We start from the raw sequence: 72,089 nt of genomic DNA on the forward strand, positions 1-72,089 counted from the left end.
ACTTCATGCTTCCTGCTGCTGACCTGCTCTATGGAGATGGAGATTTCAAGTTCCAACAGGACTTGGCGCCTGCACACAGCGCAAAATCTACCCGTGCCTGGTTTACGGACCATGGTATTTCTGTTCTAAATTGGCCCGCCAACTCCCCTGACCTTAGCCCCATAGAAAATCTGTGGGGTATTGTGAAAAGGAAGATGCAGAATGCCAGACCCAAAAACGCAGAAGAATTGAAGGGCACTATCAGAGCAACCTGGGCTCTCATAACACCTGAGCAGTGCCAGAAACTCATCGACTCCATGCCACGCCGCATTAACGCAGTAATTGAGGCAAAAGGAGCTCCAACCAAGTATTGAGTATTGTACATGCTCATATTTTTCATTTTCATACTTTTCAGTTGGCCAACATTTCTAAAAATCCCTTTTTTGTATTAGCCTTAAGTAATATTCTAATTTTGTGACACACGGAATTTTGGATTTTCATTTGTTGCCACTTCAAATCATCAAAATTAAATGAAATAAACATTTGAATGCATCAGTCTGTGTGCAATGAATAAATATAATGCACAAGTTACACCTTTTGAATGCAATTACTGAAATAAATCAAGTTTTTCAAAATATTCTAATTTACTAGCTTTTACCTGTATATATATATATATATATATATATATATATATATATATATATATATATATATATATATATATATATATATATGTATATAAAATAAATATATATATATATATATATATATATATATATATATATATATATATATATATATAAAATATATATATATATATATATATATATATATATATATATATCAAGTGAAGTGAAGTGAAGTGAATTACATTTATATAGCGCTTTTTCTCAAGTGACTCAAAGCGCTTTACATAGTGAAACCCAATATCTAAGTTACATTTAAACCAGTGTGGGTGGCACTGGGAGCAGGTGGGTAAAGTGTCTTGCCCAAGGACACAACGGCAGTGACTAGGATGGCGGAAGTGGGGATCGAACCTGCAACCCTCAAGTTGCTGGCACGGCCGCTCTACCAACCGAGCTATGCCACCCCAAGCTAGTCCGCTGTGCAGAGACAAGAGGGGCAGACACACCAACTGAAACAGGAATCACAGAATATCACTAATCCCCTGAAGACATGTCCCAGTCATTTACTATCAATGAAAAAAAGACACTTCTTTAAAAAGACATGTGAAGATGAACCAACTTATACTATCTTTGAAATATTGTTATCGCTCCCTTAAAGATATACTGTATAACAAAAAACCCATAATTGTCACCTAAATGAAAATACACAACATCGGGGCAATGTACTGAAAACTAAATTCGTTGTACTTTAAATTATATTGTATGTACTTGACTATCATCTTATTCACTTACATGGATGATTAAAAAAGTACAGGTACGTTGTAATAGCTTGTATTGCCTTGCATTGCTGTGGCGCCTTCTCTTCTACACCCGGTCTATTAAAATGTTCTGTGTGTGTCATTTGTTTATTCACGTGTTAGAAAAATAAATCAAATGTGGTCTACTGGCACCGCACTTGAAAGAGAATAGATGAAGGATGAGTGACATATTTGCAGGAAATGACTCCTCCCTCCCTCCCTGTTCGTCAGCCCACAAAGTGTATTGTGTTGGGTCAGTACATCTGACAATATTTCATACACATATTGTGTCCCTTACAGTTTTCCAAATTTGGCTTCGTAGTGACCCACGATGTCCTTGTAAGAGCTGCACTCCTTGCGCAGGTCCGCCACCTCAGTCCTCAAAACTGAGTTCTCCCGCTCCAGGAACGCCGCTCACACCGTGATCTGGTTCTCTTTTAGTCTGCGGGCGTCCCGTGAGCGTTTGGCTGCCACGTTGTTCTTGTTTCGTCTGTGCCAGTACTTTTCGTCCTTCTGTTCGTCAGGAACGTACACCTTTTTAGCTTTCTTAATCATGGGCTGAGGCTTGAGCTCTTCTTCGCTGAACTTGTGTTTGCGGGGGTTGAAGAGTTCGCCCCCCGGTACACTAGACAAGACCAGGTCTGTGGGGTCTGGCTCGTAGTTGATTTCGACTTCGATTTCGTCAGGATTGACAGGCTCTGGTGACGTGCACTCTGCTTCTGTTTTTACTTCTGATGTAACATCACACGTGATGTCTGTCTCGCAGTTAGTGATGATCACCAGAGGTGGGACCAAGTCATTGTTTTGCAAGTCACAAGTAAGTCTCAAGTCTTTGCCCTCAAGTCCGAGTCAAGTCCCGAGTCAAGACAGGCAAGCCCCGAGTCAAGTCCAAAGTCAAGACTGGAAAGTCTCAAGTCAAGTCCTAAGTCCTGCATTTTGAGTTTCGAGTCCTTTCAAGTCCTTTTAACCAGACTAATATATTAACACAGATTGTGTATGCTTTTCAAACGCTGTATTTATTTATTAAAACAAGTGCATTTTAAATTGCAGGAAAGAAAATTGTGCTGACATTGCACTTTATAATAGCACTATTAACCAGTCATTTTAAACATTAACTCATTCCTTTACAGAACAAACACATTGAGAAATAAAGTGCAAATGTACTTATTTGTACAAAAGTGTTAACATTGAAAAAACATGACATATACGTGAACATAACAAAAAAGTTGTACTTTTTATATGTCAGGGCCCTATGCTGCATTGCATTTGCAAAAGACCAAATTAGCCAAGAGTCTGTCAGTCATTTGTGCACGATGGGGGCGTAGTATGATGCCACCATGGCTGAAAACTCGCTCCACTGGAGCACTGGAGGCAGGCACTGCCAAGACTCTCATGGCCACTCGGAACAGTGAAGGAAGAGTCTTCATGTTCAATGCCCAGAACAAAAGGGGGAGAGAGTTTTTTTGGGTTGGTGCACTACTTGTAAGTGTATCTTGTGTTTTTTATGTTGATTTAATTTAAAAAAAAAAAAAAAAAAAAAATTATTTCTTGTGCGGCCCGATACCAATCGATCCACGGACCAGTACCGGGCCGCGGCCCGGTGGTTGGGGACCACTGAGGTAAACAACCAACAGTATGTCAGAAAGCTAGCTAAAACGGTACACATATTCATAATATAGTATACATTTTAACTGACCTTTATTTGACTATTTTTGTCTTTTTTTAGGTGGCTAAAATACGCGGTGCTGCTGACCGCCGTCTAACGTTACGTGTGATATATTGACTAACGTAACCCTGCTTAAAAAAATCACTGAACAAAAAGTATGAATAAGGTAGTGAACTGCAACAGATTCCCGTGTTTGCAATAACGTTATAACGTTAGCAGTGAGTTTACAGCCTCACTGATTTAACTACACAGCAAATAAAAGTCACGTTACTTAGCCAATAAACGTTATCTTACATTCAAAACTTACCGTTCTTTGTGCAACTTCAAATGCCGGACGAAGTTGGAAGTTGTTGCCTCTCCATCAGTCATTTTCGAACCGCATGTGTTGCATACTGCAAACCGTTTTGTGTTGACCACCTCGTAATTTTTATACCCAAACGAAATTATTTTAGGTATAATTTTTTGTTCACTGGCGTGTGGTTTGGACATGTCTTCTTCGTTGGTTGTCCTGCAATTTGATTGGATGAATGCTGTGTGATGAAAACAAAGTAGATCTAATTTGATTGGCTGTTGTACTGAGACCACACCAGCTGACACACGCAACGCTGATAGACAAGTACACAATGAAAAATACGGAGCGCTCCCGAATAACTTTTTCATGTTTGGGTTTTGGGGAAAGTAGCAAGTCATGTCAAGTCATGTCAATTCAAAAGGCTCAAGTCCAAGTGAAGTCACAAGTCATTGATGTTAAAGTCTAAGTCGAGTTGCAAGTCTTTTTACATTTTGTCAAGTCGAGTCTAAAGTCATCAAATTCATGACTCGAGTCTGACTCGAGTCCAAGTCATGTGACTCGAGTCCACACCTCTGATGATCACCACCTCCTCATCACACTTGCCCAGCTCCTCAATGGGCAGCAGGCCCACGTCGGCCGGCGTAACCTCCTCGGTCTTGACGGCCTTCTTCTTTTCCATCGAAATGCTCCCCTGGAGGGAGTCTTCTCCCTGTGAGGCGGAGATGCCGTTCTCCATGAGGAACTCCTCGAGGTCCGTGTACTCCAGGTGGAAGTCCTCGTCGCCATAGGGGATGGTCTTGTCCCAGATAGCGGGGGTGAGGGCGGCTGACGGCCCCATCTCGCTGACTCCTCCGCCCAGGTCGGCACTGTCATCCAGACCCAGCTTCTCCTTGTCAGTGTCTTCATCACCGTCCAGTATATTCGGCGGAGGCATTCCCATTATTTTCTTCAGAACAACGGGGAACGACGTGGGGGCCCCGATGCCCGTTTCCGGTGTGACGACGACAGCTTCTCCGGACATTTTCCCTTCCTCGTTAGTTCGCGTTAAAAAAAATAAAAAAAATAAGCGCCTGCTCAGCTTTAAAACGTCTGTTATTTAAGCATACACTTTCTCCTACAAGTATTCGCAATGACTAAATAAAATAACAACCTACAATTTACCGATATCGTTAGCTCACTTCCTCACGTGACTAGATCAAGGATCCTCAGGAAGTGATCACTGGATCACCTCCCGGGGAATTCTCCACCGTTCACACTTAAAAAAAAGAAGAAGAAAGTCACATTTTCGTGGCTTGATCAGATGAAAAAATAAAATAAAAATAAAAATAAAAAGTCACAAAAGAAAAGCAAGTAAACCGTGACAGAACCATAGCAAAAGTGACATAAAATGGTAGTGTGGGAACAATACAAAAAATAATAACAATAATAAATTAAAGCTGCAAGCAGCGTTGTTCGGGCCCGCGTATTTGACAGGTGCTAGTCCTAAGTGTCCCAATACTTTTGTCTACTTGTAGTCTGAAGTGTCCCAAGACTTTTGTCTAGTGTACCTACCTTGTCTGCATTGTGTGGGCACGTTGGTGCTTCCTGCTTTTGAGCAGCCATCTTAAAAAAACAGCACCGCAGGAGCATCAGTGCAGCGGGTCTTTGAAGGGTCATAAAATCAAAACCGGAGCAGGTATTAAAAATCCCATCTATACTTTTAATCACAAGGGTTTTATCTCTCACCTGTGTTAGTTTGAAGGCGAAACGACAAACGCGCTCAGAGGAGATAGATTTTGAAGGAAGGTGACCGGTTTTAACAAAAATGTTGTTTTGAAGGGGGAATAGAAAACTTCCTGTTGATTTTTGCTGGGGGTTGTCAATTTATGAAATGTAGGTCTAAGTGAGACCTACATAGAGACTTTTGTTTCATGTCTCTCCGACCTTCCCAGTGGGAGTTACAGGCAGTTTTGTAATTTTTTTCATCCGAGGAGCAGTTTTTTGTGCGTTGTATTAAAAAATTGCTGTAGAGCACAATTTTTAGATTTGGGGTTAGGTTTTTTCATTAGATCACAGTTTTAGCCAGTCCTGATGTGTGTGTTAAGTTCGGTGAGTTTTGAAGCATGTTAAGGGGGTCAAATTACAGCTCAAAGAGGCAAAAGTGACTGTTTTTAGTACTTTTTTGTCTTGAAGGGGGAATTGCCAACTTCCTGTTGATTTTAGCCCAAGAATGTACCATTATGAAAGTTAGGTCTGAGTAAGACCTACATAGAGGATTTTGTTTCATGTCTTTCCGACCTTCCTAGTGGGAGTTACAGGCAGTCTAGTTTTTTTTTTCCTAGGGGGCGCTAGAGCGCAATTTTGATTTTTGCAGTTTGGTTTTTTTATTAAAAGACAATTTTCGCAGGTCCTGATGTGTGGGTCAAATATGGTGAGTTTTGAAGCATGTTAAGTGGGTCAAATTAGTGCTCGAAGAGGCGGCGGAAGAATAAAGAAAGAATAATAATAAAACCTTAGAAATTCAATAGGTCCTTATGTCCCATTGCATAAGGACTCCCTGTGGGAGTCCTTTTGCAATGGGCCGTGCGGGCCCTAAAAAAGGAATAAAATGACAAAAAAGATACAATTATTTTTATTTTTTTTCCCTTCTTCCCTCTTTTTTTTTTTTTTTTTTACCCTTCTTCTTTCCTTTATTCCCCTCCCTTTCCCGAGAGAGAGAGAAAAAAAGTCTAAGTTATGATTCAATACATGTCAGTAAAGGCTTCCAGATTAGTTCCCATTAATTCATATTATATCCTTTTACACTCCTTGAGAATGAGTCTTTTGGCCAAAATAATGGATTTATTAAAGCATATTTTACAACATTTTTGCCCTCAATTGTGTATTTCTAAGCATGAAAATGTCTTAATGACATAAACATATCAATACTACAGTAGTATTGGCCACTAGATGAGACTATTAGTATTGTCAGCATCAGGTAGAATTATTATATTGGACTAAAAGAGTGTAAAAGTGACTAAATGGTGTTATTTAGAATAGAATAGAAAGTACTTTATTGACCACTGGGGATAATTCAGCACCACAGTTCGCTCACAATAAATAATAAACACTTAGATTTGTTTTTTACATGTGAATAATATAAATACAGTCTATTATACAGCCTTATTCACATGTGAATAATATAATATAATTCATGTTTAGTGTTAGAATAATTGTATCTAAGTTATCACAAATCTTTGTGTTACATTGAGTTCCCGGCGAGAGGACAAAAGCTGTCTTTAATCCTACCAAGCAAAAAAGGCTTGTAAAACTCCACTGTGTAGGATGGGAAGCAACATGAAGGTGTTCTGTTTCTTTCATGTATTGTAATCAACAGAAAGATATTGTCTTGACCCAAGAACTACAAAAGCGAAGAGGAAGCAGGATCAGACTCCCCTCCAGGCACTGCTTCTTTGAACTGTTTTACGACCTTTTCTTTTGAACTGTTCTGTAATCAAAGGCCATGGCTGTTTACGACCCATGTCCCTTAGAAACAGCTGTCGCCATGTAATCAGGGAAAGTCCAAATAAAAGAGGCGGCGTACAATCTTGTCTCTGTTTAATTCTTTGCTTCTTGTCTTGTTTAATAAATGTCATCAGTGTTTGAAACTGACATTTAGAGAGCTCTTATAATATTGAAAAAAACACAGTGCGTTTCCCACCTAGGCCTTCAGTGGTGTCCCACTTCAATGATTATCTCTCAAAATACCATCTTTGATGTCACCACATGACCATTTCCGGAGAAATACTATACAGGAACCCAATTAAGCCTGCCTGGGCATTGACATTGGGTTATTATCTGGCAAATTTAAAAATCAATTAAAACGCATCAGAAATTAAAACATATTGTAGCGTCCCGGAAGAGTTGGTGCTGCAGTGAATTCTGGGAAGTTGTTCCCTTGTGTTTATGTTGTGTTGCGGTGCAAATGTGCCCTTTTGTCCTTGTTTCCTGTGGTTTCATTAAATGGCACATCTTTATGACAGTGTCGGAGTTGTTTATACGGCCACCCTTAGTGTGACATGTTGGGCACTCACTTATTTGTGTGTGAATTCGAAAGTTAACAAAATCAATACGCTTGGCTATAATCATGCAGAGCATTAACATGTCTTGAAATCATCAATAAAAGACATGAAATAAACCGTTTAACGCTCCAATATCTTATGTGGTACTGTCAAAATTAAAATGGCAAAAAAACATATTAAACGTGAAAAAATAAAGAAATCAAATATTTGAACTCACAATTTGTAGCACCCCTTCGACGCCGTATAAGGCAGTGCACTGCAAAAAGTCAGTGTTCAAAAACAAGAAAAGACAATACAAAAATGAGGGGTATTTTACTTGAACTTGTCATGTCTGTGTGATCATGTTTTGTTTTAGTCATGTTCGGTTTTGTTTTTGGACTTTTTGTGCACTTTTGTTTGTTTTGTCACCATAGCAACCATTAGTTTTCACCTGTCACGTCACGCACCTGTTTCCACTAATCATGCCTGTAGTATTTAAGTTCATTGTTTTCAGTTTGTCTTTCTGGCGACATCCCACATACAGTATATACTCTGCATATTCCTGACACTTGTTTTTCATGTCCATCTTTCATGCTGCTACTTTAGTCCAAGCCAAGTAAGTTTTTGTTTATTAATGCTATAGTCTTTTGGTTTCATAGTTTGTTCTCCGCCACTGTGTGCGCTTTTCGTTTGTACTTTTTTTTGATAGTAATAAACAATCATGTACTCACATTCCCGTCTCGCCCGAGCCAACTTTCCGTTGCCTTCCGGAAAAACAAAATCCAAGGACCAAGTCGTGACAGAATTAAGCAAAATTATTTGCCAATAGAACAAGAAAATTTGGCTTGTCAAGACTTCCCAAAACAAGTCAAATTAGCTAACTTCAATGAACCCAAAAATACCTTAAAATAAGTATATTCTCACTAATAACAAGTGCACTTTTCTTGGTAGAAAAAAAAGAGACTTTTTTGCTCAATATGTTGAAAAATATTCTTGAATGAAGTAAATGCTAGTGCCATTATCTTGACATAATGATATGCGCTCGGCATTACATTTCTTGAAACCAGCAAACTTATACTAAAAACTAATTTATTGTTCTTAATGGAAAGGCAACAAGGCAAGCGCTTGTTACTCTCGGGGTCTCCTAGCCGCTCAGGCAAATCATATTGTCTAAAAAGGCATTTTTCCATGGATAACATGACATCATCGCACCAAGTGCGTGCTCTTTCAGTCAATTAGTGCACATATATACAGCCCGGCCAACATTTTTAGGGCCCGCATGGCCCATTGCATAAGGACTCCCAAAGGGAGTCCTTATGCAATGGGACATAAGGACCTATTGAATTTGTAAGGTTTTATTATTATTATTCTTCCGCAACTTTGCGCTGTAATTTGACCCCCTTAGCATGCTTCAAAACTCACCAAATTTTACACACCCATCAGTAATATACGGCAAAACTTTTTATCAAAAAACCAAACCCCAAAACTCAAAATTGCGCTCTAGCGCCCCCTAGAAAGAAAGCTGCTTATAACTCCCAGTACGAATGTTGTAGAGACATGAAACAAAAACCTCTATGTAGGTCTCACTTAGACTTAAATTTAATTAATTTATTTCCTCTGCCAAAAATCTACAGGAAGTTTGCTATTCCCCCTTCAACACTAAATTTGAGTAAGAACAGTAACTTTTGCCTCTTTGAGCTATAATTTGACCCCCTTAACACGCTTCAAAACTCACCAAACTGAACGCACACATCAGGACTGGCAAAAATTGCGATCTAATAAAAAAACCTAACCCCAAATTTAAAAATTGCGCTCTAGAGCAATTTTTGAATAAAACGGAGAAAAAACTGCTCCTCGGAAGAAAAAAATGACAAAACTGCCTGTAACTCACACTGGGAAGGTCGGAGAGACATGAAACAAAAACCTCTCTGTAGGTCTCACTTAGACCTACATTTCATTAATTGACAACCCCCAGCAAAAATCTACAGGAAGTTTGCTATTCCCCCTTCAAAACAAATTTTTTGTAAAAACCGGTCACCTTTCTTCAAACATTATCTCCTCTGAGCGTGTTTGTCGTTTCGGCTTCAAACTAAGACAGGAGAGAGATGGAACCCTTTTGATTAAAAGTTATCGAAAGAGTTTTAATACCGGCTCCGGTTTTGATTTTATGACCCTTCAAAGAGCCGCTGCGCTGATGCTGCTGTTTTTTCAAGAAGGCTGCTTAAAAGCAGGCAGCACCAGCGTGCCCACACAATGCAGACAAGGTAGGTACACTAAACAAAAGTATTGGGACAATTCGGACTACAAGTAGACAAAAGTATTGGGACACTTATGACGAAAACTGAACAAAAGTATTGGGACACTTACACTGGAAAAAAATATTGGGACACTTACGAATACCACTGAACAAAAGTATTGCGACACTTAGGACGAAAACTGGACAAAAGTATTGGGACACTTACACTGGACAAAAGTATTGGGACACTTATGGCAACTACTTGACAAAAGTATTGGGACACTTAGGACTACCACTGGACAAAAGTATTGGGACACCTACACTGGCCAAAAGTATTGGGACACTTAAGACTACAACTTAACAAAAGTATTGGGACACTTGGGACTAAAACTTGACAAAAGTATTGGGACACTTAGGACTAGCACCTGCCAAATACGCGGGCCCGACCAACGCTGTTTGCAGCTTTAATTTTTAATTGTAATTTTGGAGAATTTATCTGAATGTGCATGAACTATTTCTCATCAAAATTGTTAGAAATGTTAAATGTTTAAATATTAACTGTCAGTTTACTGTACTGTGCCAACTGTGCTACTATATGAGTACCTATTTAGGGCCCGCATGGCCCATTGCATAAGGACTCCCAAAGGGAGTCCTTATGCAATGGGACATAAAGACCTATTGAATTTGTAAGGTTTTATTATTCTTTATTCTTCCGCCGCCACTGTAATTTGACCCACTTAACATGCTTCAAAACTCACCATATTTGACCCACACATCAGGACCTGCGAAAATTGCCTTTTTTTAAAAAAAACGAACCACAAAACTCAAAATTGCGCTCTAGCGCCCCCTACGGAAAAAAAAACTAGACTGCCTGTAACTCCCACTAAGAGTCGGAGAGACATGAAACAAAAACCTTTATGTAGGTGTGACTTAGACCTAGATGTCATAATAGTATATTCTCGGGCAAAAATCAACAGGAAGTTGGCAATTCCCCCTTCAAGACAAAAAAGTACTAAAAACAGTCACTTTTGCCTCTTTGAGCTGTAATTTGACCCCCTTAACATGCTTCAAAACTCACCGAACTGAACACACACATCAGGACTGGCAAAAAATTGTGATCTAATAAAAAAAACCTTACCCCAAATCTCAAAATTGTGCTCTAGCGCAACTTTTTAATGAAACGCACAAAAAACTGCTCCTCGGATGAAAAAACTGCCTGTAACTCTCCCTGGGAAGGTCAGAGAGGCATGAAACAAAAACCTCTATGTAGGTCTCACTTTGACCTACATTTCATAAATTGACAACCCCCAGCAAAAATCTACAGGAAGTTTGCTATTCCCCCTTCAAAACAACATTTTTGTAAAAACCGGTCACCTTCCTTCAAAAACTATCTCCTCTGAGCGCGTTTGTTGTTTCGGCTTCAAACTAACACAGGAGAGAGATTAAACCCTTGTGTATAAAATAACAGAACAGCGTTTTAATACCTGCTCCGGTTTTGATTTTATGACCCTTCAAAGACCCGCTGCGCTGATGCTGCTGCGCTGCTGTTTTTTTTTAAGATGGCTGCTTAAAAGCAGGAAGCACCAACGTGCCCACACAATGCAGACAAGGTAGGTACACTAGACAAAAGTCTTGAGACACTTCAGACTAAAAGTAGACAAAAGTATTGGGACACTTATGACTATCACTGGACAAAAGTATTGGGACAGTTAGGACTAGCACCTGCCAAATACGCGGGCCCGACCAATGCTGCTTGCAGCTTTAATTAGGGCCCGCATGGCCCATTGCATAAGGACTCCCTGTGGGAGTCCTTATGCAATGGGACATAAGGACCTATTGAATTTGTAAGGTTTTATTATTATTCTTTATTTTTCTCCCGCCGCCTCTTCGAGCACTAATTTGACCCACTTAACATGCTTCAAAACTCACCATATTTGACCCACACATCAGGACCTGCGAAAATTGTCTTTTAATAAAAAAAACCGAACCCCAAAACTCAAAATTGCGCTCTAGCGCCCCCTAGGAAAAAAAAAAAAAACAGACTGCCTGTAACTAGGAAGGTCGGAGAGACAAGAAACAAAAACCTCTATGTAGGTCTGACTTAGACCTAGTTTTCATAATTGTATATCTTTGGGCGGAAATCAACAGGAAGTTGGCAATTCCCCCTTCAAGACAAAAAAGTACTAAAAACAGTAACGTTTGCCTCTTTGAGCTGTAATTTGCCCCCCTTAACACGCTTCAAAACTCACCAAACTGAACGCACACATCAGGACTGGCAGAAATTGCGATCTAATAAAAAAACCTAACCCCAAATTTAAAAATTGCGCTCTAGAGCAATTTTTTAATAAAACGGAGAAAAAACTGCTCCTCGTTTCTATTGTTTCATTGAAAATAAAACAGCAAAGTCCATTTGGCTGTCATCTGTTTTAATTATGAGACACAATTGTGTCAAAGTCATGTTTTTTTTTTTCATGCTTGAAGTAAGAAATGATGACTTTAAAAAAGTAGTTTTATACTTGTGAGTGTTGATGACACAGCTTTGCAACACTTGATATTCTAGTTTCAAGCATGTTTCACTCAATATAGGTCATCAAATCTCAGCAACAAGCTGTAATATCTTACTGAGATCATTTAGGACCAAAACACTTAAAACAAGTAAAACACTCTAACTTAAAATCTGCTTAGTGAGAAGAATGATCTTATCAGACAGAAAATAAGCAAATATCAGCCTTATTTGACATACCGGTATTTCATCTTACTTAGATTGCAGTTTTTGCAGTGCACAAATATTAAATCTTCACACGGCCGTAGGATTCGCACTCCTCTGACATTTGACTATTTAGGAACACGTTCAGATCAGAGCAAAGTGTGACATTTTCCAGGACCTGCACTGAAGTGTCACGGCCAACGAGTTGAAGCGCCATAAAGCACAGACGCGTGAACAACATGGAGAACTTTTATTAGAAAATGATGAACAAAAATGAAAGTACTAAAAAGTGAAATGTTGAACTTCCTTGTCAAAAGACCAATGATACAAACTAAAAAGGTGGCATTAAAAACATACCAATACAAGGACAGTGCACTTTCCAAATGAAAGAAACTCTTTTCCGGTGTTATTGTGACGACTCCAGCCGGGGCTTCCTTCATGATCCTCAGACGGCTTTGCGGTGATACTCGGGCGGGGCCACCTCGTAGTCGCTGGCGTTGAAGAGCGTGGCGGAGTTCTTGACCAGATACCTGCGACAAAGTGACACGTGTCACGTGACTTCTTCCTCCACAGCTGAAATGTGTGCGGATGCTCACTTGAGGAAGTCTTGCAGGTACGTGAGCAGCAGTGCCAGGCTCTTCTCATCCAGGGGAGTGTAAGCCAGCATGGCTCCGATTCGCACTTGGAAGACCAAAGAGGCACACCTTTACTAGACTGTGGGATGTGACCTCTGACCCACTCTACAGACCCCGTTTCCATATGAGTTGGGAAATTGTGTTAGATGTAAATATAAACGGAATACAATGATTTGCAAATCATTGTCAACCCATATTCAGTTGAATATGCTACAAAGACAACATATTTGATGTTCAAACTCATAAACTTTTTTTTTTGTTGCAAATAATCATTAACTTTAGAATTTGATGCCAGCAACACGTGACAAAGAAGTTGGGAAAGGTGGCAATAAATACTGATAAAGTTGAGGAATGCTCATCAAACACTTATTTGGAACATCCCACAGGTGAACAGGCTAATTGGGAACAGGTGGGTGCCATGATTGGGTATAAAAACAGCTTCCCAAAAAATGCTCAGTCATTCACAAACAAGGATGGGGCGAGGGTCACCACTTTGTCAACAAATGCGTGAGCAAATTGTTGAACAGTTTAAGAAAAACCTTTCTCAACCAGCTATTGCAAGGAATTTAGGGATTTCACCATCTACGGTCCGTAATATCGTCAAAGGGTTCAGAGAATCTGGAGAAATCACTGCACGTAAGCAGCTAAGCCCGTGACCTTCGATACCCCAGGCAGTACTGCATTAAAAAGCAACATCAGTATGTAAAGGATATCACCACATGGGCTCAGGAACACTTCAGAAAACCACTGTCAGTAACTACAGTTCGTCGCTACATCTGTAAGTGTAAGTTAAAACTCTACTATGCAAAGCCAAAGCCATTTATCAACAACACCCAGAAATGGCGTCGACTTCGCCGGGCCTGAGCTCATCTAAGATGGACTGATACAAAGTGGAAAAGTGTTCTGTGGTCTGACGAGTCCACATTTCAAATTGTTTTTTGGAAACTGTGGACGTCGTGTCCTCCGGACCAAAGAGGAAAAGAACCATCCGGATTGTTATAGGCGCAAAGTTGAAAAGCCAGCATGTGTGATGGTATGGGGGTGTATTAGTGCCCAAGACATGGGTAACTTACACATCTGTGAAGGCGCCATTAATGCTGAAAGGTACATACAGGTTTTGGAGCAACATCAAAACAACGTTATCATGGACGCCCCTGCTTATTTCAGCAAGACAATGCCAAGCCACGTGATACATCAACGTGGCTTCATAGTAAAAGAGTGCGGGTACTAGACTGGCCTGCCTGTAGTCCAGACCTGTCTCCCATTGAAAATGTGTGGCGCATTATGAAGCCTAAAATAGCACAACGGAGACCCCCGGACTGTTGAACAACTTAAGCTGTACATCAAGCAAGAATGGGAAAGAATTCCACCTGAGAAGCTTCAAAAATGTGTCTCCTCAGTTCCCAAACGTTTACTGAGTGTTGTTAAAAGGAAAGGCCATGTAACACAGTGATAAAAATGCCCTTGTGCCAATGTTTTTGCAATGTGTTGCTGCCATTAAATTCTAAGTTGATGATTATTTGCACACAAAAAAAATAAAGTTTCTCAGTTCGAAAATTAAATATCTTGTCTTTGCAGTCTATTCAATTGAATATAAGTTATTTGCAAATCATTGTATTCTCTTTTTATTTACAAATTACACAACGTGCCAACTTCACTGGTTTTCGGACTTACACGTACTTTGTAAGAAAAGTGAGATAAAAGTGCTTCATTAATGGAGCACTAACAGGTGAGGTTAAATGGGAACTGTGCTTTTATTTGAGGACTTTCATCATCCACAAGAACACGTGCCTATCTTTTTTATATACTACTTTCAATAGTAAAACAACTGCTACTAAAAGGGCGGCTAACAATGCAGGTAATTCTGCCTTGAATGCACTCAGAAAATTATCCAACAACGTTGTATACACATGATGTAAGTATTTATGTAATGTAGTCATATTCATGACATCATGTAATATTTACAGTATTTTGGTCATTTCAAGCATTACTGTAACTGCTTTCCTGCTTTCCCAAAGCACCTAGCAACTGCAGCAATTGATGCAATGTGCTTTGTGAAATGACAACAACAACGTAGAGAGCACTTTCTGTGTTTGCTACCACTAAAGGCAGACTGAGAGCTTCAGAGTGTTATCATGTAGCATTATTTATTAATGTTTCAAATTAAAACATATGCCGACGGATGGGATGTTTCGTGAGATGGTGAATTCAGAATAATCCTCACTGCTCAGGTCAAAATTGCTTCTGAGTCATGTGTGCAATTTTTACTTTTCCCCCACAATCTGAATGCTTCTGTATATATTAGGGGTGTAACAGTACGTGTATTTGTATTGAACCGTTTCGGTACGAGGGTTCCGGTTCGGTTCGGAGGTGTACCGAACGAGTTTCCACACGGACATATTAAAGGGGAACATTATCACCAGACCTATGTAAGCGTCAATATATACCTTGATGTTGCAGAAAAAAGACCATATATTTTTTTAACCGATTTCCGAACTCTAAATGGGTGAATTTTGGCGAATTAAACGCCTTTCTATTATTCGCTCTCGGAGCGATGACGTCACAACGTGACGTCACATCGGGAAGCAGTCCACCATTTTCTCAAACGCTGAATCAAATCAGCTCTGTTATTTTCCGTTTTTTCGACTGTTTTCCGTACCTTGGAGACATCATGCCTCGTCGGTGTGTTGTCGGAGGGTGTAACAACACCAACAGGGACGGATTCAAGTTGCACCAGTGGCCCAAAGATGCCAAAGTGGCAAGAAATTGGACGTTTGTTCCGCACACTTTACCGACGAAAGCTATGCTACGACAGAGATGGCAAGAATGTGTGGATATCCTGCGACACTCAAAGCAGATGCATTTCCAACCATAAAGTCAAAGAAATCTGCCGCCAGACCCCCATTGAATCTGCCGGAGTGTGTGAGCAATTCAGGGACAAAGGACCTCGGTAGCACGGCAAGCAATGGCGGCAGTTTGTTCCCGCAGACGAGCGAGCTAAACCCCCTGGATGTCTTGGCTCACACCGTCCCTTATGCCACCGAAGATGATCAAGAGAAGAATATCGACCCTAGCTTCCCTGGCCTGCTGACATGAGGGTATGTCTACAGAATATATTAATTGATGAAAACTGGGCTGTCTGCACTCTCAAAGTGCATGTTGTTGTCAAATGTATTTCATATGCTGTAAACCTAGTTCATAGTTGTTAGTTTCCTTTAATGCCAAACAAACACATACCAATCGTTGGTTAGAAGGCGATCGCCGAATTCGTCCTCGCTTTCTCCCGTGTCGCTGGCTGTCGTGTCGTTTTCGTCGGTTTCGCTTGCATACGGTTCAAACCGATATGGCTCAATAGCTTCAGTTTCTTCTTCAATTTCGTTTTCGCTACCTGCCTCCACACTACAACCATCCGTTTCAATACATGCGTAATCTGTTGAATCGCTTAAGCCGCTGAAATCCGAGTCTGAATCCGAGCTAATGTCGCTATAGCTTGCTGTTCTATCCGCCATGTTTGTTTGTGTTGGCATCACTATGTGACGTCACAGGAAAATGGACGGGTGTATATAACGATGGTTAAAATCAGGCACTTTGAAGCTTTTTTTAGTGATATTGCATGATGGGTAAAATTTTGAAAAAAACTTCTAAAAATATAATAAGCCACTGGGAACTGATTTTTAATGGTTTTAACAATTCTGAAATTGTGATAATGTTCCCCTTTAAGTAGTGTAACGCACATTGTGTAAACAATGCACACCGAGGCACAACACACGGCATGCTAGCAGCTAACGGGCTACGATAGACTGACCATACGTCCTCTTTTCAGCGGACATGTCCTCTTTTGCGGGGCTGTCAGGGCGGAGTTTCTTAAATGCCTCAAATGTCCAGCATTTTGAGTTAGGGTTGCGTGTATTTTCAATGTACGTTCGGGGTTAAGAAGGGGTTAAAAACAAAACAAACAGCAGCATTGGTGAGGGAGGGGCAGAGACAGAGAGAGAGAGAGAGAGAGTTATGATAAACGCGCATGCGTCGCCAGGCTCTGCTTTTTATCCATAGATTTATCACATTTAATGTTTTATTATCTATAGCAGGGGTGTCAAAAGTGTGCCCCGGAGGCCATTTGCGGCCCACAGCTAATGTTTTAAAGGCCCACGGCACATTCTAAAAATACTATTAAAATAAACAAAAACATAACAAAAGTGAAATAAAAAAGCTTAAAGGTGAAATGTAATTTAGAAAAAGTTGCAATGTTGACTAATAAAACAAAGCTGTTTTTTTTTTCTTTCCAACTGTCATTGCTCAAAACATAATATTGAATCAAAATCAATGTTATTTTGAATTATTGACCTATCCAAGGTTCCCATTACTTCACATCAAATATTACACTAAATAAATATTTTTGGTGGAAGATTTTGCAAATTTGGTAAATAAATAACCAAAAAATTTATATTTTGTTGTTTTCTTACTGTACCGAAAATTAACCGAACTGTGACCTCTAAACCAAGGTACGTACCGAACCGAAATCTTTGTGTACCGTTACACCCCTAGTACCGTATTTTTCGGAGTATAAGTCGCACCGGCCGAAAATGCATAATAAAGAAGGAAAAAAACATATATAAGTCGCACTGGAGTATAAGTCGCATTTTTGGGGGAAATGTATTTGATAAAAGCCAACACCAAGAATAGACATTTGAAAGGCAATTTAAAATAAATCAAGAATAGTGAACAACAGGCTGAATAAGTGTACGTTATATGAGACATAAATAACCAACTGGTATGTTAACGTAACATATTATGGTAAGAGTCATTCAAATAACTATATCATATAGAACATGCTATACGTTTACCAAACAATCTGTCACTCCTAATCGCTAAATCCCATGAAATCTTATACGTCTAGTCTCTTACGTGAATGAGATCAATAATATTATTTGATATTTTACGCTAATGTGTTAATCATTTCACACATAAGTCGCTCCTGAGTACCGTATTTTTCGGACTATAAGTCGCAGTTTTTTTTCATAGTTTGGCCGGGCTCCAGTGCAACTTATATATGTCTTTTTCCTTCTTTATTATGAATTTTCGGCAGGTGCGACTTATACTCCGAAAAATACGGTATAAGTCGCACCCCCGGCCAAACTATGAAAAAAACTACGACTTATAGTCCGAAAAATACGGTATATGTCTATATAGTATAATATTTAACAACAGATTCAGAACATTCATTCTCAGGACTGGACTGTGCACCTTACCTCCTTTTGCATGATTTATTTTCTTTCCTTTCTATGTTTTGCATATTTATAGACTGTCGCACTGATACTGGAGTTGCTTTTAATCTCATTGTAACTGTGTATAGTGACTAGGGATGTCCCGATCCGATATTTGGTATATATTTGCCAAAAAATGCATATTGGCAAGGCATGGGAAAATGCCGATCCAGATCCGTGTTTTCCAACACACCGATTTAAATAATACATTCCACTTTTCTGCTGCTCCCTAATTTCCGTTCCGCATTTTCCAGCACACCTTCAACACATCCACAGGTCTGTGGATTCTCACGCAGTTGCTTTTAGCTGCTGGCATTACACAACAGGCTCTTCTCACTCATTCCTGTGTCTCCCTCTCACAGACAACAAGCGCACCTTCTTACACACGTCACATACTGTCACGTCATACGTCACATACTGTCACGTCATACGTCACATACTGTCACGTCATACGTCACATAGTGTCACGTCATACGTCACATACGTATACGTCCTCCCCGAGCAGAGAGGTAGCAGCATGGCTAACGTTAGCTGTGATGCTAGCGCAGCCGTGTGAACAACGTTCCCTCTAAGGTGCGCGCCTGTGCAATTGCGCACTGCTCAAGCGTCCTCTGCGCATAGCAATTATATGCCACGCACAAAATCAAGTAAAATAATAAGCGCATAACAATTTTTGACACACGGACATGACAGAGAAAACAGTTTTCGTCATCATTGTTCAAATATTATAACGTCTGTCGAGACGCTGATCTCCATTCGGTGCCACACGTCCACACCATCAAAATGCCGAGGCAAAAATTTCCACATCAACACCGTATGAAAAAATTAGTGATTTTTTTAGTTGTGATTTCCTTCTCTGCATGAAAGTTTAAAAGTAGCATATACTAATGCAGTATGAAGAAGAATGTTTTAATGTAGACATGCAAGCCTTGAAAGAACATTTTGAAAATCAAGACTACATTTCCTGCAAATGGGTGCATTTCTACCCTATATTTTAACTTTAGATTTATTCTCATATCAAACTCTTTTGGCTGTCTTTTTGACACTTACATCCGGCGCCCCCCTCCACACCCTGGATTATAAATAATGTAAATAATTCAATGTGATTATCTTGTGTGATGACTGGATTATGATGATAGTATATATCTGATTGTATATATCTGTATCATGAATCAATTTAAGTTGAAAAACTTATTGGGGTGTTACCATTTAGTGGTCAATTGTACGGAATATGTACTTCACTGTGCAACCTACTAATAAAAGTCTCAATCAATCAATCAAAACACATAGAATCATCATACTGCTGTGATTATATGCATCAAGTGTTCATTCAAGGCTGAGGCAAAATATCGAGATATATATTGTGTATCGCAATATGGCCTTAAAATATCGCAATATTAAAAAAAGGCCATATCGCCCAGCCCTAGTTCAATGATGCCATTTCTGTTTGTCATGTATAATTTTGTCTATTTTGTGTTTATCCTTGAATAAACAGGTCAGTTTCTTGTTACCAACCATTGTGTATTATTCAAACTCCCCTAATTCAGCTGGCTAGTTGTTATCAAGAGTACTAAAACCCTTTTCAACATGATTCTGACAACTAAGTAGGTTAAATAACTTTAATACATGCTCGGATAGGCCAGTATCGGTATCGGATCGGAAGTGCAAAAACAATATCGGTATCGGATCGGAAGTGCAAAAACCTGGATCGGGACATCCCTAATAGTGACAATAAAAGTCATTCTATTCTATTCCATTTCAATGGTCTTATGCTGCGCTCTATTTGTTGAGAGCCATATAACATCACGTTGGTAGCGTGTGGATTTTCTAAGTTGACCGACTTCCCAGCTTGGTGCACTACAAAAACTGAAATCTAAGTACGGTAAGATGAAATATCACAAATAAGGGTGATATTTGCTTATTTTCTGTCTGATAAGATCATTCTTCACACTAAGCAGATTTTATGTTAGAGTGTTTTACTTGTTTTAAGTGTTTTGGTCCTAAATGATCTCAGTAAGATATAACAGCTTGTTGCTGAGATTTGATGACCTATATTGAGTAAAACATGCTTGAAACTAGAATATCAAGTGTTGCAAAGCTGTGTCATCAACACTCACAAGTATAAAACTACTTTTTTTAAAGTCATCATTTCTTACTTCAAGCATGAAAAAAAAATCATGACTTTGACACAATTGTGTCTCATAATTAAAACAGATGACAGCCAAATGGACTTTGCTGTTTTATTTTCAATGAAACAATAGAAAATACGTACTCATATAGTAGTACAGTTGTTATTAGTGAGAATATACTTATTTTAAGGTATTTTTGGGTTCATTGAGGTTAGCTAATTTTACTTGTTTTGGAAAGTCTTGACAAGCCAAATTTTCTTGTTCTATTGGTAGATACTTTTGCTTAGTTCAAATAAAATACCCCTCATTTTTGTTTGTTTTTTTCTTTCTGACTTTTTGCAGTGTGCCACAGCCTTCTGCTATACAGGTGAGATGCGTGATTTATAAACTAGCGTTAGCGTTTACAAACTCAAAGGCAATAGAGCAGTAGCAAAAGCAGCTCAAGCTCTTCCTTCTTTATTTAATGGTGGGTCGCAACCAACGTTATTAGCAGGTCAAGCTAGTTAGTAACTGGATATTAGCAGTGGTTGGAAGAGCAGTGTGAGCAACATGATGTGTCACGACGCCAGAAAAGTAGTTCCTCTGTGTTAGCTCTTACAAAAACAATGTCGCTATACTTCGTTAATACACATGTCACAGCATGTAAATGAAGCAGTGTTAGCGGTTTTGTATGTTTTTTAGGGCGTTTATACCGTATTTTTCGGACTATAAGTCGCAGTTTTTTTCATATTTTGGCCGGGGGTGCGACTTATACTCTGGAGCGACTTATGTGTGAAATTATGAACACATTACCGTAAAATTAGGGGTGTAAAGGTACGTGTATTTGTATTGAACCGTTTCGGTACGGGGGTTTCGATTCGGTTCGGAGGTGTACCGAACGAGTTTCCACACGGACATATTAAGTAGCCGCCTCTGCTTCCTTCTGCTTCTGTCTCTGTCAGTCCTCTACACAGCACCCAGCATTGTCCCACCCACACAACCATCTGATTGGTTACAAACAGAGCGGTAACAGCCAATCAGCAGTGCGTATTCAGATCGCATGTAGTCAGTGCTTAGCGTTTAGCAGGTAATCATCAGGCCGCGGACTCTCCCCAAATGATAATAAACACCTCCCAGTCAACTACTAGTAACATCACTATGAGCCCGTTGACCTTCGAGAAATATAAACTGCAGCTCAGCTCGCTCGCAGTCCTGGCTTGAGGTGAAGGCTAATTCTCTTTTAGCGTAATGTTAGCTCATTTTGCGGTGTGTGAGTGTGTTACGGACAGCAAAGCCCTGTCTGTCTGTTATTTCACTTGACCTTTTTCTGTGTTGATTGAGCTGTGTTGAAGCAGCAAAAAAGGACATTATGTTAAATGAAGAGTTTCTGTCTCTGATAGTTGATATAATAATGTAAGTGCATCATTAAGCCTACATGAACTCCATGGTGTTCAGGGATGAATAGTCTCTCCTATTGCTATTGTACTATTTTTTTCAGCTATAGTTACATTAATCATTAGTAATGCAGCAGCCTAGTTTTGAATGGCAGGGTCCCTGCTATCACATGTTGATACAAATATAACATTTACATAATAAAAATCAACTACAGGCAGAGGTGGGTAGAGTAGCCAGAAATTGTACTCAAGTAAGAGTACTGTTACTTTAGAGATTTATTACTCAAGTAAAAGTAATGAGTAGTCACCCAAATATTTACTTGAGTAAAAGTAAAAAGTATGTTGTGAAAAAACTACTCAAGTACTGAGTAACTGATGAGTAACATACACACACATATCATATATATATATATATATATATATATACATATATACACATACATTGATATATACAGTATATAATTTATATTTATTTATTTTGCCGTTTTTGTTTACATGTTAAAGGTGTTTTAATGAATATACATGCATGTTTAACACATATAGATTCCTTTCTTTCATGTTGACAAGAATATAAGTTGGTGTATTACCTGATTCTGATGACTTGCATTGATTGTAATCAGACAGCAGTGATGATAACGTCCACGTTTTCAAATGGAGGAGAAAAAAAGTTCCTCCTTTCTGTCTAATACCACATGAAAGTGGTTGGTTTTTGGTATCTTATTTGTCCAGCTTCCATATTCGTTTTCACACACTTTACAAGAAATACATTGGCGGCAAATTCCGAGGCTTGCTAGCTTGTTTGCGCTGGCTTTCGGAGACTCTTATTTTGAAAGCGCAGGCGCGATGGAGCGGCACTTTTATTGTGAAGACAGGAACTGTGCAGTCAGTCTTTAGGCTTGTGACGGGATGTACGTTTGAAATAAAAAAGTGTCTTTTTTCCTTCACACTTTTGATTGATTGATTGAAACTTGTATTAGTAGATTGCACAGTACAGTACATATTCCGTACAATTGACCACGAAATGGTAACACCCCAATAAGTTTTTCAACTTGTTTAAGTCAGGTCATGTGACCGCCTGGCTCTGTTTGATTGGTCCAACGTCACCAGTGACTGCATCTGATTGGTGGAACGGAGTCAAACGTCACTAGTGACTGCATTTTATTGGTGGAACGGAGTGAAACGTCACCAGTAACGCAGGCACTTTGAAGGTCTGTCTGACAGACCAAAACAAACAAAGCGTGCATTAACAGATCGATAAAAATTAGTAGCGAGTAGCGAGCTGAATGTAGATAAAAGTAGCGGAGTAAAAGTAGTGTTTCTTCTCTATAAATGTACTCAAGTAAAAGTAAAAGTAAGTTGCATTAAAACTACTCTTAGAAGTACAATTTATCCCAAAAGTTACTCAAGTAGATGTAACGGAGTAAATGTAGCGCGTTACTACCCACCTCTGACTACAGGCTTCCCAAATGCTGTAATAAATGAAGCATGATGAGTTGACTTGAAACTGTTTAATGTTGCACTTTTTATATGTAGAAGAAAAGTTATGTCATTTTATTTAATCTGAGCAACAACTTGAGCAGTTTAATGTTGATTAACGTGGGCAGAATTATTATAGTGTTCCCAATGTTAAAAGGATAAAGCCATTGTTTACAAATTTGGTAAATAACCAAAAAATGCATATTTTGTTGTTTTCTTACTGTACCGAAAATGAACCGAACCGTGACCTCTAAACCGAGGTACGTACCGAACCGACATTTCTGTGTACCGTTACACCCCTACGTAAAATATCAAATAATATTATTCATCTCATTCACGTAAGAGACTAGGCGTATATCAGCAATCGTCACACACACACGTCAACCAATAAAAATTTGCCGGGGGCGGGTTATGGCAGAAGTGCATTGTGAAAAAAAAGATGCTACCTGCTACTACTTCCGTACCTATGAAAATTGATCATTTCAACATTGGCGGTAACTTATAAAAAGGCTTTAAGGCAGTCCTGTGGGAGCAGTGAATGATGGATGGAGAACACAGCTTCACGGCAACGGATGTCATTGGAATGATGGACAAAGCATGGACTTCAGTGACAACCGAAACCATCCTGTCCAGATTCAGAAATAATGGAATAATTGGAACTGCAACTGACGATGACTCTGACGTAAGCCACGTACCGATAGAAGAGGAAGCGGCGCATTGTCTACCTTTGGAGTTGGCAGAGTTGTTTAGAAGCGACACCGAGGGAGAAGATTTCATGGGATTTAGCGATTAGGAGTGACAGATTGTTTGGTAAACGTATAGCATGTTCTATATGTTATAGTTATTTGAATGACTCTTACCATAATATGTTACGTTAACATACCAGTTGGTTATTTATGCCTCATATAACGTACACTTATTCAGCCTGTTGTTCACTATTCTTGATTTATTTTAAATTGCCTTTCAAATGTCTATTCTTGCTGTTGGCTTTTATCAAATACATTTCCCCAAAAATGTGACTTATACTCCAGTGCGACTTATATATGTTTTTTTCCTTCTTTATTATGCATTTTCGGCCGGTGCGATTTATACTCTGGAGCGATTTATAATCCGAAAAATACGGTATGCAAAATACTTGAATTACTTTTAATGCTTTTTGATGCCCCGCGAAAACCCTGATACATATATTAGGGCTGTCAAAATAATGAGTTGACTCATGTGATTACGGTAGTCACAAAAACATTCTCGCCTTACTGATGTACACACTGAGAATAATCATGCAATTTATTTTGACTATAAAAGCTATTTTACCTTAACCGCTTACAGCCAGTGATCACATCAACGCACACGTCAGTACAAAAATGAGTGAGGAGACTGACCGGTGTGCTCGCTGGCAAATTTCCCTCCAAAATACACCCTGAAAGAACTTTAGAAAAAACGGTTATAAGGTTTTGTGCAAATAAATGACATGCATCCAAGTAAAACGTTTAAAAACGTTCCTGGATGACATTCTGACAATAAAATTGCATTTTATTTATGCAGGCGATTAATCACCTGTGATTGATCATTAATAACCCAAATTCCAAAATGTGATTAATCTGATTAGAAAAATTCATCATTTGACAGCCCTAATATACACATGGTGGCACACAACTGCTTACAGTTAACACAATCTTGTGCATGAGAGTTTTACCAAAGAGCCTTAGCAAATGGGGGGCACCGTAGATCTGTGACATGGATGTGTCTGGATGGTTGGCCAGGATGTCTGCGTACTGCGGCCTCTCAAATTTGTAGAGTAGTTGCGTCCCGAGCATGACGTTGAAATATTCCCGCACGCCGGCAACAACCTCGCTGACAGCAAACTCCCTGGGAAAAGAACACCAAAGAATTGTGAGAATTCCAACAGCACATAAGAAGGAAAACAAAAAAAATGTAATTTTATATATATATATATATATATATATATATATATATATATATATATATATATATATATATATATATATATATATATATCAGTGACGTGCAGTCACTAGAGGCAGGTGAGGCCCTATCATGGAAAGAAAAAAAATGTAAAAAGAAAAAAACGTTATTAAATTGTTATATGTATCCAGTGATTATACTATAAAGTTATTTTCCATTTAACTTCACCAGTTTTAGATAATTTTTATTCAAAATCGCTGAATTTTCACATTTGCCGTTCAAATACTGAGAAGAGACGGTGCGGTGAACAGCAGCCAGTTGAGGCACGTCACTCAGTGCCTCAACATGGATTGCGCAATGACTCGGCTAACTGCTGGCCTGCTGTGCAGTGAAACCGTATTGCTATATGAACTATATTATACATTTCCATAGTTTAGTTAGCTGAGGTATATAATGTACAGTGTATTTTGTCAACAACTGTATGTGTGTAAAGTATTTCTTGTGCTGAGCGATCATAAAACGGCTGCAAAAGACGCACTGGCTGAGGCTCGCCTCCTGCACCCCCGCCGTAGAATGCACGGCAACCCCTGACGGGAGTGTTATATCAACTAAAACCTACACTTAAACTTTCCACGTGCAAGATTGAATCTATTTAAAAAAGTTATTTCATAAGAAGCCAAAAAGTGCAAAAACAAAATGTTCGTGTTGGAGGAGTTGTGGATGACTGCAGGGCCACAACATTAGGTACACCTGCAGACTGCAGGTGTACATAATTCACAACTCCTCCAACACGAACATTATTGTTTTTGCACTTTTTGGCTTCTTATCAAATAACTTTTGTAACCTATTTTTATGGGCTTTCCTCTTTGTGATGTTAAGTTCCTGTTATGCGCTGTTATACAGTATATGCCTTGAGCTCTTATTTTGAAGGCGCTAAGAGCGGAAGTGATGACACGTTGGAGTGGAGCGGAAGTTTTTGAAAGAAGGTAGATAAAGTGGTCCTCGTGTAAACTGGAGCCTCCGTGTTTGTTATTTTGTAGTTTCATACAGTATAGGCGACATTTATAAACCCTCGGTTACACTTTTTTAAATAGATTCAATCTTGCACGTGGAAAGTTGAAGTGAGGGCTTTAGTTGATATAACACTCTCGTCAGGGGGTGCATTAATCCAGCACAACAGCGGCTCATGGACTTATTTTATAAGTAAAGGTAAGACCATAATAACGTTTTTTTTATTAAATGTGCTTTTTTGTGTGCTACAGTTTGTATGTGTAAAGTTAAAGTTAAGTTAAAGTACCAATGATTGTCACACACACACTATGTGTAATGAAATTTGTCCTCTGCATTTGACCCATCCCCTGGTTCACCCCCTGGGAGGTGAGGGGAGCAGTGGGCAGCAGCGGCGCCGTGCCTGGGAATCATTTTTGGTGATTTAACCCCCAATTCCAACCCTTGATGCTGAGTGCCAAGCAGGGAAGAATGCTGGTATGAGCTTTTAAACATAACCCGTTAACTGCTGCCAATCAAATGGTGAATAAGATACTCTTTAGGGTTCATATGTTTGTAAATCTGACTGTAATGAAGTCAGTGCCTCACCAGCCATCAACCTCACCGCACGTCACTGATATATATATATATATATATATATATATATATACACACACACCGGTATATGTATACCGTATCTTCCGCATTATAAGGCGCACCTAAAAACCTCCAATTTTGTCAAAAGCTGACAGTGCGCCTTATAATCCGGTGTGCCTTACATATGGACCAATATTGAGCCTCCAACAGGTAAAAGTTTCAATCAATCAATCAATCGCAACTACGGTAAGCAGCCGCCGACTTCATTTTCCCCCGTCTTCATTTTCCCCCGTAGAAGAAGAAGCAGCGCGCGGTGCATGCTGGGATATATGACTGCGCGAGGCGTGCCGTTTCATTTCCATTTGTTTGTTTATGTAAAGACCCCAAATGGCTCCTATTAAGAGACACGCTTACGACGCAGAGTTTAAACTTAAGGCGATCAGTCACGCAGTAGAGCATGTTGGATGCCGTATTCACCCAACTGTTTAATTAGGTCACTGAAGAAGAAGAATTGGAGGGATTCGTGGATATTTGCCAAAAATTGCGTTTTGGCAAGGCATGGGAAAATGCCGATCCATATCCAGTTTAAAAAAAAACTCCTGTCCGTGTTTTCCAACGCACCAATTTAAATAATACATTCCACTTTTCTGCTGCTCCCTAATTTCCGTTCCGCATTTTCCAGCACACCTTCAACACATCCACAGGTCTGTGGAATCTCACGCAGTTGCTTTTAGCTGCTGGCATTACACGACAGGCTCTTCTCACTCTTTCCTGTGTCTCCCTCTCACAGACAGCGAGCGCACCTTCTTACACACGTCACATACTGTCACGTCATACGTCACATACGTATACGTCCTCCCCGAGCAGAGAGGTAGCAGCATGGCTAATGTTAGCTGTGATGCTAGCGCAGTCGTGTGACCAACGTTCTCTCTAAGGTGCGCGCCTGTGCGCATAGCAATTATATGCCACGCACAAAATCAAATAAAAAAATAAGCGCATAACAATTTTCGACACACGGACACGATACAGAAAACAGTTTTCGTCATCATTGTTCAAATATTGTAACGTCTGTCGAGACGCTTATCTCCATTCGGTGCCACACGCCCACACCATCAAAATGCCGAGGCAAAAATTTCCAGATCAACACCGTCTGAAAAAATTAGTGATCTATTTAGTTGTGATTTCCTTCTCTGCATGAAAGTTTAAAAGTAGCATATATTAATGCAGTATGAAGAAGAATGTTATAATGTAGACATGCAAGCCTTGAAAGAAAATTTTGAAAATCAAGACTACATTTCCTGCAAATGGGTGCATTTATACCCTATATTTTAACTTTAGATTTATTCTCATATCAAACTCTTTTGGCTGTCTTTTTGACACTTACATCCGGCGCCCCCCTCCACACCCTGGATTATAAATAATGTAAATAATTCAATGTGATTATCTTGTGTGATGACTGTATTATGATGATAGTATATATCTGATAGTATATATCTGTATCATGAATCAATTTAAGTGGACCCCGACTTAAATAAGTTGAAAAACTTATTCGGGTGTTACCATTTACTGGTCAATTGTACGGAATATGTACTTCACTGTGCAACCTACTAATAAAAGTCTCAATCAATCAATCAAAACACATAGAATCATCATACTGCTGTGATTATATGCATCAAGTGTTCATTCAAGGCTAAGGCAAAATATTGAGATATATATCATGTATCGCAATATGGCCTTAAAATAAAGCAATATTAAAAAAAGGCCATATCGCCCAGCCCTAGTTCAATGATGCCATTTCTGTTTGTCATGTATAATTTTGTCTATTTTGTGTTTATCCTTGAATAAACAGGTCAGTTTCTTGTTACCAACCATTGTGTATTATTCAAACTCCCCTAATTCAGCTGGCTAGTTGTTATCAAGAGTACTAAAACCCTTTTCAACATAATTCTGACAACTAAGTACCGGTAGGCTAAATAACTTTAAACTTTAATACATGCTCGGATAGGCCAGTATCGGTATCGGATCGGAAGTGCAAAAACAATATCGGTATCGGATCGGAAGTGCAAAAACCTGAATAGGGACATCCCTAATCAGAACGCCGGTTTGTAATCTATTAATAAAGTTTGACTGACCTGACTGTTTTGTTGACATTCCCTTTAGCGCAGCTCCATCTAATGGATGCATAACGCAACCCCAGCCTCTACTGTAGCGTCTATTCTATGCGCCTTATAATGCGGTGCGCCTTATATATGAACAAAGTTTTAAAATATGCCATTCATTGAAGGTGCGCCTTATAATCCGGTGCGCCTTATAGTGCGGAAAATACGGTATATAGATATACCGTATTTTTCAGACTACCGGTATAAGTCGCAGTTTTTTTTCATAGTCCGGCCGGGCTCCAGTGCGACTTATATATATATGTTTTTTTCCTTTTTTATTATGCATTTTCGGCAGGTGCGACTTATACTCCGAAAAATGCGGTAATATATATATATATATATATATATATATATATATATATATATGTGTGTGTGTGTGTGTGTGTGTGTGTGTGTAGCTCAAGTAGAAAATTGAATGTGCATATGAAAGCAACAGAAGCATTATAAACAGAAACCAAAATAATAACATAAATAAATAAATAAGACTAATGTAAAAATTGTGCAAGGTGGCACCTTATGGACATAAGATGTAACTGCACTTTTTGTCCATATAGATAAAAATAGTGTTCATATATGAGGTGTAGTCTTACACATAGGACTGCACGATTATGGGCAAAATAATAATTACGATTATTTTTATCAACAATGAAATCGCGATTATTAATCATGATTATTGATTCTGTTGGGTAAAACAGTGTTGGGGTGTGAACGTGACTCCATCATGTAATTTGTAATGCCTAATAAAAAGGCTATGGATAAACGTTATCCATTTATTTAAAGACAAATATTTGTGTTTTTGTTCATTAATAGTATTCAACGTCTCAGCTTTTTCTCATTACATGATGCTTTTATCTCTATTTTTACATTTTCATAGCGAGAGGTATTCTTTAAGTTATGTACATTTATATGTACTAAGGTGAGTACATGTACATGCTGTATCGGGACACATCCATTGAGAGTTTGAGCAGAAATTTGTCGTATAGGAATTAACTATACACCTTAAAACAGGGGTGTCAAACTCATTTTAAATCAGGGGCCACATGGAGAAAAACCTAATTCCAAGTGGGTCGGACTGGTAAAATCACGGCACATTTACATTTACATTTACATTTCTGTGAATTGAAGAAAATGTGTATTTTACTTGCTGTCAGAGGTTCCTCTTGATTTCTTGTAGTTTGCATAATCGTCAAGAACAGTGTCAACATTCTTCTTGGCAGGCAGGTGAAAAAGCTGACAAGGGAAAAGAAACACTTTGGTGATACTTGTATGGGAAGGTCGTGTTACATATTAACTTGAGTAAAATACACGCTACTGACTTGTTTTTGCCGTGTTATCAGATCCCAGTCATCTACAAGCCAAGGTTTCAGCTCCTCAGGGATTTTCACTTTAACTTCTACTCTGTTTATAAAAGTCTCCTCCTGCACAAACAATTACATTGCAACAGATGCCACAACACTTGTGCATTACTGCAGTACTACATGCATACAGGAACGCAGTACGGGACAATAGTGAACATACACTTTCAACAGTTGGGTCAACACGAGCCCTCTTCTTCCGAGGAGGGTGGGTTGGGTCTACTCCTCCTGAGCTTGGTCCTTCTCCTGGACCAGGAGCTAGAACACAGGCAAACATTAGAACCTTTAAAGTCCAACAACGATTTGGAAAAAAGTCCATCTTTAAGGTTGAAAAACCCAGGACGCAAACTGCCATTACCCAAGACGTCCTTTTGCCATGTAGTGATGATGAAATCTAATCTACTATTACTATATACAGCTAATACAAACCCCGTTTCCATATGAGTTGGGAAATTGTGTTAGATGTAAATATAAACGGAATACAATGATTTGCAAATCCTTTTCAACCCATATTCAGTTGAATATGCTACAAAGACAACATATTTGATGTTCAAACTCATAAACTTTTTTTTTTTTGCAAATAATCATTAACTTTAGAATTTGATGCCAGCAACACGTGACAAAGAAGTTGGGAAAGGTGGCAATAAATACTGATAAAGTTGAGGAATGCTCATCAAACACTTATTTGGAACATCCCACAGGTGTACAGGCTAATTGGGAACAGGTGGGTGCCATGATTGGGTATAAAAACAGCTTCCCAAAAAATGCTCAGTCTTTCACAAGAAAGGATGGGGCGAGGTACACCCCTTTGTCCACAACTGCGTGAGCAAATAGTCAAACAGTTTAAGAACAACGTTTCTCAAAGTGCAATTGCAAGTAATTTAGGGATTTCAACATCTACGGTCCATAATATCATCAAAAGGTTCAGAGAATCTGGAGAAATCACTCCACGTAAGCGGCATGGCCGGAGACCAACATTGAATGACCGTGACCTTCCATCCCTCAGATGGCACTGTATCAAAAACCGACATCAATCTCTAAAGGATATCATCACATCTGTGATGGTATGGGGGTGCATTAGTGCCCAAGGCATGGGTAACGTACACATCTGTGAAAACACCATTAATGCTGAAATGTACATACAGGTTTTGGAACAACATATGCTGCCATCTAAGTGCCGTCTTTTTCATGGACGCCCCTGCTTATTTCAGCAAGACAATGCCAAGCCACATTCAGCACGTGTTACAACAGTGTGGCTTCATAAAAAAAAGGGTGCGGGTACTTTCCTGGCCCGTCTGCAGTCCAGACCTGTCCCCCATCAAAAATGTGTAGCGCATTATGAAGCGTAAAATACGACAGCGGAGACCCCCGGACTGTTGAACGACTGAAGCTCTACATAAAACAAGAATGGGAAAGAATTCCCCTTTCAAAGCTTCAACAAATAGTTTCCTCAGTTCCCAATCGCTTATTGAGTGTTGTTAAAAGAAAAGGTGATGTAACGCAGTGGTGAACATGCCCTTTCCCAACTACTTTGGCACGTGTTGCAGCCATGAAATTCTAAGTTAATTAGTATTTGCAAAAAAAAAAGAAAAAGTTTATGAGTTTGAACATCAAATATGTTGTCTTTGTAGTGCATTCAATTGAATATGGGTTGAAAATGATCTGCAAATCATTGTATTCCGTTTATATTTACATCTAACACAATTTCCCAACTCATATGGAAACGGGGTTTGTAGAAAGAGACTTAGACTTCCTTTTATTGTCATTCTAATTTGAACTTTACAATACAGATGCTGTATGACATTGACAGTTTGACTCAGGAACAGACTAAACAGAAATTGCAACAGTACATTTGAGGAAATTAATCTTAAAATGAACGCGCCCCAGGACAGATTGTGTTCGGTGCTACTATTGAACAAGAAGGTCTTTAATGACTTACTGTTTGAATATCAAAGCCAGTACTCACTTTTTTGTTTGTTCTTTTTGGTTTTTCTGGAACAGAGCATCAATGAATGAACGTTATTTACAGCTGACACAACTGTAGTCAGCAGCAACAGTGAATGTCGCACTCACATGTCGTTTTTCTGTGCAGTTGCAGGTATTTTCTTATTCGGCGCAGCCCCCCTCATTCTTCCTTCAACATAATGGTCTCTGGGATGAGAAACAGTAGAGTGAGCGAATACATGCCACTGCCATTAAAAGACTGTCAATTGTATTTTATGATGTTGGTCGTCAATATGTTGCAGTCCTGTGTGTCTCAATGTACATATACAGGTAAAAGCCAGTAAATTAGAATATTTTGAAAAACTTGATTTATTTCAGTAATTGCATTCAAAAGGTGTAACTTGTACATTATATTTATTCATTGCACACAGACTGATGCATTCAAATGTTTATTTCATTTAATTTTGATGATTTGAAGTGGCAACAAATGAAAATCCAAAATTCCGTGTGTCACAAAATTAGAATATTACTTAAGGCTAATACAAAAAAGGGATTTTTAGAAATGTTGGCCTATTGAAAAGTATGAAAATGAAAAATATGAGCATGTACAATACTCAATACTTGGTTGGAGCTCCTTTTGCCTCAATTACTGCGTTAATGCGGCGTGGCATGGAGTCGATGAGTTTCTGGCACTGCTCAGGTGTTGTGAGAGCCCAGGTTGCTCTGATAGTGGCCTTCAACTCTTCTGCGTTTTTGGGTCTGGCATTCTGCATCTTCCTTTTCACAATACCCCACAGATTTTCTATGGGGCTAAGGTCAGGGGAGTTGGCGGGCCAATTTAGAACAGAAATACCATGGTCCGTAAACCAGGCATGGGTAGATTTTGCGCTGTGTGCAGGCGCCAAGTCCTGTTGGAACTTGAAATCTCCATCTCCATAGAGCAGGTCAGCAGCAGGAAGCATGAAGTGCTCTAAAACTTGCTGGTAGACGGCTGCGTTGACCCTGGATCTCAGGAAACAGAGTGGACCGACACCAGCAGATGACATGGCACCCCAAACCATCACTGATGGTGGAAACTTTACACTAGACTTCAGGCAACGTGGATCCTGTGCCTCTCCTGTCTTCCTCCAGACTCTGGGACCTCGATTTCCAAAGGAAATGCAAAATTTGCATGGTTGGGTGATGGTTTGGGGTGCCATGTTATCTGCTGGTGTCGGTCCACTCTGTTTCCTGAGATCCAGGGTCAACGCAGCCGTCTACCAGCAAGTTTTAGAGCACTTCATGCTTCCTGCTGCTGACCTGCTCTATGGAGATGGAGATTTCAAGTTCCAACAGGACTTGGCGCCTGCACACAGCGCAAAATCTACCCGTGCCTGGTTTATGGACCATGGTATTTCTGTTCTAAATTGGCCCGCCAACTCCCCTGACCTTAGCCCCATAGAAAATCTGTGGGGTATTGTGAAAAGGAAGATGCAGAATGCCAGACCCAAAAACGCAGAAGAGTTGAAGGCCACTATCAGAGCAACCTGGGCTCTCATAACATCTGAGCAGTGCCAGAAACTCATCGACTCCATGCCACGCCGCATTAACGCAGTAATTGAGGCAAAAGGAGCTCCAACCAAGTATTGAGTATTGTACATGCTCATATTTTTCATTTTCATACTTTTCAGTTGGCCAACATTTCTAAAAATCCCTTTTTTGTATTAGCCTTAAGTAATATTCTAATTTTGTGACACACAGAATTTTGGATTTTCATTTGTTGCCACTTCAAATCATCAAAATTAAATGAAATAAACATTTGAATGCATCAGTCTGTGTGCAATGAATAAATATAATGTACAAGTTACACCTTTTGAATGCAATTACTGAAATAAATCAAGTTTTTCAAAATATTCTAATTTACTGGCTTTTACCTGTATTTTTGTTTGTCAGTGATGTGGTGTTAAGTGCGGAGGTTGAAACCCATACACATACTGGTTGGCCTTCTGAAGCTCTTTCTGTTTCTGCAGATTGCTGTCCACATACTTCAGCACTCTGCTCTCAGGAACCCATTCGTCCCAACTACAAGAATAAAACAAACAAACAAAGACAATCAGGTATTTGTGCTCATCCAAAGTATAAAGGTTAACATGACCCACTTACTTTTTATTCCACCCGCTATAATGAATGAAGTACTTGATTTGTTTCTCCTTGATGTTGATTTTAACACACTGCAGAGAGACAAGCCTGTTTTTTCAAAAAACATCACAAACACTAAAGCAAGGCTAGATAACTCGGTAGCTTACCTTAGCTTCGTAGAGCAATGGCCCATGAAAACACAGCACTCTTTCACCTGGACACAATGATCATGAACAGGTCAACATTGCCGTAAACATGAGTTTCAGTTTATTTGGAACATGCATGCATACAACATGATGCATCACAATTTCCAGTTTCTCTATTCAACATGTTCGAAAAGGAGTAGGAAGAAACAGAGATGATTTAATCCTACCCCTTTTCCTTTACATAGCAGTGGCGAAAACTTTTGTTGACTTCCTGTTCTCAATTTATTCACAATATACTCCATAAAGTAATTACAATACAAATAAATAAATAAATATTAAACGTTATATTTAGTTTGGTGAGATAAGTAAGATTATCTTGAAAAAAACAAATTCAGAATGTTTATCATGGTTCTTCTTCTTTGTACTTTGTAAACACTAAGTTTGAAGAGTTTCTTGAAGTGGATCATATTAGTACATTGTTTGATTTCTTTGCTTAATCCATTCCATCATTTAATTCCACATACTGAAGGTCTTAAGTGTTGTACGTGCGTACAAATGTTTTAAATTACATTTTTCCTCTTTTGTTGGGAAGAATAGTTGTATATTCTTCGGTGGCAGATTATATTTTGCTTTGTGTATAATTTTAGCTGTTTGCAAATTCACTATGTTGTGGAATTTCAGTATTTTTGATTCAATAAATAAAGTGTTTGTATGTTTTCTATATCCAACATTATGTATTATTATAACTGTTCTTTTTTGTAACACAGTTAATGAACAAAGTGTACTTTTGTAGTTATTTCGACATATAATAACTCAGATATGGTAACACTAGCGAGCAGTAGAGACTATGAAGTGTTTTTTGGTCCAGAACATGTTTTGCTTTATTCATTATTGACGTGTTTCTTGCTACTTTATGTTGTATATTTTTTTTTACATGGAATGTCCAGTTCAATTTATCATCAATCATTATACCTAGACATTTGGTTTCATTTACTCTTTCGATTTCTATTCCGGGCAGCACGGTGGTACAGGGGTTAGTGCATGTGCCTCACAATACGAAGCTTCTGAGTAGTCCTGTGGTAGCGGGGGTGTATATCGTAGCCCAGAAGAGTTAGGGATGCAAGGGATTCTGGGTATTTGTTCTGTTGTGTTTATGTTGTGTTACGGTGCGGATGTTCTCCCGAAATGTGTTTGTCATTCTTGTTTGGTGTGGGTTCACAGTGTGGCGCATATTTGTAAAAGTGTTAAAGTTGTTTATCCGGCCACCTTCAGTGTGACCTGTATGGCTGTTGACCAAGTATGTGAGTTCAATCCCGGGCTAGGCCTCTAGCTCCATGCGGACGAGGAAGATACAGCAATGGTGACGCCGATGACGAGTAAGATGAAGAAATACGCTTATAAGTTCCAAAACGAATGGAAACAAGAATTTCAGTTTATCCAGGGCAGTTCGAAGGGGGAGGGGTATGCTGCCTGTAAATTTTGTAGAACAGACTTCTCCATTGAACACGGTAGCCGAACGGATATACTCAGTCTTGAACGGACAGCGAAGCACAAAGCATCTGCAGCGCAGCACCACACCGGTCCCAGCCCAGTATTATGGGCCACCTCGCTAAATGGAGACCCGAGGGTGTAACTTATGCTGAGACAAAGATGGCTATGCTGGTAGCTGCAAGCAACATCCCGTTCTCATTTGCGGATTCAACAAATCTGTGAAGGATATGTTCCCGGATTCAGAGATCGCTCGCCAGTACGCAAATGGCAGAACAAAGGCTACTCAAATAGTGAAAGGTAAGTGTTTTTTTTTTTTTTTAAGTAAGTAAGCAGCAAGCACAGTACAGTTAGTAGAACAACCGTGTTTTCATTACTATGCATTTAGTATGTATGTAATATATAAGGCTGTGCTTCTGGCTGCAAAGCATTGCACTTTCAAGTACAACAATGAGTAGATGAGTGTTATGTGTGTGTATATGTGTAAATAAATGAACACTGAAATTCAAGTATTTCTTTTATATATATATATATATATATATATATATATATATATATATATATATATAGCTAGAATTCACTGAAAGTCAAGTATTTCATATATATATATATATATATTAAGGCTGGGCAATATGGCCTTTTTTTAATATCGCGATATTTTAAGGCCATATCGCGATACACGATATAAATCTGGATATTTTGCATTAGCCTTGAATGAACACTTGATGCATATGATCACAGCAGTATGATGATTCTATGTGTCTACATTAAAACATTCTTCTTCATACTGCATTAATATATGCTACTTTTAAACTTTCATGCAGAGAGGGAAATCACAACTAAAAAATCACTATTTTTTTTCATACGGTGTTGATCTGGAGATGTTTGCCTCGGCATTTTGATGGTGTGGACGTGTGGCACCAAACGGAGATATTGACGTGCGGAGTAAGCCCTCTTCCTTGTCTAGCGGGTGACTTTTCAAATGATGCTACATATTAGCAATGTAGCCGAGCGTCCTGGGTTCGCCTATACAGTGTACTTATCTAGGTTGGCAAGTATGTTCATCCATCCATCCATCCATCCATCCATTTTCTACCGCTCGTCCCTTTAGGGGTCGCGGGGGATGCTGGAGCCTATCTCAGCTGCATTTGGGTGGGATTTCTTCTGTTATTATTTGTATTAGCTTTTGATTGATTGATTGATTGATTGATTGAGACTTTTATTAGTAGATTGCACAGTACAGTACATATTCCGCACAATTGACCACTAAATGGTAACACCCCAATAAGTTTTTCAACTTGTTTAAGTCGGGGTCTACGTTAATCAATTCATGGTAGCTTCTGTGTGTTCTCTCCTGAAAAAAACACTGTTGTATCATCCGCAAAAAATACTAACTTTAAATATTTTGTACTAGTGATGGGTCCGGGAACACCGATGCATCGGCGCATGCGTCGAGCTCATAGAGCAAAACCATGTGTCGGTGCGCGTACCGCTTTTATAAAGTCACATGACCGATCATGAGCTGTTTTGGTCACGTGACCGATACGCGAACTGTGTCGCACTGACGCCTCCTCTGTGCCCTGTGAGCGGGTCTTTTCTACAGCCGGAGAAATAATAACTAAGAAGAGAAAGCGTCTAAAATTGAATACGTTGGAAAAACTGTTTTTTTTTTAAATAAAAATGTGTAAAAAAAATAAATAAATAATTTCCCAGTCCACAAGGATCCTCATTCACAACACGTTCTCTTAGATTTCCATGTTATGATACATGTTCACATTATTTATTGACTGTATCTAAAAAAGACAAAAAATATATTTTTATTTAAATGAAGTTATGAAATAATCCTAAATGAAATACAATGACTTGGTTTATATTATTGTATATACTAGGTCATAAAATCAGTGTCAGTTGAGTCGGTCCATAGGTTGCCTGTAGGGATTTTTAATGTCCAGCAGATGTCAGTATTTAGTGACACAGTATCGACACAGTATCAATACAGTTTTGCAATGTGTCGAAACGCTTCATGACGCCTCATCAACCCATCACTATTTTGTACCTTTACATGTAGGATAAAGCCAAATACAACATCCATCCATCCATCCATTTTCTATCGCTTGTCCCTTTTTGGGGTTGCTGGAGCCTATCTCAGCTGCATTCGGGCGGAAGGCGGAGTACACCCTGGACAAGTCGCCATCTCATCGCAGGGCCAACACAGATAGACAGACAACATTCACACACTAGGGACCATTCAGTGTTGCCAATCAACCTATCCCCAGGTGCATGTCTTTGGAGGTGGGAGGAAGCCGGAGTACCCGGAGGGAACCCACGCAGTCACGGGGAGAACATGCAAACGGGGCGGTATAGCTCAGTTGGTAGAGTGGTTGTGCCAGCAACTTGAGGATTCCAGGTTTGATCCCCGCTTCCGCCATCCTAGTCACTGTTGTTGTGTCCTTGGGCAAGACACTTTACCCACCTGCTCCCAGTACCACACTGGTTTAAATGTAACTTTGATATTGGGTTTCAGTGACGTGCAGTCACTAGAGGCAGGTGAGGCGGGGCCTCACCTGCCATCATGGAAAGAAAAAAAATGTAAAAAGAAAAAAAATGTATTAAATTGTTATATGTATGCAGTGATTATACTATAAAGTTATTTTCCATTTAACTTCACCAGTTTTAGATTATTTTTATTCCAAATTGCTGAATTTTCACATTCGCCGTTCAAATACTGAGAAGAGACGGTGCGGTGAACAGCAGCCAGTTGAGGCATGTCACTCAGTGCCTCAACATGGATTGCGGACTCGGCTAACTGCTGGCCTGCTGTGCAGTGAGACCGTATTGCTATATGAATTATATTATACATTTCCATAGTTTAGTTAGCTGAGGTATATAATGTACAGTGTATTTTGTCAACAACTGTATGTGTGACGTATTTCTTGTGCTGAGTGATCATAAAACGGCTGCAAAAGACGCACTGGCTGAGGCTCCAGTAATCCCGCCTCCTACACCCCCGCCGTAGAATTTTTATATCAACTAAAGCCCACACTTAAACTTTCCACGTGCAATATTGAATCTATTTAAAAAAGTTATTTCATAAGAAGCCAAAAAGTGCAAAAACAATAATGTTCGTGTTGGAGGAGTTGTGAATGACTGCAGGGACACAACATTAGGTACACCTGCAGACTGCAGGTGTACCTAATTCACAACTCCTCCAACACGAACATTATTGTTTTTGCACTTTTTGGCTTCTTATTAAATAACTTTTGTAACCTATTTTCCTGGGCTTTCCTCTTTGTGATGTTAAGTTCCTGTTATGCGCTGTTATACAGTATATGCCTTGAGCTCTTATTTTGAAGGCGCTAAGAGCGGAAGTGATGACACGTTTTTTTTGAAAGAAGGTAAATAAAGTGGTCCTCGTGTAAACTGGAGCCTCCGTGTTTATTTTGTAGTTTCATACAGTATAGGCGACATTTATAAAACCTCGGTTACACTTTTTTTAAATAGATTCAATCTTGCACGTGGAAAGTTTAAGTGAGGGCTTTAGTTGTGGACTTCATTTATAAGTAAAGGTAAGACCATAATAACGTTTTTTTCATTAAATATGCTTTTTTGTGTGCTACAGTTTGTATGTGTAAAGTTAAAGTTAAATTAAAGTAGCAATGATTGTCACACACACACTAGGTGTAATGAAATTTGTCGTCTGCATTTGACCCATCTCCTTGTTCACCCCCTGGGAGGTGAGGGGAGCAGTGGGCAGCAGCGGCGCCGCGCCCGGGAATCATTTTTGGTGATTTAACCCCCAATTCCAACCCTTGATGCTGAGTGCCAAGCAGGGAAAAATGCTGGTATGAGCTTTTAAACATAACCCGTTAACTGCTGCCAATCAAATGGTGAATAAGATACTCTTTAGGGTTCATATGTTTGTAAATCTGACTGTGATGAAGTCAGTGCCTCACCAGTCATCAACCTCACCGCACGTCACTGGGTTTCACTATGTAAAAGCGATTTGAGTCACTAGAGAAAAGAGCTATATAAATATTATTCACTTCACAAACTGCACGAGCCCGGGATTGAACTCAGGACTACTAAGGACCTTCGTATTGTGATGCACATGCAATAACCCCTGCACCACCGTGCTGCCCTTTACATGGAGGATAAAGCCAAATACCACCACCGAATATATCATTCAATTCTTTGGAAAAAAAAATTCACAATTTATAAACTGATTGATATTTGTAGGGAAACATTTGCGTCCTCTTTTAACAAACAAACATAAAGACGCTATTCTTTTGAACATTGTTGTGTACGCCTCAACCAAACTTGACATAGCCGAGCTAGGCTAACAGTTAGCTTAGTAGGGGGCGGGCGCTAAGAGAAAACATTTAAATGATTCAATGCTTTTATCTTTGACATTACACTAATGTACACTGCCTAGTGGAACTAAATTAAATATAACCCAGTGAATTGGAAGCAAAAAGACTCCACTCTGAGTTCACACCAACAACAATACATGCTAACAGCTTGCTAGCTAACATTTCAGCTTCCATTCCATCGACTTTTGACGCCAAGCCGCCATCACGCTTCCATCTGCACACACGCACTCGTCTCAGTACCTTCTTGAAATTTAGGTTTCGGGTCCTGTTTCGGCGCCATTCACGGATTAAACGATCAAAATAGGGGAAAAATCGCCAGCTCCCATTCCAATCTGAAACGGTGCCGCTCACTTATAGACGTCATCACCGACCTGGTGACGTCATTACACGCGACGGAGTAGAAGGCGAGGAGGCGCGAGGATTAATACTGCGGGCATGCAACTTATTTATACTATTGGCTACGTTTTATGTTCATAAATGTAACTTTCTCAAAACCCGATCTGTCTTTTGTGCCTTTAAAAGGGAATTACAACTCTACATTTTTCATTTTTTATTTATCTCCTTCATTGATGTGCATCTTTGATCAATAGGCGAGGGCGGACCTACGTCACTTCCGCCTGCCAATCCCCTAGCAACCGGTCGCCATATTGAATTCGTTGAAAACAAACCAGCTCACAGCGAACACAGCATTGACAGAAAAGGCATTTAACGAGGTTTCACGGCATTTTAAACTGTTCTAAATGGCGTATGATTATGTAAATAGTCTTTCCAGTGAGGCTAGGTTAAGATACGAGTTAAAATGTTCTGTAGTTGGATTAAACGACTGCCCTTACCGCCTTCCAGCAGATGGTATAGCCAAGTTGTGGTTAAGAAGGTGGATTTTTGTGCCTTATATTTACCAGAAACGAAGTGATCCGAACACACGACCCGGGATTTTGGGGGACTCCAGTGAGAACCGTCCTCGTTTTCCCGGTGTAAAGCTGCGAGCCATTTGTCTCGTCTCTGTGGGGCTTTTAGCACGCTTTGGCAGAAAAAATATTGAGAGATTTGAGGGCTACAACTACAAGTAATGTTTGATTACAACAAAGGAGACTCGCAGACAGCATTTTACGACTGTCTTGAAAAGTTGATTAAATGGCAACATGAAAATTATAGGGTTTATTGGTTTTTAAAAACCCAACCGTTAAGTGCAAATTTAAATGAAACCGGTTTTCGAAAATAGCCTTTATACCGTATGTTATTGTTGTGCAACAACAACAACTTCAGCTGTCGAACGTTATTCAGTAAAAATTCAACGGGTTCAACATTAACATGGACGGTATAGCCAAGTTGTGGTTAAGAAGGTGGATTTTTGTTCCTTATATTTACCAGAAACGAAGTGATCCGAACACACGACCCGGGATTTTGGGGAACTCCAGTGAGAACCGTCCTCGTTTTCCCGGTGTAAAGCTGCGAGCCATTTGTCTCGTCTCTGTGGGGCTTTTAGCACGCTTTGGCAGAACAAAATATTGAGAGATTTGAGGGCTACGACTACAAGTAATGTTTGATTACAACAAAGGAGACTTGCAGACAGCATTTTACGACTGTCTTGAAAAGTTGTTTAAATGGCAACATGAAAATTATAGGATTTATTGGTTTTTAAAAACCCAACCGTTAAGTGCAAATTTAAATGAAACCGGTTTTCGAAAATAGCCTTTATACCGTATGTTATTGTTGTGCAACAACAACAACTTCAGCTGTCGAACGTTATTCAGTAAAAATTCAACGGGTTCAACATTAGCATGGACGGTATAGCCAAGTTGTGGTTAAGAAGGTGGCTTTTTGTTCTTTATATTTACCAGAAACGAAGTGATCCGAACACACGACCCGGGATTTTGGGGGACTCCAGTGAGAACCGTCCTCGTTTTCCCGGTGTAAAGCTGCGAGCCATTTGTCTCGTCTCTGTGGGCTTTTAGCACGCTTTGGCAGAACAAAATACGACCTTTGTTTTCCCTGTTTCCAGTTGTGGTTTGCACAACCAAAAACAACTTACTCCGCATGTCAACATCTCTGTTCGGTGCCACACCACCAAAATGCCGAGGCAACCATTTCCACATCAACACCGTATGAAAAAAAATAGTCCACGACAGAAGTAGATAACGTCCGCAGGAACCTACCACATACACTATTTGATTTCCTATTATGCAGCTCATTTTTATTTGACACATTGAAATATCTTGTGTGACATCATGCACAAAAGTGCACTTTATTTGTTTTAAACTATTGTAGTGGCGTTCTGTACAAAAAAGTGCACTTTAATTTAGTGTTGTTTTGATATGTCATCTTAGTGACATCATGCACAAAAGTGCACTAATAGACAAAATACGACCTTTGTTTTCCCTGTTTCCAGTTGTGGTTTGCACAACCAAAAACAACACAGTTTTTTGGCATTTTGGAGGCAGAATGACGGGTTTAATCAGCGCAGGTCGACAGGTTAAAGAGTAATGGCGACGGTTTGTTTTCAACGCCAGTCAGGTTGCTATGGCTCGAAGAACCCGTATGTAGCTCAGTTGCCCGGATGTCGGCCCTGCCCTATAGACAATTATAAGTCAATTATTCAATGATACATTTACACAGCAATGCCTGAGAAGGAGCAGGATGAAGAACAATCTTATATTTTCCTGCCCCCTTCAACATAATACGTAGTCTTACTTCATGGATATCCTATGAACCAACAATTAAAATGAAAACACACAAAAAAACACAAGTTCAAAACTTCATGAAGTACAAACCGAACAAAAAAGTAATATACACCTCACGGGATGATACAAAACCAGACAAAAAAACAAGTAAAATAATAAATATAAAGCAAATTGTAAACACTTACAGATGTCCATATGATCTTATTGTTCTGTCTTTATATATTTTTTTCAATTGGAATATATTTCTACAATCTTTTATCTCATTGTAAAGAGAATTCCATAGTTGAACCCCCACCACTGATAAGTTGTCCTTGAATACTGATGTTGGAAATGACCTTTTCTTCTACGCTCTTCAGGCCCGGCCCTAACCAATCGGGCGCCCTAGGCAAGATTTTAGGTGGCGCCCCCCCCACATTGGCAGTGAAGTGTATATACTCACAAGAAACCGGATAGCTTTGTCTTTGACCTTTTTTTTACTTAAAGAAAGCAAAATAACAATCAGAATAGTTAACAAGATAAAAAAAAAATATGAATAAATAAATGAATGCAAAAATAAAAAATGAATATATGAAATACAATATTTTTTACATACATATTGCTTAATTAACATTAATGATGTGCACTTTAACAACTAGGCTTACAACTATACCTAATATATAAAGGGGTGGAAAAGTGACTATTACCTGCAGGGCAAACATTAGCTAACCAGAAGGCAATAACAATGTAAACAAAAAACACCTGCTTAAAAGATCTAATACAAATGTCCCTGAGGTACATTATTATTTTCCATAACAATTTAGCCCCCTCCACAATATTAACCCGACGTTAAAACAGAACTAGCTATTTATTGATTAGCAATTGCCGAATCATGTAGCATTAGCTTAATGCTAAAAAGCCAGGTTACTATCACATTCTGTAACAGACAAATAATTTCATGTAGGCTAACGTTACCTACCTGCTACCTCTGTCTTTTTCTCGTTTCTCCTCCTCTTCTTTTCTCTTTTTTCTTCCCTGGGCACCTGACAGTTTTGGCCGTTTTGACATCTTGTGTTGATTTTTTGATGTGGTGACGTCCAAAAAGAGTCATGATACAGGAAGGGAGGGGGCGCACCGTGCGGGGGGGGGGGGGGGGGGGGGGGGGGGGGGGCGTAATGTTGTAACAAATAATATTTCTATTATATAGGCTTTACTTTGCATTTTAATTAACGTGGGATTATTTTTTGTATTTAGAAATAATAGTACCAACTTTTTTTTTTTTTTTTTTCCAACATTTGTGGCACTGGCGTGGCGCCCCCTGATGGACGGCGCCTTTAGCATTTGCCTATACGGCCTATGCCACGGGCCGGCCCTGACGCTCTTCATTCTCACAAGTCATGACAAACATTTTTTTGTAAATTTGCTGGTAATGTTTTACTTTTAGCCTTAAACATGACACATAATGTCTGTAACTTTACTAGCTCCTGTAATTTCAATAAACCCCAATTAATAAATAATATGTTAGTGTGTTCTAAGTAATCTACTTTATGAATAATCCTTATAGCTCTTTTATGTAGTTGATACAATGCCTTTACATTACTCTTATATGTGTTCCCCCACACTTTATGTTACTCTTATATGTGTTCCCCCACACTTTATGTGACTCTTATATGTGTTCCCCCACACTTTATGTTACTCTTATATGTGTTCCCCCACACTTTATGTGACTCTTATATGTGTTCCCCCACACTTTGTGACTCTTATGTGTTCCCCCACACTTTGTTACTCTTATGTGTTCCCCCACACTTTATGTTACTCTTATGTGTTCCCCCACACTTTATGTTACTCCTAAATGTGTTCCCCCACACTTTATGTTACTCTTATATGTGTTCCCCCACACTTTATGTTACTCTTATATGTGTTCCCCCACACTTAATGTTAATCTTATATGTGTTCCCCCACACTTTGTTTCTCTTATATGTGTTCCCCCACACTTTATGTTACTCTTATATGTGTTCCCCCACACTTTATGTTACTCTTATATGTGTTCCCCCACACTTTGTGTTACTCGTTCCCCCACACTTTATGTTACTCTTATATGTGTTCCCCCACACTTTATGTTACTCTTATGTGTTCCCCCACACTTTATGTTACTCTTATATGTATTCCCCCACACTTTATGTTACTCTTATATTTGTTCCCCCACACTTTGTGTTACTCTTATATGTGTTCCCCCACACTTTGTTACTCTTATATGTGTTCCCCCACACTTTATGTTACTCTTATATGTGTTCCCCCACACTTTGTGTTACTCGTTCCCCCACACTTTATGTTACTCTTATATATGTTCCCTCACACTTTATGTTACTCTTATATGTGTTCCACCACACTTTATGTTACTCTTATATGTGTTCCCCCACACTTTATGTTACTCTTATATGTGTTCCCCCACACTTTATGTTACTCTTATATGTGTTCCCCCACACTTTATGTTACTCTTATATGTGTTCCCCCACACTTTGTTTCTCTTATATGTGTTCCCCCACACTTTATGTTACTCTTATATGTGTTCCCCCACACTTTATGTTACTCTTATATGTGTTCCCCCACACCTTATGTTACTCTTATATGTGTTCCCCCACACTTTGTTACTCTTATATGTGTTCCCCCACACTTTGTTACTCTTATGTGTTCCCCCACACTTTGTTACTCTTATGTGTTCCCCCACACTTTATGTTACTCTAATATGTGTTCCCCCACACTTTATGTTACTCCTAAATGTGTTCCCCCACACTTTGTTACTCTATGTGTCCCCCCACACTTTGTTACTCTTATGTGTTCCCCCACACTTTGTTACTCTTATATGTGTTCCCCCACACTTTGTTTCTCTTATATGTGTTCCCCCACACTTTGTTACTCTTATATGTGTTCCCCCACACTTTATGTTACTCTTATATGTGTTCCCCCACACTTTATGTTACGCTTATATGTGTTCCCCCACACTTTATGTTACTCTTGTATGTGTTCCCCCACAGTTTATGTTACTCTTATATGTGTTCCCCCACACTTTATGTTACTCTTATATGTGTTCCCCCATACATTGTTACTCTTATATGTGTTCCATCACACTTTATGTTACTCTTATATGTGTTCCCCCACACTTTATGTTAGTCTTATATGTGTTCCCCCACACTTTATGTTACTCTTATGTGTTCCCCCACACTTTATGTTACTCTTTTTGTGTTCCCCACACTTTATGTGACTCTTATATGTGTTCCCCCCACACTTTATGTTACTCTTATATGTGTTCCCCCACACTTTGTTACTCTTATATGTGTTCCCCCACACTTTATGTTACTCTTATATGTGTTCCCCCACACTTTGTTTCTCTTATATGTGTTCCCCCACACTTTATGTTACTCATATATGTGTTCCCCCACACTTTGTGTTACTCTTATATGTGTTCCCCCACACTTTATGTTACTCTTATATGTGTTCCCCCACACTTAATGTTAATCTTATATGTGTTCCCCCACACTTTGTTTCTCTTATATGTGTTCCCCCACACTTTATGTTACTCTTATATGTGTTCCCCCACACTTTATGTTACTCTTATGTGTTCCCCCACACTTTGTTACTCTTATGTGTTCCCCCACACTTTGTGTTACTCTTATATGTGTTCCCCCACACTTTATGTTACTCTTATATGTGTTCCCCCACACTTAATGTTAATCTTATATGTGTTCCCCCACACTTTGTTTCTCTTATATGTGTTCCCCCACACTTTATGTTACTCTTATATGTGTTCCCCCACACTTTATGTTACTCTTATGTGTTCCCCCACACTTTGTTACTCTTATGTGTTCCCCCACACTTTATGTTACTCTTATGTGTTCCCCCACACTTTGTTACTCTTATATGTGTTCCCCCACACTTTATGTTACTCTTATGTGTTCCCCCACACTTTGTTACTCTTATATGTGTTCCCCCACACTTTATGTGACTCTTATATGTGTTCCCCCACACTTTATGTTACTCTTATATGTGTTCCCCCACACTTTGTTTCTCTTATATGTGTTCCCCCACACTTTATGTTACTCTTATATGTGTTCCCCCACACTTTATGTTACTCTTATATGTGTTCCCCCACACCTTATGTTACTCTTATATGTGTTCCCCCAAACTTTATGTTACTCTTATATGTGTTCCCCCACACTTTGTTACTCTTATATGTGTTCCCCCACACTTTGTTACTCTTATGTGTTCCCCCACACTTTGTTACTCTTATGTGTTCCCCCACACTTTATGTTACTCTAATATGTGTTCCCCCACACTTTATGTTACTCCTAAATGTGTTCCCCCACACTTTGTTACTCTATGTGTCCCCCCACACTTTGTTACTCTTATGTGTTCCCCCACACTTTATGTTACTCTTATATGTGTTCCCCCACACTTTGTTTCTCTTATATGTGTTCCCCCACACTTTGTTACTCTTATATGTGTTCCCCCACACTTTATGTTACTCTTATATGTGTTCCCCCACACTTTATGTTACGCTTATATGTGTTCCCCCACACTTTATGTTACTCTTGTATGTGTTCCCCCACAGTTTATGTTACTCTTATATGTGTTCCCCCACACTTTATGTTACTCTTATATGTGTTCCCCCATACATTGTTACTCTTATATGTGTTCCATCACACTTTATGTTACTCTTATATGTGTTCCCCCACACTTTATGTTAGTCTTATATGTGTTCCCCCACACTTTATGTTACTCTTATGTGTTCCCCCACACTTTATGTTACTCTTTTTGTGTTCCCCACACTTTATGTGACTCTTATATGTGTTCCCCCCACACTTTATGTTACTCTTATATGTGTTCCCCCACACTTTGTTACTCTTATATGTGTTCCCCCACACTTTATGTTACTCTTATATGTGTTCCCCCACACTTTGTTTCTCTTATATGTGTTCCCCCACACTTTATGTTACTCTTATATGTGTTCCCCCACACTTTATGTTACTCTTATGTGTTCCCCCACACTTTGTTACTCTTATGTGTTCCCCCACACTTTATGTTACTCTTATGTGTTCCCCCACACTTTGTTACTCTTATATGTGTTCCCCCACACTTTATGTTACTCTTATGTGTTCCCCCACACTTTGTTACTCTTATATGTGTTCCCCCACACTTTATGTGACTCTTATATGTGTTCCCCCACACTTTATGTTACTCTTATATGTGTTCCCCCACACTTTAAGTGACTCTTATATGCAGGGGCGCCGAAAAGGGGGGGGGTAAAGGAGACGGATTCTAGGGGCCCATGATGGAGGGGGGCCCAGAGAGGCCCCTAATGATGATGAAATTATAATACAGAAAAAATAATGACACTGTGTTGGGGGCCCTGTAAAGATTATTTTCATGGGACCCAAAATCCCTAGCGGCGCCCCTGCTTATATGTGTTCCCCCACACTTCCACACAGTAGTTGATATATGGCAATATAAGTGCACAATACAATATACACATTGCCCTATAATCTAAAACATATTTTACCTTGTTTAATATAAAAATACTCTTAGATATATTTTTGTTGTAACAAATAATATTTCTATTATATAGGCTTTACTTTGCATTTTAATTAACGTGGGATTATTTTTTGTATTTAGAAATAATAGTACCAACTTTTTTTTTTTTTTTTTTTCCAACATTTGTGGCACTGGCGTGGCGCCCCCTGATGGACGGCGCCTTTAGCATTTGCCTATACGGCCTATGCCACGGGCCGGCCCTGACGCTCTTCATTCTCACAAGTCATGACAAACATTTTTTTGTAAATTTGCTGGTAATGTTTTACTTTTAGCCTTAAACATGACACATAATGTCTGTAACCTTACTAGCGCCTGTAATTTCAATAAACCCCAATTAATAAATAATATGTTAGTGTGTTCTAAGTAATCTACTTTATGAATAATCCTTATAGCTCTTTTATGTAGTTGATACAATGCCTTTACGTTACTCTTATATGTGTTCCCCCACACTTTATGTTACTCTTATATGTGTTCCCCCACACTTTATGTTACTCTTATATGTGTTCCCCCACACTTTATGTGACTCTTATATGTGTTCCCCCACACTTTATGTTACTCTTATATGTGTTCCCCCACACTTTATGTGACTCTTATATGTGTTCCCCCACACTTTATGTGACTCTTATGTGTTCCCCCACACTTTGTTACTCTTATGTGTTCCCCCACACTTTATGTTACTCTTATGTGTTCCCCCACACTTTATGTTACTCCTAAATGTGTTCCCCCACACTTTATGTTACTCTTATATGTGTTCCCCCACACTTTATGTTACTCTTATATGTGTTCCCCCACACTTAATGTTAATCTTATATGTGTTCCCCCACACTTTGTTTCTCTTATATGTGTTCCCCCACACTTTATTTTACTCTTATATGTGTTCCCCCACACTTTATGTTACTCTTATATGTGTTCCCCCACACTTTGTGTTACTCGTTCCCCCACACTTTATGTTACTCTTATATGTGTTCCCCCACACTTTATGTTACTCTTATGTGTTCCCCCACACTTTATGTTACTCTTATATGTATTCCCCCACACTTTATGTTACTCTTATATTTGTTCCCCCACACTTTGTGTTACTCTTATATGTGTTCCCCCACACTTTGTTACTCTTATATGTGTTCCCCCACACTTTATGTTACTCTTATATGTGTTCCCCCACACTTTGTGTTACTCGTTCCCCCACACTTTATGTTACTCTTATATATGTTCCCTCACACTTTATGTTACTCTTATATGTGTTCCACCACACTTTATGTTACTCTTATATGTGTTCCCCCACACTTTATGTTACTCTTATATGTGTTCCCCCACACTTTGTTACTCTTATATGTGTTCCCCCACACTTTGTTACTCTTATATGTGTTCCCCCACACTTTGTTACTCTTATATGTGTTCCCCCACACTTTGTTTCTCTTATATGTGTTCCCCCACACTTTATGTTACTCTTATATGTGTTCCCCCACACTTTATGTTACTCTTATATGTGTTCCCCCACACCTTATGTTACTCTTATATGTGTTCCCCCAAACTTTATGTTACTCTTATATGTGTTCCCCCACACTTTGTTACTCTTATATGTGTTCCCCCACACTTTGTTACTCTTATGTGTTCCCCCACACTTTGTTACTCTTATATGTGTTCCCCCACACTTTGTTTCTCTTATATGTGTTCCCCCACACTTTATGTTACTCTTATATGTGTTCCCCCACACTTTATGTTACTCTTATATGTGTTCCCCCACACTTTATGTTACTCTTATATGTGTTCCCCCACACTTTATGTTACTCTTATATGTGTTCCCCCACACTGTATGTTACTCTTGTATGTGTTCCCCCACAGTTTATGTTACTCTTATATGTGTTCCCCCACACTTTATGTTACTCTTATATGTGTTCCCCCATACATTGTTACTCTTATATGTGTTCCACCACACTTTATGTTACTCTTATATGTGTTCCCCCACACTTTATGTTAGTCTTATATGTGTTCCCCCACACTTTATGTTACTCTTATGTGTTCCCCCACACTTTATGTTACACTGTTTGTGTTCCCCACACTTTATGTGACTCTTATATGTGTTCCCCCACACTTTATGTTACTCTTATATGTGTTCCCCCACACTTTGTTACTCTTATATGTGTTCCCCCACACTTTATGTTACTCTTATATGTGTTCCCCCACACTTTGTTTCTCTTATATGTGTTCCCCCACACTTTATGTTACTCTTATATGTGTTCCCCCACACTTTATGTTACTCTTATATGTGTTCCCCCACACTTTATGTTACTCTTATATGTGTTCCCCCACACTTTATGTTACTCTTATATGTGTTCCCCCACACTTAATGTTAATCTTATATGTGTTCCCCCACACTTTGTTTCTCTTATATGTGTTCCCCCACACTTTATGTTACTCTTATATGTTCCCCCACACTTTATGTTACTCTTATGTGTTCCCCCACACTTTGTTACTCTTATGTGTTCCCCCACACTTTATGTTACTCTTATGTGTTCCCCCACACTTTGTTACTCTTATATGTGTTCCCCCACACTTTATGTTACTCTTATGTGTTCCCCCACACTTTGTTACTCGTATATGTGTTCCCCCACACTTTATGTGACTCTTATATGTGTTCCCCCACACTTTATGTGACTCTTATATGTGTTCCCCCACACTTTATGTTACTCTTATATGTGTTCCCCCACACTTTAAGTGACTCTTATATGCAGGGGCGCCGAAAGGGGTGGGGGGTAAAGGAGACGGATTCTAGGGGCCCATGATGGAGGGGGGCCCAGAGAGGCCCCTAATGATGATGAAATTATAATACAGAAAAAATAATGACACTGTGTTGGGGGCCCTGTAAAGATTATTTTCATGGGACCCAAAATCCCTAGCGGCGCCCCTGCTTATATGTGTTCCCCCACACTTCCACACAGTAGTTGATATATGGCAATATAAGTGCACAATACAATATACACATTGCCCTATAATCTAAAACATATTTTACCTTGTTTAATATAAAAATACTCTTAGATATATTTTTCCGTACATGTGCAATATGAGATTTCCATGTCAGACCGTCATCCAGTATCACTCCTAAAAATCTAAGTTCAGAAACCCTTTCAATATCAATTCCATCTATTGACAGTTTGACCGTTTCCTCCCTTTTCCTCTTACAAAAAATCATAAACTTTGTTTTTTTCACATTTAACGATAATTTATTGACATCAAACCATCTCTTAAGTTTAATCATTTCCTGTTCAATAATGTTTGATAACGCTTTTAAGTCATGTCCCGAACTACAAAAGTTGGTGTCGTCCGCAAATAATACACATTTCAATAATTTTGATACCTCACATATATCATTAATATATAAAATAAACAACTTTGGTCCCAAAACACTCTCTACCGATAACAATCAAAAAGCTGTGAAAACGATGATGCTGTGTTCCAAATATATATATATATATATATTGACAAACACTTTCCCAAAGACAACATCCTAAGAAAAGTATTCAACAAGAACAACATTAAATTGAGCTACAGCTGCATGAACAATATACGACAAATCATCTCAAACCACAACAAAACAATTGCAAATGAGCCGTCGGCCCCCGGACAGAGCGACTCCAAAACCAACAAAGGATGTAACTGTCGAAAGAAACCTGATTGCCCTCTCAACGGGGGGTGCTTACAAACATCAGTTGTCTACCAATCTAAGGTAATACGCAAGGACATTAACACATCCGACACATATGTAGGATTAACCGAGGGAGAATTCAAAACCAGATGGAACAATCACAAGGCTTCTTTCAGGAACAAAAACCTGCGAAATACCACAGAACTCAGCAAACACATTTGGGACCTCAAAGACAATAATGTTGAATATTCAATAACATGGCAAATTCTTGCATCCAGCACACCTTACAATAGTGGTAATAAAAGATGCAACCTATGCTTGAAAGAGAAACTGTTTATTATTTACCGTCCAGACCTGTCACCCCTCAACAAGCGCAGTGAAATTGTAACAGCATGCCGCCACAGACGGAAACACCTCCTAGGTAACACATGAGCCAATCACCACGCCCCTACGCCAGCCTGTACCCACCCACTCTGTGCCCTATATAAACCATGGTATGTGAATGCTCCCATTAAAATCTCCTGATGATTGAGGGAACCCCCCCTCATGAAACAGGCCTGTAGAGATGAAATAGTCTTGTTATTTTTTCCCACACATACATATATTGCGCTCTACTACGGTATCGAGCACTATTTTTTGGATAACCTTATTAAGACATATATTTATATATATATATATATTAAAAAAAATAAATAAAAAAAATATAAAAAAAATATATATATATATATATACATATATATATATATATATATATATTTGCATTCTATTTTAGTGACTTTGAATTTATAACCCCCTGGCGCTGCTTTGTACTCTTTTTGTACTTATTTTGATTGTTTCAAAAAACAAAGACAACTTCAGATTGTTTTCTTAGTTTAAAAATAGAACAAGCACATTCTGAAAATGTACAAATCATAATGTTGTTGGGTTTTGTTACACTTACATGTTGCGGTTAATAGTATTCCATCTTTATTTGTCGTTATTTATATTTTCTGAATAAATGATGTGATAATGTTCATCCGGTCAACTCATTGGTGGTCATTTCCAATCTATCAAGATAAGAAAATGATATCAAAATCAAATTACAGGATGTTATTTATGTAGTTTGATCATTATGCGGTTTATTTTGTACATATGGAGCATCATCTACAAAGATACAAATAATTGATATTGCGACATCCAGTGGACACATTTAGAACAGCTGTTTCTTTCATTTAAAAATTTCAGGTTAATTTTTATACTTAGTAGAGATGCGCGGATAGGCAATTATTTCATCCGCAACCGCATCACAAAAGTCGTCAACCATCCGCCATTCACCCGAACTAACATTTTATCAAAACCGCACCCGCCCGCCATCCGCCACCCGCCCGTTGTTATATATCTAATAGAGACGATGCAAGGCATTAGTGAGGTTATAAAGCTTTTGCCTGTTAAAGAAAGGAGACTGATCCAATGCAGCAGAGACATTCTATGCGTGCCACGCTGTCACGGCCCAGACGCACACCAGTGCGCAATCATCCGGGAGCCGCGCTGAGCGCACCTCCAAGCAGGCAGCTGCGTTCGATCTTGTTTTAACATCCTGTGGCACTCTTCTGGGATCACGGCGGACGAAACTGCTCATGCTCAGGGTGTTTGTGGAGGTTCGGGGTTTTGCACAAATGTGATGCACCATGTTAGATGTCCCGGTTTTGTGTGACTGTCGTAGACATAAACAGCGTCGCAGCTCTTGCAAATCACGTAGCCAGCATTACTATCATCCTGATTTACAACCTCATAAAAACGAGTCCACGCTGAACTCTTCTGGCCTTTTTTTCCCCCTGGTCTTTAGTATTCCCTTTTTTAGTTTGTCGCGTACCACGTTTGCTGCCGGCGTTGCCATCTCTTTTTTTTTTCTTCTTCTGTTGTGGCATATGCTGCAGGTGCCTGCTCGTTTTTCGTATGTGGGTAACAACATTTAACTATGTATATATATTTCCGAATTGGTTTAACTGCCACCCACCTGAATCTATTTAAAATCTAATTTTTTTTAATTTCAACCGCCCGACCCGACCCGCGGATAAAATCTAATTTTTTTTTTTTTCTACCGCCCGACCCGCGGATAAAATCTAATTTTTTTTTATTTCAACCACCCGACCCGCGGATAATCCGCGGTTGCGTACGCAAACCGTGCATCTCTAATACTTAGCAACCTGTTCACGGGCCTGATCCGGCCCTCGGACACCCCTGCACTAATGGCAATCACAATTAATAGAAAAAAAAAAATTAAATGTTGCAGATTTGTTAAACCCATCCATCCATCCATTTTCTACCGCTTATTCCCTTTTGGGGTCGCGGGGGGGCGCTGGAGCCTATCTCAGCTACAATCAGGCGGAAGGCGGGGTACACCCTGGACAAGTCGCCACCTCATCGCAGGGCCAACACAGATAGACAGACAACATTCACACACTAGGGCCAATTTAGTGTTGCCAATCAACCTATCCCCAGGTGCATGTCTTTGGAAGTGGGAGGAAGCCGGAGTACCCGGAGGGAACCCACGCAGTCACGGGGAGAACATGGAAACTCCACACAGAAAGATCCCGAGCCCGGGATTGAACCCAAGACTACTCAGGACCTTCGTATTGTGAGGCAGATTGTTGTGTATTACCGTGATGTGTTGGGCGAGAGGAGGGACAAAGCAGAAGAAGGTCCGTGAGACAAGCGGTAGGTCCGTGGGGCTGTGAGAGACGTCAAGAGGTCCGTGTGCAAAGCGGGCGTCGAGGGAGGCAGTCCAAAGTCCAAATGGGAAGTCGAGGCGCACAGCTCGATTATGGACGACACGGTAAGAACTGCGGGAAGACACAAGGGATCAAGCACACGGGAGGGAAGCCAGACACGGGATGCTTACTACGAACAGAAGACTAAGTTCCGGGCGGGATCCTTGGGTCCACTGGTCTTTATACAGCTCGCCCTCATCAGTCCCAGGTGTGCAGATTGCTGATCGCCCACAGCCTTGCCGGCACGATCGAGCCAGCGCCGTGACACCTAATTAAACTTTGTAATTTATTTTTGTTGCATGTTTTGTACTAAAATGAATTCATAGGAAAGAAAATGTTAATTGAGATGATTGTTTTTGTCAGTACAAATACATTTTAAACCATCAAAACAAAAACAACTCGAATAAGCTATAATTTAGTCACTTTAAAACAATGCGTATGTATTTTTAAACATTTTAGAAATATATTGAACACCTTTCACTGTAATGATGTCCCTATAATTAATTCCATAACACAAGACACATTTTACTGTTTAATTCTTATAAATATCAAACAGCACAGTAGACCTTTTAGCAGTTCAAAATGCTCAAAGCCTCTATTGAGTTATTGACATCATCTGATAGGTAAAACGGACAGGAAAAACTGAAAAATGTTACAATGCATGTCGAGCAACGATGACATTTTTTTTTTTTAAATAGCATTATATAATTACAAAAGAAGTATCACATACAATGACAGCAATGCATAACCACAAATCAAACAAATGCAGAAAACATGTATGATAATAAATAATAGTAATTGTGAGTTAAGTCCAAAAAATATATATATATAAAAGGGTGTCCATGATGACTTCAATAGTTTTTACTTCTAGGCTAAAATCCAGGATGCCACAATTGTCCTGTGGGCTGATGCAAAAACCCCATTTAGGAAACGGGGCGCACAAAGTGAACCCTTTGTTTGTGTGCATGGGAAAAAGCAAGCGGCAAAATTAAATGTCCTAATGCGTCACATCTATTTAAGAGATTTCAATTACACCTGAAAGGTAACCACAAACGACCTTTTCCATCGTTGCTGACGTCGACTTGATCCAAACTATAGCAAGGAGAAAATAAACAGTAGCTTGTCATGTGTGGACCAAACCTTTTATTCACAGAGGAATAATCCCCCTACAATACTGATTATTTATATACTTAGCTTCAATTGTATGCTATTTAAGAAGAATTGATCCGACTTAAAATGGCAAGCGAGAGGAAAGTGATGATCTGCTTTGCATTTCTAGTGGCGACAATTCAGAGGCATAGGGAATGCTTCTTTAAAAACAGTATACATCCAACATAAGTTACATCATAAATAAGTCCTTAAAAATGTGACCGCAGCATGAATTTCTTAAGCGAAAGCCCTACAGTGATGACGATGACGGCCAGACCTTTCTTTTTTTTTTTTTTTTTACAGCTGTGCAAATTCCATTCCTCCTTTGCCTGGTGAACATCTCGGACAATGCCCAGGATGCGAAATATCGTGTTCCTAAAGGTCGGGCGCCATGAGGGTTTCTGTGCACGTGTCATAATTATTAACTAATGCCGTTGACGTGAAATATTTCAAAACAAAAAGAGTTAAAAACCAAGTACAAAAGGTACAATATAATCACATGAAGAGGTGTGAAAAAACCTTCAGTATTCACAGAAAATATCAACTGAAGTAAGTCAGCGGACAGGAAGTGTCCTAAGTTTATATACACACGATAAGTCACTTGAAAATAGATTTTCCTCTCTGTACATAGTACTGTATTCTCTCATCTCCTGCTTCTGTATTTACAAACATCTTCTCGTCTCCTCGACGTCTCCCTTGTGCATCAGTTTTTCTGGAGGGGGGGGGATGGGCAGAATCTAATCAAGAGAAATGACGTCAGATATGGAGCCGTAAATGGCGGCCGCGGCCTCCACCGAGGACCTCGACAGTCCCGAGATGGCGTTGCTGTCTCTGTCTTTGTCCCGGTCCCTCAGGCTGCTGGACGACACCAAACTGCTGGTGCTGCCGCTGTTGCTGCCTCCGTTGGTGGTGGCGGCGAGCGTGCTGCTGCAGGGGGTGCCGGGCGCCTCCCGCAGCATGGGGGAGGAGCCGTAGGGGAGGAAGCGGTTGAGGAGCAGGTCCGGGTCCTCCGAGGCCGAGGCCGACGCGGCCGCCGCCGCGGCCATCACCATGTTGTAATGCTAGCGGAGCCAAGTACATAAGACGAGGGGGTCATTGCGGTGTTCGACGTGCACGCTGCTCATAATTCATGTACCTGATTGTCGCCTTGGAGGAAGGAGAAGAAATTTAGATCTGAAAAAAGGAAAGCATCTATAACGATTTTGAATGAATAATGAATATTTGCAACACTAATATGGCTCCAGTGTGGAAATGTCTGCCTGTCTATTTGTTTTAGCCCTGCGATTAGGGCTCGACTTCATTTACAAACCCCGTTTCCATATGAGTTGGGAAATTGAGTTAGATGTAAATATAAACAGAATACAATGATTTGCAAATCATTTTCAACCCATATTCAATTGAATGCACTAAAAAAACAAGATATTTGATGTCCAAACTCCATCCATCCATCCATCCATCCATCTTCTTCCACTTATCCGAGGTCGGGTCGCGGGGGCAGCAGCCTAAGCAGGGAAGCCCAGACTTCCCTCTCCCCAGCCACTTCGTCCAGCTCCTCCCGGGGGATCCCGAGGCGTTCCCAGGCCAGCCGGGAGACATAGTCTTCCCAGCGTGTCCTGGGTCTTCCCCGTGGCCTCCTACCGGTCGGACGTGCCCGAAACACCTTCCTAGGGAGGCGTTCGGGTGGCATCCTGACCAGATGTCCGAACCACCTCATCTGGCTCCTCTCGATGTGGAGGAGCAGCGGCTTTACTTTGAGCTCCCCCCGAATGACAGAGCTTCTCACCCTATCTCTAAGGGAGAGACCCGCCACTCGGCGGAGGAAACTCATTTGGGCCGCTTGTACCCGTGATCTTGTCCTTTCGGTCATGACCCAAAGCTCATGACCATAGGTGAGGATGGGAACGTAGATCGACCGGTAAATCGAGAGCTTTGCCTTCCGGCTCAGCTCCTTCTTCACCACAACGGATCGATACAGCGTCCGCATTACTGAAGACGCCTGTCGATCTCACCATCCACTCTTCCCTCACTCGTGAACAAGACTCCGAGGTACTTGAACTCCTCCACTTGGGGCAAGATCTCCTCCCCAACCCGGAGATGGCACTCCACCCTTTTCCGGGAGAGAACCATGGACTCGGACTTGGAGGTGCTGATTCCCATCCCAGTCGCTTCACACTCGGCTGCGAACCGATCCAGTGAGAGCTGAAGATCTTGGCCGGAGGAAGCCATCAGGACCACATCATCTGCAAATAGCAGAGACCAAATCCTGCAGCCACCAAACCGGATCCCCTCAACGCCTTGACTGTGCCTAGAAATTCTGTCCATAAAAGTTATGAACAGAATGGGTGACAAAGGGCAGCCTTGGCGGAGTCCAACCCTCACTGGAAACGTGTCCGACTTACTGCCGGCAATGCGGACCAAGCTCTGGCACTGATCATACAGGGAGTGGACTGCCACAATAAGACAGTCCGTTACCCCATACTCTCTGAGCACTCCCCACAGGACTTCCCGGGGTACACGGTCGAATGCCTTCTCCAAGTCCACAAAGCATAAATGTCCAAAACTCATAAAATGTTTTTATTTTTTTGCAAATAATAATTAACTAAGAATGTCATGGCTGCAACACGTGCCAAAGTAGTTGGGAAAGGGCATGTTCACCACTGTGTTACATCACCTTTTCTTTTAACAACACTCAATAAACGATTGGGAACTGAGGAAACTAATTGTTGAAGCTTTGAAAGTGGAATTCTTTCCCATTCTTGTTTTATGTAGAGCTTCAGTCGTATTTTAGGCTTCATAATGCGCCACACATTTTCAATGGGAGACAGGTCTGGACTGCAGGCGGGCCAGGAAAGTACCCGCTCTTTTTTTTACGAAGCCACGCTGTTGTAACACGTGCTGAATGTGGCTTGGCATTGTCTTGCTGAAATAAGCAGGGGCGTCCATGAAAAAGACAGCAGCATATGGTTGTTCCAAAACCTGTATGTACCTTTCAGCATTAATGGTGCCTTCACAGATGTGTAAGTTACCCATGCCTTGGGCACTAATGCACCCCCATACCATCACACATGCTGGCTTTTGAACTTTGCGTCGATAACAGTCTGGATGGTTCGCTTCCCCTTTGGTCCGGATGACACAATGTCGAATATTTCCAAAAACAATTTGAAATGTGGACTCGTCAGACCACAGAACACTTTTCCACTTTGCATGAGTCCATCTTAGATGATCTCGGGCCCAGAGAAGCCGGCGGCGTTTCTGGGTGTTGTTGATAAATGGCTTTCGCTTTGCATAGTAGAGCTTTAACTTGCACTTACAGATGTAGCGACCAACTGTATTTAGTGACAGTGGTTTTCTGAAGTGTTCCTGAGCCCATGTGGTGATATCCTTTAGAGATTGATGTCGGTTTTTTGATACAGTGCCGTCTGAGGGATGGAAGGTCACGGTCATTCAATAGTTGTTTCCGGCCATGCCACTTACGTGGAGTGATTTCTCCAGATTCTCTGAACCTTTTGATGATATTATGGACCGTAGATGTTGAAATCCCTAAATTTCTTGCAATTGCACTTTGAGAAACGTTGTTCTTAAACTGTTTGACTATTTGCTCACGCAGTTGTGGACAAAGGGGTGTACCTCGCCCCATCCTTTCTTGTGAAAGACTGAGCATTTTTTGGGAAGCGGTTTTTATACCCAATCATGGCACCCTCCTGTTCCCAATTAGCCTGCACACCTGTGGGATGTTCCAAATAAGTGTTTGATGAGCATTCCTCAACTTTATCAGTATTTATTGCCACCTTTCCCAACTTCTTTGTCACGTGTTGCTGGCATCAAATTCTAAAGTTAATGATTATTTGCAAAAAAAAAACCCATCAAATATGTTGTCTTTGTAGCATATTCAACTGAATATGGGTTGAAAATGATTTGCAAATCATTGTATTCCGTTTATATTTACATCTAACACAATTTCCCAACTCATATGGAAACGGGGTTTGTACAATGTAACACATCACATATTTCCAGTTTCTCATTACAACATGTCCGAAAAGCATACTTGCCAACCTTCAGACCTCCGGGTTGAGGTAGTGGGGGGGTGTATATTGTAGCGTCCCGGAAGAGTTAGTGCTGCAGGGGGTTCTGGGTATTTGTTCTGTTGTGTTTATGTTGTGTTACGGTGTGGATGTTCTCCCGAAATGTGTTTGTCATTCTTGTTTGGTGTGGGTTCACAGTGTGGCGCATATTTGTAACAGTGTTAAACTTGTTTATACGGCCACCCTCAGTGTGACCTGTATGGCTGTTGACCAAGTATGTATTGCATTCACTCGTGTGTAGGGGTGATGTTCGAAACCGATTCTCCCGGTTGTTCGATAAGAAAAGAACCGATTTCATGGACTCGAATCCCTTTTTGAGAACCGGTTCCCATTATCGAGGCCACTATAGTAAAGAAAAAGAGTTGGTTCTTTATTCGAATCCCTGGGAACGAATCCCAAATGGGCAATGTTATGCCCATTTGATTGTAGACTCTTACTGACACCTTGTGGCGATATGAAAATACTACGCGTCAATAGTTTGGGCACTTCCGGGTTGACGACGTCAGTTAAGTTCATGAGACAATTGAGAAGTAGACAAGTTGTGTTAGCTCTTACAAGCCTTGGAAAAGATAAGTCTGTAAGTAAACTGTTTAACTTGTTTATGTAACTCAATATTAAGGTGGAAAGTGGTTAAGTTTGATACTGTTTATTGAAAAACGATTTTTGTGCACTGTTTCAATGGATGTTTTGAGGACTTAAAATGGCTGCCAGTCGAAATAGTTTCAACACCCAGAAGTATTTGTTTGATGATAGTACTGTGTATTTGTGTGAAGCTAATATTTACATATTGTGTATTACATTTCAGTATGTTAATTGAATCACATAGCTTATACATTTGTCATTGTGTGTATTTCAGTTTAAAAAAAAAAAAACAGTGCAGTGCAAGACAAAAGTAAAGATAGGAAAAGACAAAGCAAGATCAACAACAATAAAGAGCCTAAATGGATTAATCTGCTTGGGAACTTTATTAGACGTCTTGGATCATTTGTTAGCTGTCTGCCTGTGTGTGTAGTTAGTATGTTCCAATAGCAGCAGAAGTGCACTTTTTGGAGAGCTGTATTATTTTCCGTTTTGTGCCCAAGGGACTGATTTTATTTAACACTATATTATTATTTATACACCTATAGTGATCACAGAGACAGGTTGTTTTTGTGTTACTGTATATATTTGTTTTTCTGAAAAATCCCACTTAATATACTTTGGGAAACAACAGTCAATATTTATTTATTTTATTTTTTTAGGGGGGTAACAGTCAATATTTTTTTATTTTATTTTTTTCCCCTTACAAAATATAAGTGAGCTTTTGTTAAACCAAATATTGTGTTTTTTTTCCATATACAACAACCTATCTGGATTCGATAAGGAATCGGTTCGATAAAAGGATTCGAAAATGGGCTCGAACTCGATAATTTCTTATCAAACATCATCCCTACTTGTGTGAGGACCTGAGTGAGGACAGCATGCGTTAAGGGGTGAAGGTTTCAGGTGAGAGAAGACACTAAAGGCAGTGCCTTTAAGGCACGCCCCCAATTTTGTTGTCTGGGTGGAAATCGGGAGAAATTCGGGAGAATGGTTGCCCCGGGAGATTTCCGGGAGGCTCACTGAAATTCGGGAGTCTCCCGGGAAAATCGGGAGGGTTGGCAAGTATGCCGAAAAGGAGTAGGAGGAAGCAGAATTTATTCAATGTTCCCTTTTCGTGTCAAAGCAGTTTTTAACACATTTGTTTGTCCTCAATTTGTAACACGTTCTGACTGTAGACAATAGCCAATTAAAAGTTCAGCCTGTAAATCATCACACTGTACCTCCAATCAAAATGATTAAAGAGGAACTGCACTTAAGCCCTCTAAATAAACATCCAATTTTGAATTACTTGATCAATATAATCCATCCAGAAGTCATTGTTTACATTGTATCTCTTTAAAAACATGCTGTAAAAATGCATATCCTCTAAAAGTATGACTTATAATAGCCACAAACTGGTATACATTTTTAATCAGGGTACAATAAAATAAATAAATAATTGGTTTTATGGTATAATAAATGAACATCATACGAGGAATGCAAATGACGCATGTGTTTGGAAATGGATGACTGATTGCAACATTTTAGGAAAAGACATGTCATGGAATGATATTTGGAAAAGTTCCAAAAAGCCCTTTAGACGCATTGAAAATAAAATGAGTATACCGTATTTTTCGGACTATTAGCCGCACCTAAAAACCACAAATTTACTCAAAAGCTGACAGTGCGGCTTATAACCCGGTGCGCTTTATATATAGATTAATATTAAGATTCATTTTCATAAAGTTTAGGTCTCGCAACTACGGTAAACAGCCGCCATCTTTTTTCCCCGTAGAAGAGGAAGTGCTTCTTCTTCTACGGCAAGCAACCGCCAAGGTAAGCACCCGCCCCCATAGAAGAGGAAGCGCTTCTTCTTCTACTGTAAGCAACCACCCGCCCCCGTAGAAGAAGAAGAAGCGCGCGGATATTACGTTTCATTTCCTTTGTGTGTTTACATCTGTAAAGACCACAAAATGGCTCCTACTAAGCGACAGGTTTCCGGTTCATGAAAAGACGCAATCTCTCCATCCGCACACGGACTACTATTTCACAGCAACTGCCTAAAGACTTTCAAGAAAAGCTGGCTACTTTCCGTGCATATTGTAAAAACAAGATAGCTGAAAAAAAGATCCGGCCAGAGAACATTATCAACATGGACGAGGTTCCACTGACTTTTGATATTCCTGTGAACCGCACTGTGGATACAACGGGAGCACGTACGGTGAATATTCGCACCACAGGGAATGAGAAGTCATCCTTCACTGTGGTTCTAGCTTGCCATGCTAATGGCCAGAAACTTCCACCCATGGTGATATTCAAAAGGAAGACCTTGCCAAAAGAGACCTTTCCAGCCGGCGTCATCATAAAAGCTAACTCGAAGGGATGGATGGATGAAGAAAAGATGAGCGAGTGGTTAAGGGAAGTTTACGCGAAGAGGCCGGGTGGCTTTTTTCACGCAGCTCCGTCCATGTTGATATACGACTCCATGCGCGCCCACATCACGCTGGTTTTTAATATATTATTAAAGTTTGACTGACCTATCTGACTGTTTTGTTGACATTCCCTTTAGCGCAGTTAGATGCGGCTTATAACACGGGGCGGCTTATGGTGCGGAAAATACGGTATACCGTATTTTTCGGACTATAAGTCGCAGTTTTTTTTCATAGTTTGGCCGGGGGTGCGACTTATTCTCCAGTGCGACTTATATATGTTTTTTCCCTTCTTTATTATGCATTTTCGGCCGGTGCGACTTATACTCCGGAGCGACTTATACTCGGAAAAATACAGTAAATGAAAATATGCAACTTGATATATTTAAAAAGTATATTAAACAAATGTAAATTATCAAAATTTTAGTTTTTTGAATGGCTAGATGTTGACCAAATTGTAATTTATCAATACATACAATTGAACAATTTCTCCCTTCTGAATTATGGATCAGAAAATGGCTCTAATAAACCAACTTTTTAAAAATCTAATTCCTGCAATAAAACACATTAAAGGTCCTACTGACATTGATTAAATTATCCTATAAAATCTGTTCAGTTTCATTTATTTTATTCCTCCTCATACATCTGCAAAAAAAAAGAAGAAAAAAAAAGGATAGTACCGTATTTTCGGACTATAAGTCGCAGTTTTTTTCATAGTTTGGCCGGGGGTGCGACTTACACTCAGGAGCGACTTATGTGTGAAATGATTAACACATTAGCGTAAAATATCCAATAATATTATTGATCTCATTCACGTAAGAGACTAGACGTATAAGATTTCATGGGATTTAGCGATTAGGAGTGACAGATTGTTTGGTAAACGTATAGCATGTTCTATATGTTATAGTTATTTGAATGACTCTTACCATAATATGTTACGTTAACATACCAGTTGGTTATTTATGCCTCATATAACGTACACTTATTCAGCCTGTTGTTCACTATTCTTCATTTATTTTAAATTGCCTTTCAAATGTCTATTCTTGCTGTTGGCTTTTATCAAATACATTTCCCCAAAAAATGCGACTTATACTCCGGAGCGACTTATACTCCGAAAAATACGGTATTTAACATCTTGAAGAGATTATATTTTACTCCCCCCCAGCTGTTTAAAATGGGTACAGTAGATAGCAAGTTATGTATTAAGTGTCAGGCAGCAGAAATAACTCAAATTCATTTACTGTGGGAATATCAGAAAGTAAGAGTTGTGGTCTGTGTGAGAACTGCCTCGGTTGTCCATCCTAGGCCACCGTAGGTCATGTGATGTGCCTGTGTCACGAGAGTTGCTAATGTTAGCCACGTTAGCTCATTTGTGTTCAACTGGCGACTGAAATAAAGAAGTTGTTAACATGACATGGTGTCAGAGTTAAGGACTATAGAATAGAATAGAATAGAAAGTACTTTATTGATCCCTGGGGGAAATTCAGCATATATACAGTGCCCTCCAAAAGTATTGGAACAGTGAGGCCAATTCCTTTATTTTTGTTGTAGACTAAAAACATTTGGGTTTAACATCAAAAGATGAATATGAGACAAGAGATCAACATTTCAGCTTTTATTTCCAGGTATTTACACAACTTAGAAGATAGCATAATTTCTAATGGAACACAACATTTTTAGGTGAGCAAAAGTATTGGAACATATAAACTTAAAATAGATTTAAGTGAATAAAACTTAATATTTAGTTTCAATAAGTGCAGCAAGCCTGTGAGTCATTAACATCACCAAACTTGTGCATTCTTCTTTTGTGATGCTTTTCCAGTCTTTTCAGCCTCTTTCACTTGTTTGTTTTGGGGGGTTACTCCCTTCAGTCTTCTCTTCAGCAGGTAAAGTGTCCGCCCTGAGATCGGTAGGTTGTGAGTTCAAACCCCGGCCGAGTCATACCAAAGACTATAAAAATGGGACCCATTACCTCCCTGCTTGGCACTCAGCATCAAGGGTTGGAATTGGGGGTTAAATCACCAAAATGATTCCCGGGCGCGGCCACCGCTGCTGCCCACTGCTCCCCTCACCTCCCAGGGGGTGATCAAGGGTGATGGGTCAAATGCAGAGAATAATCTCGCCACACCTAGTGTGTGTGTGACAATCATTGGTACTTTAACTTTAACTTTAACTTAAAATGCATGCTCTATTGGGTTTAAGTCTGGAGACTGACTTGGCCAGTGTAAAACCTTCCACTTCTTGCCCCTGATCAACTCCTTTGTTGTTTTGGTCGTTATCTTGCTGCATGATGAAGGATCTCCCAATCAGTTTGGTTGCATCATTCTTTAAAGTAGCAGACAAAATGTTTCTGTCGACTTCTGAGTTCATTTTGCTGCTGCCATCATGTGTTACATCATCAATGAAGATGACGTCCCAGAAGAAGCCATGCAAGCCCAAGCCATGACATTATGTTCCACAGATGAGCTTGTATGTTTGGGATCATGAGCAGATCCTTTCTTTCTCCAAACTTTCACCTTTCCATCGCTTTGGAAGAAGTTAATCTTTGTCTCATCGGTCCCATAAAACTTTTCCCCAGAATTTTTGAGGATCATCTCTGTACCTTTTGGCAAATTCCAGCCTGGTCTTCCTATTCTTCTTGCTAATGAGTGGTTTGCATCTTCTGCCTCTGTACTTCTGTTCATGAAGTCTTCTGCCAACATTAGATTGTGATACCTTCACTCCTGCCCACCGGAGGTTGTTGCTGATGTCACTAACAGTTGTTCTTTATAGCTATCACAATGTTTCTGTTATCAAGTACTGATGTTTTCCTTGGTCTACCTGTTCCACGTCTGTTGCTTAGTACACCAGTGGTTTCTTTCTTCTTCAGGACGTTCCAAATGGTTGTACTGGCTATGGCCAATGTTTGATTGATTGTCCATCTTCTCTCAGATTCACAATTGCTTCTTTTTCACCCATAGACAGCTTTCTCTTTTTCATGTTGGTTCCACCTCTAAATGCAGTCTGCACAGGCAAAACCTATCCTACCCAATCTGAAACTGAGCTCAGACATTCAGTGCTATTTATTGTTTGAATAATCAATGTAATTTGGAGGCAACAAAACACACCTGTCAGTCACATGTTCCAATACTTTTGCTCTGATGAAAAATGGGTAGTTTCAAACAAAATGTGCTATCGTCTAAGTTGTGTATCAGATCCAGATGTAAATACCTGGAAATAAAAGCTGAAATGTTGATCTCTTGTCCCATTTTCATCTTTTGATGTCAAACCCAAATGTTTTCAGTCTACAACAAAAATAAACAAATTGGACTCACTGTTCCAATACTTTTGGAGGGCACTGTATGCCTACGGTGACCAAAGAATGGCAAAGTTTGGGCCCCTGAGCCCTTTAATTTAGCGTCGAGCGGAGTGTCCGCTATGAAGGCAGCGCTTTTCTCGTTTTCCGACATTACAAGACTTCTTATATCCAGTTTGAAAGCCCGAGACGAAGAAAAGAAACACAGAGACGTAGAAATTTATCAATGACCGCAATGTTCTTAAATTATTTTTCATTTGATGAATCATTATCAGTATTGACTATCCGCCAAGTCCTACAACCATACTTGCCAACCCTCCCGGATTTTCCGGGAGACTCCCGAAATTCAGCGCCTCTCCCGAAAACCTCCCGGGACAAATTTTCTCCCGAAAATCTCCCGAAATTCAGGCGGAGCTGGAGGCCACGCCATAATGTGTCACATTTTTGTGTTGATTTATTTAGTTTATTTTGTGGTTTGAATTCGTTTTTGGAGCTGTCATTACACATTTATCAGTATTCACATTGGTCAGTAGGGGGCAGTAGGGCGTTTCTTCCCAATTGAATGCTATCACCTGCAGACCGGAAGTGTCTTGTCATTCTGATGAGAGCGACCAGTCTGTAAACAATTGAAACGTTCTGTGTGCCTTTTCCTCCTGTATAACAGGTTAGTTTTGGTGAATCAACTCACTGAATAATATCCATGTGATCTTTATAAGTTTAAGTACACATTCTGATGGTGGAGCCTAACTCTAAAGTGTTTGTGAATTGTAGTTTGTATTAATGAATGAATCCAGTGTACAGCTGCAGTAATCAATACAAAATGGCAACGTGAGTACGCAATGTTTATATAGGAACTTCTGATCCTAATTCAGACTCCCAAATTAGAGCTCCCGTTTTCTTATTGATTTTATAATGTATATTTGTATAATGTGTGTGTTCTGAAATAGTGACAGAGAATAGAACAAGGATGGATGGATAATTCAACCCTTAACTCAACAATGAGTAGAGGAGTGTTATGTGTGTGTATATGTGTAAATAAATGAACACTGAAATTCAAGTATTTATTTATATACGGGTATATATATATATATATATATATATATATATATATATATATATATATATATATATATATAAAATATATATAGCTAGAATTCACTGAAAGTCAAGTATTTCTTATATATATATATCTTAACCACGCCCCCCGCCCCACCCCGACCACGCCCCCCACCCCCCACCTCCCGAAATCAGAGGTCTCAAGGTTGGCAAGTATGCCTACAACTGTATTACATTCTAATGCCTCTGGACATCGTATTTAATGCTTTTTAATGCAATTTAAGGCTATAATTTTCTCAAAATCCATTTAGTGCGTTTTTTTAAAGCCCTGCGGAAACCCAGTCCCTAACTATTCTTTCTACACTTGAGTGACAGATAAGAATGCTAAGTAAAAAATATGTTAAGGGCATCTGCGCCCTGACTTTTGAATTAGCCCAAGGCCTTAAAGTTAAGGCTAAGGAGTGTGTTTTTGTGTAATATTTACACCTGCCAACATGTATGAGAGTTAAGAATGTTCAAATGTTACATAAAACACGGCCTGCACAGTTAATAGAGGCTTTATAATATAATGGTACTGCAGTTTTAGGAAAACATGTCACAAAAACTTCTCTATAAAATGTTTTGTGTTAACATTTTTGGGTGTTTGGAAGAAATCAATAGGAATTGTAATGCTACAGCTTTTAACATTTTTTATTATATATATTATATTTATATTATACCACTGCATTATATTCTATAATGGAAATTTAAAAAAAAATCAGAACAAATTGAAGTCAAGGAGGGTGTTGGCAGACAATAACTAGTGTGTAACAAAGAAATTGGTGCAAGGCTTACCTGGCAGCTCACTAGTTGAGTGATAAAAGTGTCGGTAGTCCTGAATAAGTGGTGGTGGAGGAGGAATATAACTGGCCTCTATTGGGGGCATACTAGGGGTTCTGGTCACTGGTGATGCCTGGTTGTGAAGGTTAAGTACTCTGTGGAAAAAATAATAATAATTGCATCAAATTTAAAGAAGAAACTCAGTGTTTTGTTGTGTTGCAGACTTACCCCTTGGTTGGAGGAGGAGAGATAGGTGACATTGACGGACATGACCTTTTAGGAGGAGGCTCATCGTCCAGCTCATCGTCGGAAGAGCTGTCCAGTGTCAGGTCAATCACATTCACTTTCTTACTGTTGTCATTGGACGACCCTCGTTTATGCTCGTGGCTCTCCGATTTAGGCACATCTGCGCATTAAGACATAACAAAGTCACAAAGTGTTTACAAAAAACAAAGGAGACCACACAGGATGGGAAAACGCTAGGGGTGTAACGGCACGTGTATTTGTATTGAACCGTTTCAGTATGGGGATTCCGGTTCGGTTTGTAGGTGTAACGAACGAGTTTCCACACGGACATATTAAGTAGCGTAACATAAGTTGTGTAAACAATGCACACCGAGGCACAACACACGGCATGCTAGCAGCTAATGGGCTACGTCCTCTTTTCACCGGACATGTCCTCTTTTGCAGAGCTGCCAGGGCGGAGTTTCTTAAATGCCTCAAATGTCCGGCATTTTGAGTTAGGGTTAGGGATGTCTCGATCCGATATTTGGATCGGATCGGCCGCCGATATTTGCCAAAAAATGCGTATCGGCAAGGCATGGGAAAATGCTGATCCAGATCCAGTTTTTAAAAAAACTTGGTCCGTGTTTTCCAACGCACCTATCTAAATAATACATTCCACTTTTCTGCTGCTCCCTAATTTCCGTTCTGCATTTTCCAGCACACATTCAACACATCCACAGGTCTGTGGATTCTCACGCAGTTGCTTTTAGCTGCTGGCATTACACGACAGGCTCTTCTCACTCTTTCCTGTGTCTTCCTCTCACAGACAGCAAGCGCACCTTCTTACACACGTCACATACTGTCACGACATACGTCACATTCGTATACGCCCTCCCCGAGCAGAGAGCTAGCAACGCTCCCTCTAAGGTGCGCGCCTGTGCAATTGCGCACGGCAAATCTATGCCACGCACAAAATCAAATAAAAAAATAAGCGCATAACAATTTTCGACACACGGACACGACAGAGAAAACAGTTTTCGTCATCATTGTTCAAATATTGTAACGTCTGTCGAGACGCTTATCTCCATTTGGTGCCACACGTCCACACCATCAAAATGCCGAGGCAAAAATTTCCAGATCAACACCGTATGAAAAAATTTGTGATTTTTTTAGTTGTGATTTCCCTCTCTGCATGAAAGTTTAAAAGTAGCATATATTAATGCAGTATGAAGAAGAATGTTTTAATGTAGACACATAGAATCATCATACTGCTGTGATTATATGCATCAAGTGTTCATTCAAGGCTAAGGCAAAATATCCACATATATATGGTGTATCGTGACATGGACTAAACATAGCCACATATATATGGTGTATCGTGACATGGCCTTAAAATATTGCAATATTAAAAAAAGGCCATATCGCCCAGCCCTAGTTCAATGATGCCATTTCTGTTTGTCATGTATAATTTTGTCTATTTTGTGTTTATCCTTGAATAAACAGGTCAGTTTCTTGTTACCAACCATTGTGTATTATTCAAACTCCCCTAATTCAGCTGGCTAGTTGTTATCAAGAGTACTAAAACCCTTTTCAACATGATTCTAAGTAGGCTAAATAACTTTAAACTTTAATACATGCTCGGATAGGCCAGTATCGGTCAGTATCGGTATCGGTCAGTATCGGTATCGGATCGGAAGTGCAAAAACAATATCGGTCTCGGATCGGAAGTGCAAAAACTTGGATCGGGACATCCCTAGTTAGGGTTGCGTGTATTTTCAATGTACGTTCAGGGTTAAGAAGGGGTTAAAAACAAAACAAACAGCAGCATTGGTGAGGGAGGGGCAGAGACAGAGAGAGAGAGAGAGAGAGAGTTATGATAAACGCGAATGCGTCGCCAGGCTCTGCAATTTATCCATGGATTTATCACATTCAATTTTTTATTATCTATAGCAGGGGTGTCAAAAGTGTGCCCCGGAGGCCATTTGCGGCCCACAGCTAAAGTTTTAAAGGCCCACGGCACATTCTAAAAATACTATTAAAATAAACAAAAACATAGCAAAAGTGAAATAAAAAAGCTTAAAGGTGAAATGTAATTTAGAAAAAGTTGCAATGTAGACTAATAAAACAAAGCTGTTTTTTTTCCTTTCAAACTGTCATTGCTCAAAACATAATATTGAATCAAAATCAATGTTATTATGAATAATTGACCTATCAAAGGTTCCCATTACTTCACATCAAATATTACACTAAGAAAAATATTTTTGGTGGAAGATTTTGCAAATTTGGTAAAAAGAAATAACCCCAAAATTTATATTTTGTTGTTTTCTTACTGTACCGAAAATGAACCGAACCGTGACCTCTAAACCGAGGTACGCACCGAACCGAAATTTTTGCGTACCGTTACTCTAAATGTTTGTGTGACAATCATTGGTACTTTAACTTTAAACTCTGTACCGCTGTCGATGCCGTAGTAGGAGGCCGACACCTCCTGCACCTCCTTTTTTGACCTCATGGGCGCCCAGCTTCCATCTTCTTTGAACTGGATTTCGTCACAGTCAGTACAGCTGTTCAGGATTTCCATGAACAACCTGGAAAAATAGCAATACATTTTCACGGCACGCACTCTGACAATTAAAAAAAATCCACAGATGAGAAATTCTGCTAACCCATCAATAATTAGGTGCTCATAGGGTGCCTTTTTGTCACATACTGGACACACCCATGTGGGCTTTTTCTCATTCATTTGGATATAAAGTGTAGCATCAAAGCACTGGAGGTGGGAGCACGTCAACGCTCGGCAAGCGATTGTCAGCCTCATCTTTCCAAGCTTTACAAAAAAACAACAACAGGAAGTTAGGTACTTATCCTTGATAGAGTATAATATTAATTACAGTAGCAAAACCTACAGGACAAAGAAGAGAGACGCGTAGACTGGTGGTGGCAATCTCGCTCTCTGGATCAGCTGTTAATTTCTCTTTGACTGCAAACAAAGACAGAGTATGATCAGAATTGTGGGCAAGACAAAGAGCATTTCCTGAAACATTTCCGGTTTTATTAAGGTAAAAGGAGGCATTTTAAAACACGTTTTAAAACATTGCTTCGACAAATAACACCAACAATAAACGTATTATAGAAAATGGATATTTAATACACTTGTTTTTTTCTTTCCATAATTGACCAAAATGATAGAAAACACCACTCCCTTTATTTAGTAATGACATCTATTTTAGTTAGGGCGGCACAAAAAAAAAAAAACCCAACCAAATCGCGATGCTTATTCTTACGATCTAAATCGATCCATAATTTTCAAAAATAGATTTAAAAAAATAGACAAAAAAATTCATTTTCAAATTATTATTTTTTAATAAGTATACATTAAAAAAAAAGTTTTTAGGCCATCTGCATGCAACCAGCAGGAGCTTTGATAACATGCAACTTGTTTTGTAAAAGTTGTATTATAATTATTATACAAAATAGGGATGTCCGATAATATCGGACTGCCGATGTTATCGGCCGATAAATGCTTTAATATGTAATATGGAAAATTA

General features: G+C 39.6%; 2 protein-coding genes and 1 pseudogene across 3 annotated transcripts in view; all 3 read right to left on the reverse strand.

Moving 5' to 3' along the window:
• Window positions 1-1,620: 1,620 nt before the first annotated feature.
• On the reverse strand, window positions 1,621-4,609 carry LOC133612191 (thyrotroph embryonic factor-like; annotated as a pseudogene).
• A 7,946-nt stretch (window positions 4,610-12,555) lies between these two features.
• Window positions 12,556-40,690, reverse strand: morf4l1 (mortality factor 4 like 1). 2 transcript variants are annotated; one of them, XM_061969256.2, is made up of 12 exons: window positions 40,527-40,690; window positions 34,450-34,496; window positions 34,307-34,374; window positions 34,139-34,225; window positions 32,294-32,371; window positions 32,187-32,212; window positions 30,384-30,478; window positions 30,182-30,283; window positions 30,007-30,095; window positions 24,893-25,065; window positions 12,919-13,003; window positions 12,556-12,852 (listed from the first exon to the last, which is right to left on the reverse strand). In XM_061969256.2, the coding sequence occupies exons 1-12, from the start codon at window positions 40,564-40,566 to the stop codon at window positions 12,768-12,770; spliced, it is 975 nt and encodes a 324-aa protein (XP_061825240.1). In that variant the 5' UTR covers window positions 40,567-40,690; the 3' UTR covers window positions 12,556-12,767. The 2 variants fall into 2 exon arrangements, with proteins under 2 accessions (XP_061825240.1, XP_061825239.1); XM_061969255.2 differs by having other exon boundaries at window positions 34,133-34,225.
• A 14,740-nt stretch (window positions 40,691-55,430) lies between these two features.
• The window catches only part of pias1b (protein inhibitor of activated STAT, 1b), an 82,145-nt gene continuing 65,486 nt past the window's right edge, over window positions 55,431-72,089 (reverse strand). Inside the window, exons 8-14 of the mRNA XM_061969493.2 lie at window positions 71,448-71,521; window positions 71,208-71,368; window positions 70,996-71,129; window positions 68,545-68,722; window positions 68,332-68,471; window positions 57,210-57,247; window positions 55,431-57,135 (exon numbers count right to left, since the gene is read on the reverse strand). Coding sequence (XP_061825477.1) covers window positions 56,812-57,135; window positions 57,210-57,247; window positions 68,332-68,471; window positions 68,545-68,722; window positions 70,996-71,129; window positions 71,208-71,368; window positions 71,448-71,521 — 1,049 coding nt within the window. The 3' untranslated portion in view covers window positions 55,431-56,811. The remainder of the gene's footprint in view (window positions 57,136-57,209; window positions 57,248-68,331; window positions 68,472-68,544; window positions 68,723-70,995; window positions 71,130-71,207; window positions 71,369-71,447; window positions 71,522-72,089) is intronic.

The sequence above is a fragment of the Nerophis lumbriciformis genome, linkage group LG10, assembly GCF_033978685.3.
Source record: "Nerophis lumbriciformis linkage group LG10, RoL_Nlum_v2.1, whole genome shotgun sequence".
Classification (NCBI taxonomy): domain Eukaryota; kingdom Metazoa; phylum Chordata; class Actinopteri; order Syngnathiformes; family Syngnathidae; genus Nerophis; species Nerophis lumbriciformis.

Excerpts from the sequence above, each read along its gene's own strand:
- morf4l1 (XM_061969255.2), bottom strand. The coding sequence starts at position 40,566 with ATGGCGCCGAAACAGGACCCGAAACCTAAATTTCAAGAAG. Across the intron at positions 34,497-40,526 it reads GAAACCTAAATTTCAAGAAG|GTGAAAGAGTGCTGTGTTTT; the intron begins GTACTGAGACGA and ends CATTGTGTCCAG. Across the intron at positions 34,375-34,449 it reads CATTGCTCTACGAAGCTAAG|TGTGTTAAAATCAACATCAA; the intron begins GTAAGCTACCGA and ends GTCTCTCTGCAG.